The sequence below is a fragment of the Pelophylax lessonae genome (genome assembly GCF_965119305.1).
Source record: "Pelophylax lessonae genome assembly, chromosome: 1".
NCBI lineage: Eukaryota > Metazoa > Chordata > Amphibia > Anura > Ranidae > Pelophylax > Pelophylax lessonae.
The window spans coordinates 261,268,927-261,341,015 of NC_138768.1; the positions used below are offsets into that span (position 1 = coordinate 261,268,927).

At 44.9% G+C, this 72,089-nt stretch overlaps 1 protein-coding gene across 1 annotated transcript; it reads right to left on the reverse strand.

The window, feature by feature from the left end:
* Nucleotides 1–7,420: 7,420 nt before the first annotated feature.
* On the reverse strand, nt 7,421–41,664 carry LOC309563789 (catechol O-methyltransferase-like). The gene is made up of 5 exons (XM_082268402.1): nt 41,600–41,664; nt 33,262–33,433; nt 26,515–26,708; nt 22,664–22,795; nt 7,421–7,644 (listed from the first exon to the last, which is right to left on the reverse strand). The coding sequence occupies exons 2-5, from the start codon at nt 33,398–33,400 to the stop codon at nt 7,465–7,467; spliced, it is 645 nt and encodes a 214-aa protein (XP_082124528.1). The 5' UTR covers nt 33,401–33,433; nt 41,600–41,664; the 3' UTR covers nt 7,421–7,464.
* Nucleotides 41,665–72,089: the final 30,425 nt, after the last annotated feature.

Here is a 72,089-nt window from a genome sequence, read left to right on the forward strand (position 1 = left end):
GGGTTAGAGGGTTAGGATTAAGGTTAGATACTTAGGGTTAGAGTGTTAGGATTAGGGTTAGGTTTAGGGTAAGGGTTAGGGTTATGGTTCGAGGGTTAGGGTTATGGTTAGAGGGTTAGGGCTTAGGGTTAGGGATAGATACTTATGGTTAGGGTTAGATACTTACGGTTAGGGTTAGAGTTAGGGATAGGGTTAGATACTTAGGGTTAGAGTGTTAGGATTAGGGTTAGGGTTAGAGGGTTAGGGTGTTACAGTTAGGTTTATGGTTATAGTTAGAGGGTTAGGGTTGGGGTTAGAGGGTTAGGGTTATAGTTTAGGGTTAGGGTTAGAGTTAGGGTTAGGGTTAAGGTTAGGGTTAGTGGTTAGGATTAGGGGTTAAGGTTAGGGGTTAGTGGTTAGTGTTGGGTGAGGTTTGGGTTAGGGTTAGGGCTTGTCTAGGGCTAGGATTAGGGGTTAGGGTTAGATACTTAGGGTTAGATACATAGGGTTAGGGTTAGATACCTAGGGTTAGCATTAGGGGGTTAGGGTTAGAGGGTTAGGTTAGGGTTAGATATAGAGGGTTAGGGTTATATACATAGGGTTAGGGTTCGGATTTGATACATAGTATTAGGGTTACAGTTAGGGATGATCGAACTTTTGAAAAGTTCGGTTCGACCAGAACACCCGAACCTCCCAAAAGTTCGGCTCGGATTTCAGAATCCCATTGAAATCAATGGGACCCGAACTTCGGTAATCAAAAAACACCATTTTGAAGCCCTAAAACCCAATAAATGCCCCTAAAAAGGGTTCTGGGTCATGCCCCAGGGACTATCAATCACACAAAAAAAGTTCTTAAAAATTGTCATTTTTAATAGAGAGCCAATTATTGGAAAAATTAAAAAAAAAAAAAATAAAAAAAAAATAAAAAAAAAAAAAATTTCTTTGGATTTAGTGTCTGGGGAATCTAAAAAGTGTACCTGTGAAGTTTCAGCTCTGTAGCATGTCCAGAACCAGAAAAAAAAGATCATATAGGTGTAAAAGGAGGGTCCCACCATCCCTGCTCTACTGAAAAATTATCTTTTTTTCTGGTAATTTTTTTTTTTTAATTTTTTCAATAATTGGCTCTCTATCAAAAATGACAATTTTTAAGAACTTTTTTTTTTGTGTGATCTGGTGTCTGGGGGGTCTAAAAAGTGTACCTGTGAAGTTTCAGCTCTGTAGCATGTCCAGAACCCCCAAAAAAATAGCATTTTTCTTATAATTTTTATTAGAACAGGAATACGGCTTCTCTACGGTGTTTTTTCTTGCAGGCATTTATTGGCATTTTTGGAGGCAGGCATGACTTTTTTTGGATTAGTGTCTGGGGGGGTCTAAAAAGTGTACACTTTTTAGACCCCCCCAGACGCTAAATCCAAATACATTTTTATTTATTTATTTTTTTTCAATAATTGGCTCTCTATCAAAAATGCCAATTTTTAAGAACTATTTTTTGTGTGGGATTTAGTGTCTGGGGGGTCTAAAAAGTGTACCTGTGAAGTTTCAGCTCTGTAGCATGTCCAGAACCAGAAAAAAAGATCATTTTTCAGTAGAGCAGGGATGGTGGTACCCTCCTTTTACACCTATATGATCTTTTTTTTCTGGTTCTGGGCATGCTACAGAGCTGAAACTTCACAGGTACACTTTTTAGACCCCCCCCCCCCCGACACTAAATCCAAAGAATTTTTTTTTTATTATTTAATTTTTTTTAAATTTTCCAATAATTGGCTCTCTATCAAAAATGACAATTTTTAAGAACTTTTTTTTGTGTGGTTTAGTGTCTGGGGGTTCTAAAAAGTGTACCTGTAACTTCACAGGTACACTTTTTAGACCCCCCCCCGGCACTAATCCAAAAAAAGTCATGCCTGCCTCCAAAAATGCCTGATAAATATATAGAAAAGGGCTTTTTGGGGTGCTGTCAGGATGCTGTCCTTACAGCAGGAGTGGACACAGAACACTGGCCTAGCTAATGATTTCCCTATTAATTCAGCAGCAGCACTTTCCCTGCTCTAACTAACACTGCAGCTTCAGAATGAATCTAAGATGGATGCTGCCCTTGCTTTTTTATAGGAGGTGGGAGGGTGTGGGAGGGAGGGTATGCTGATTGGCTGGAATGTGCCTGCTGAATGTGAGGTACAGGGTCAAAGTTTGCCTCAATGGTGAAGTATAGGGGGCGAACCGAACATCGCATATGTTCGCCCGCAGAGGCGAACGCGAACATGCGAAGTTCGCCGGGAACTGTTCGCCGGCGAACAGTTCGGGACATCTCTATTCATGGAGCTAAGGATGGCCTCGTCTTTTCTGGGGGAGGCTTCTATAGATCTGATCCGTCTGTTGGCTAGGGTTATATTGTCCTCAGTGACAGCAAAGCAGGCTCTTTGGCTCCGCCCCTGGGACGCAGACCCAGCATCCAAGCAGGTCTGGTGTCGGATTCCCTTTTGAGGGCTCCTCCGTCTTGGGTAATAAGCTGGACGAGGCCATAACCCGAGCTACAGGCGGTAAGTCTGGTTTTCTTCCCCAGGATCGATGCCTTCTTAACACGAAGAAGGGGCAACCGAACAGGAAATATGTCCCAGATTGCACCAGAGATGCACGCACCTACAGTCGACAATTGGAGGTCAAGACAATCCTCCTCTTGGAAGACTTTGAAGAATGTCCCGTCTGGTGACCGTGAACCTATGAAGTACTTTTGAGATTGGGCCCGCTCAGGCATGTCGGGTGGGGGCTCGGTTACTACACTTCTGGCATGTCTGGGCAGCCTCAATCCGGGACCCCTGGACTGTCAGGACAGTCTCATCCGGACACAAGTGGGTCTTCGACAAATCACCCAGGTCAAGATTCCTACTATAGCTCTACCATCTTCAGGAGAGAAACTCTAGGTACTGCTTTCCTACGTAGAGTCTCTGGTGTTTCAAGAGGCTGTCATTTCCGTGCCAGAGCCCGAGCGAGGCCAGGGAATTTACTCCCCTCTTTTTCTGGTCCAGAAGAAAAACGGCTCATGGAGACCAGTTATCGACCTGGCTTTTCTAAACCGGTTCATTAAGAAGGAAAGGTTCAAGATGGAGACACTTCTTTCAATCCAACAAGCGATCCAGCCAGCCGACTGGATGGTATCCATAGACCTTAAGGCCGCCTATTTTCATGTCCCTGTTGCAGAGGAGTTTCAGAGGTATCTCCGGTTTGCCGTAGGTCACTTGTTGGCTGTGGTAGCCCTGCTGAGGACAAGAGGCATTTGGCTCCATCATTATCTGGACAACCTCCTCCTTCTGTCTCAAAACAAGGATCAATTGCTGGAACATCTAGATCATGTTGTGTCTACCCTCCAGACATTCGGATGGCTTCTGAATGTAGAGAAAAGCCATTTAATTCCAACCCAGTCCCTCGTCTATCTCGGGGGCCTTGTTCGATACAGCAAGAGCAACACTGTCTCTTCCAGAAGAGAAAGTTGCAGTGGTCGGGAACAGAATTCTTCACGCCCTCTCAACCACTCATCTTCAACCTCGTCAGTGCTTGAAGATTATTGGGACCATGGTCGCAATGGTTCCCATGTTGAAATGGGCATTATGGAGATTGAGACCTTTCCAGAAAGGATTCCTGCAGCAGTGGGACACATGGCATCTAGATCAGCCCATCTTCCTGACTCTGGCCATGAGAGCGAGTCTTCCGTGGTGGCTGCATTGAGAACATCTGCTGAACTGCCATTCCCTTGTGCCAACCTCATGGGTGGTGGTGACCTCAGATGCCAGCAGCAAAGGATGGGGTGCTCACTGCCTCACGGAGGTGGCCCAGGGCAGGTTGAGCTTCTCCTCTCAGGGGATGGTGTCCAATGTTCTGGAGCTACGGGCAGCATTTCAAGCCCTGCTAGCATTCCACCACTTGACAAAGGGACTTCCAGTTATGCTCAGGCTGGACAACACCTCGGCGGTCGCCTATATAAGCAGTCAGGGCAGAAATTGTGTTGCCCACCTTCAGGCAGGATGAGGGCTCACCTGTCCACCCCCTGGATGCGGGTTTTTGCCTCAAGCAGTATTTGAAAGCTACGGTTCCCTTTCGACAGTCAGAGTATCTATTTGTCTCTTTTAATGGAAAGAACAAGGGCTCAAGAGCTCATTCAATGGGCTTACAGGGCTAAGGGCTTGACTCCTCCAGTGGCGGTTATGGCCCACTCGACTTGGAGTGTTTCCACTTCCTGGGCAGTCTCCAGACATGTCGCTCCTGAAGTAATTTGTAGAGCAGCATCCTGGTCTTCTTTAACCACCTCCCACCCAGGCCATTGTATATATACGGCCGGGTGGGAGTCTCGTCCTTCTGAATGGACGTTCCGGAACGTCCTTCAGAAGGAGCAAAATCGTGCCGCCGCCTCGGACACAGCGCAACAAGATGCGTCAGGAGGGCCCTGTGATTGGCCCTCCTGATCACATGACGGCTGTGTCCAATCACAGCCGTCATGCAATGTAAATACAGCCGTTGTAACGGCTTCGATCTCTTCTCCTCCCTGACAGATCCTGTCAGGAGAGGAGAAGAAGAGGATCGATACTGGAGCTGGGGTGATCAGTGAGTATTTCTAAGTACTCACTGATCACAGGGGGGGTCTGTGCTGGTAATCAGAACATTGATTACCAGTGCAGCCCTGGGGGGGTGGGGTGCCACTAGAGCCACCAGGGATGCCCACCCATGACCACCAGGGATGCCCACCATGGCCACCAGGGATGGCAAACAGCCTGCCAGTGGTGCCCTCCTATCAGTGCTGCCCACCAATGCCATATATCAGTGCTGCCCACCAGTGCCCGTTATTGCCATCCACCAGTGCCGCCCACCAGTGCCCATTATTGCCCACCAGTGCTGCCTATCAGTGCCCATCAGTGCCCCCCATCAGTGCCAATCAGTGCCACCCATCAGTGCCGATCAGTGCCACCTATCAGTGCCCATCAGTGCTGCCTATCAGTGCCCATCAGCGCTGCCTATCAGTGCCCACCAATGCTACATATCAGTGCTATCTATCAGTGCCACATATCAGTGCCCATCAGTGCTGCATATCAGTGCTACCTATCAGTGCCCATCAGTGCTGCATATCAGTGCTACCCCATCAGTGCCACCCCATCAGTGCCACCCAATCAGTGTCTCCTCATCAGTGCCTGTCAGTGCGGCGTCATCAGTGCTCATCAGTGCAGGAAAAAATGTATCTATTCACAAAATTTTATAACCTAAACAAAAAAACTTTTTTTTTTTTTTCAAACTTTTCTGTATTTTTTCATTTGTGCACCAAAAAAGAAAAAACCTGGCAGTGATCAAATACCACCAAAAGAAAGCTCTATTTGTGGGGAAAAAATGACACAAATTTGGTTTAGGTACAGTGTTGCATGACCGCGCAACACTGTACCTAAACAGTGGCCGGCGGCTCTTTCTTCTGTTAATTTTGGTTTACAAGTCCTGTAAGTTGACAGAGTAAATTAAACTTTTGTTCAGCACCTGCCCACCCTGTTTGTGTATGGCAAGTTATTTCCCGATACGTATGCTGCCATGGAGTCTTTCAGGAAAATGGAAAATTTATATCAAATACTTACCGTAATTTTCCTTTCCTGATGGACTCCATGGCAGCAGGAGTTCCCTCCCAGTTTCTATGGAGGATAGTTACAGAACACGTGTGCTGAACAGGTGCAAAGATTTATGGGAGTGGATGTCCTATAGGGTAGGTTTGGAGGCGGGACTAACCCCGATACATATGCTGCCATGGAGTCCATCAGGAAAGGAAAATTACAGTAAGTATTTGATATAAATTTTCAATTTTTTGGCTTAGATTACTTTGGCAAGAAGGGTGCCGGAATTGGCAGCTCTTACTTGTAGGGAGCCATTTTTTGTCCTTCACCACGGCAAGTAGTGTTATGTCCTCATCTGTTTTTTTGCCGAAAGACAAAATCAGGGCATTGTCTTGCCCTCCTTTTTTCCTAGCTCTCAGTTGCCAGGAGAAAATTCACACTCTGAATGTAGTTTGGGCTGTCAGGATCTATTTAAAGTAAAACTAAAGGCAAAACTTTTTTTTTTTTTTTAGTTTTGGACATAGTGGAGATGGATTAGAACACCTATCAGTTTTTATTGCTGTCTGTTCCCCTATGGGACAGGAAGTGAAGGGAAATCTCTGCAATGGGACACAGATGGTGAAAAAATAACCTGACAGGGGTTATAACCCTCCCTTACGCTATCTAAAAAAGTTTTGCCTATAGTCCTACTTTAAGGTTATCTGCAGCAGTCGAGCAGTCAGACTTGTTATTTGTTCAGCCAGAGGGTCCTAGGAAAGGAAAGGCGGCATATAAAGTAACAATTTAATGGATCTGCCAGTTTATTTACTCAAGCTTATGGCTTGAAGGGTAACTCTGTCTTTTCAGATGAAGACGCACTCTACTAGGCGTGTGGGAGCCTATTCAGGTATCAGTGGTTCAGGTCTGTAAGGCTGCAACCTGGTCTTTGGTACATACCTTTACAAGGTTTTGTAGATGTAAGAGCTGTGGAAGATATTGTGTTTGGCCATAGTGTATTGTGGGCTTCAGAATAGTTTCCTTGGGCTTGATGGCGTTTTTTTTGTGTGTTCCCCTCCCCTCAGGTGCATTGCTTTGGGACATTCCGGATGGTCATGATGATTATAGCCTGCTCTGTGTCCCATGATGTACGATGAATAAAATTTGATTTTTTTGTACTTAACTGTAAAATCCATTACTCGAAGTACATTATGGGACACAGAAGGTCCCTCCCCTCTTTTAGGGGTTTCATTGCTTGTTACAAAACTGAAGTACTTCCTGTATGGGAGGGGTTATATAAAGGAGGGCTTCCTGTCTGATTGGTAGGCCAGTGTCCATATGGTCATGATTATAGCCTGCTCTGTGTCCCATGATGTACTTCAAGAAATTAATTTTAAAGAGTAAAAATAAATAGACAGCAGATAGTGTTGGAGCTGCTTTGTCCCTCCTGCACTGTGCCTACATTACATCACTGCTACTTTTACAAGATAATATCTGGGTTTACAAAGGCATTTGGTATATAAAAGTAGATTTAAATCTTTTGAGGCTGTGTTGAGGATTATATTTAAATGAAATTGTTTTGTATTTTCAGACATGCACGTTACCTTAATGCAACTCTCTGCATGAACCCTTAGGATACCTGCAGCCTTCAGAAAGGCAATGAGTGAAACGCAATTCAGGGCAAATTTGCTGTAGTCATTCCACACAGACAAAGAGTATTGAAACAACATCTTAACTCTTTCTAGATAAACGACAGGATATCAAACTTTATTATCATTACTTTTTTATTTATATTTTCTTTTAATCTATGAAAAATTATGAATTGTTTCATATTGTAACTGATGTTTATATACTTGTTCTTAGTTTCATAAATAAAAGAATTTACAAACAGATTTGCTTTTGTGGTTCATTCATATATAATTTCTACGGTTTACAGCTACCCCCTATACACAGCCCTTTCCATTGCATCAGGCTTATCTGAGTACTCTAAATGAGCAGGATAGTTGGTACAGTCATAGTGGCCGCTTGTTCTGACATATTTCAAGAAGTCTGCAGACGTCGGGAAGGAAACATTGTCTGCTAATAACACCGTTCCTTTTCTGAGGACGCAGCATTCCTGTACAAGATGAATGATAAATCAGTTAAAATGAAACCATGGGCAAAACCAAAAATAACATATATGATGCAGTCTGTCACTGGCAATAACACAGCAGGCATTGCTTTTCAAAATTCCCTCTGTATCATAGTTTCACTATATGTTGATCCAGCCAGTAAGTCATTTGATTTTCAACTTCCTTTAACCAGGTCCCCTCCGGCGTATTACAGAATTACGGGAACATCTCATCCCACCGGTCTCGAGTCATATGACATCCTCCTGGTCTCGCCACTTGTGTGCGCCCCTGGGGGCACATAGCATGGCGATCAGGGAAGAGGCATGTCCCTCAGGGTAAAGAGCCAATAAATTTGTCTCTTTGCCAGGTGACCGGCTGTGATTGGACACAAATGTATGCAAATCGCGGTAAATGTGAGCAAACCGCAGTAACTGGCTGTTACCTTGTTCTCCTCCTCGCACACCGATCCAGTGTGAGGAGGAGATCACGGGAACAGTGAGTTACCCATCATAGTATATGCTATTGTGCCCAGATTGCCCCAGTAAATAAAGAGGACCTGCCTGTGAGCCAATCAGAGTACCTATGACACATATGAGAAGAACCCCTGTGCTAAACAATTACTGGGCACTAACAATGGGTGTGCTGCTGGTCATCACAATGTGAAAAATGATAAATAAATAATAAACCCTTCAGCGCAACTCCCAAACCCACAATAGTGTCAAAATAAATCTAGCGCAAATTCCCAGTTGACGCCAACTAGGGACAATACTAAAGACACCCTAATAATAAATTAAAATACCTAAAGAGCAAAAGGTGCATCAAAGTGCATGTAAATAAATATATAAATAACTATGAATAAAAAGTTGCTATAAAAATTAAACCTATAGTGCAAGAAATTTATAAATATATAGGACAAGCAAGTAGCCAGTGAAAACCTCCAATGTGCAATATAATAATATTTAAAAGTCTTAATGTCCAGTGAAACTCTCTTGTGTTTCAAAATAAAGTGCTAATCAATCAGAGTACCCATCAGAGTACCCAAGTACCTATCTGCAGTCCATCAGAGTACCTGAGTACCTACAGTTGTGTTCAAAAATATTCAACCCCCCAATGCTGTAAAGGGTTTTAGGGAATTTAGTGTACATTTGTAATTGTATTCAGAATGAAATCCTACAAGGACTTCTTAAAGAACCATATGCAACTAAAATGACATCAATTGGTTTTGTAATACAGTAGTAAATGTTTCTTTTGTGAATTCTTCATTGACACAATTATTCAACCCCTTAAAGACCAGTGCACTGGGGCCCCACCTACACAATCACCCAGGACAATAAAAATGTAAATTATCGATAAGGTGACATTTATTGTTACCTCCAACAATATCAGTTTTTAACCATTAACACAACGTTTGGACAATATAACACGAGCATGAAAAACAAGAAATTACAGACTGAAATGGCGCAGTATGAAAGCACTAGGAACTATTTATTAAATTTGCGATACTTCGGAGGGGTGGAGGGAGAGAGAAAGAGGGATGGATGGAGAGAGAGAGAATTTGGGAGGGGGCAGAAAGGAAGCAGGGGGATCTGAAGAGAGGGGAGGGAGAGATGACAAAGAACTGTTAGGTGGGAAAAGGAAAGCAGGGATGGTAAGGGATGTAAATTGTATATACTTCAGCAAATTGAGATGACAGGATAAGTATCAGACTATGCTGAATTTGTAGTTCCACATCAAGTCCTTCATAAACTCCCAGTTAGCAAGTGCTGAGTTATTTCCTACAACCAAACCTTTCAGCTCCAGTCTTTTTGCACCAAAATATTTCCTTGGACAGCGACACCATTTAATTTTTTTTGTACCACCGATAGCCTGATGTCTGAAACTGAACCTGGCTAAAGAATTACACAGGGCCATGTGTATTAAAAAGTGAAAGCAGGTAAAAGAATTATCTGCGCAATGTCTTTTTGCAGCAAAATACTTCCTTGGACAGTGACCCAATTTAATTTTTTTTTACCACCGATAAATCAATGATCAGTAATACATTACACAGGGCCATCTGTATTAAAAATTGAAAGCAGGTAAAAGAATGATCTAGCGAGAGAGAGAACAGAACAGAAAACGCAGATCTGTTAAACTATATACATATACTCACTATATATTTTATAAGTACACACAAAAATAAATATAAATATAGCTGGCCGGGGCTGGGGCCCCCCGGACTCACATGCAGCGCTGCTCCCATCTCCGTCCCTGGGACTCTGCCTGCACAGCACATGAAGGGAGGAGGTGGGTGGAGCCATTCTTTTAGGCGCGGGGAGAGGACGAGCAGAGGAGGAGGATCCTCCTCCGCTGTGCATGATGGGTCTGCTCTCAGAACGTCGCTAGATGCCAATCGGCTGGCCTTCCTAGCAACCAGTGTGCAGTGGAGACAGAGCCACCGGCGGACAACGGGGGGGCCCGGGGGACAACGAGGGGGGGCCCTAGACCACCAGGTAAACTAATCTGGCCTGGGGGGGACAGTGTAATTGCCATCCTGTGTGTGGGGCCCCTTGGCAAGTGGGGCCCCCGGGCAACCGCAGGGCATGCCCAATGGAAAAGACGGCCCTGTTAAAGACTACCACTCTGAAGAACAGAGGTTCATTGAAGTGTTTTCAATCAGGTATTGAAAACACCTGTGGATGTCAGGGAGCAGCAATAAAGCCTAATAAGCACCAATTAGGCAGCTTTAAAATGACTGTGATACTCAGCTCCTTCTAGATATTTAGAGGCGATCGTTAAGTGGTTAACAAGTTATTTTTCACACAAAACAACGTAGGTCTACGTCGCTCGCTCTCAGGAGGCTAGGGGGCGAGTGCGCGCCGACGGCGGAGCGCTCCTGCCCCCGCTTGTCGGCAGGGAAGCCGATGCGTGTGTCAGGTGGCTCCCATTGCCGTCTGACAGCCACGATCGTTCCCCACTAAGAGAGAAGGACGGTCGGCTGTTGTAAACACAGCCGACCGTCCTTCTCCCTGAAATGATCATAGAGATCATGTGATCCTTCTATATAGGATCACATGTCTCTATGGTCATTTCAGAAGCCACGCCCCTCCACAGTTAGAATCACTCCCCTAGGCTCACATTTAACCCCTTGATCACCCATAGTGTTAACCCCTTCCCTGCCAGTGTCATTATTACATTAACAGCGCAATATTGTTAGCACTGATTACTGTAGTAATGTCACTGGTCCCCCCAAAAGTGTAAAAAATGTCAGTCAGGGGTCCGATCTGTCCGCCGCAACGTCCCAGTCCCGCAAAAAATCGCAGATTTCCGCCATTACTAATAAAAAAAACAAAAAAAATTACATAAATCTTTCCCGTAGTTAGTAGACGCAATAACTTTTGCGCAAACCAATCAAAATATGCTTATTGCAATTTTTTTTACCAAATTTTAATTGCCCTAAAATGTTAAAAAAATTTTGATTTTTACTTTTTTTTTTTTTTGAGAATCTTATATAGCAGAATGTGAAAAATATTGTTTTTTTTTTTCAAAATTGTCACTCTTTTTTTGTTTATAGCGCAAAAAATAAAAATTGCACAGGTGATCAAATACCACCAAAATAATGCTCTATTTGTAGGAAATAAAGGATGTAAAATTCATTTGGGAACAGAGTTGCACGACTGCGCAATTGTCCGTTAAAATAACGCAGTGCCAAATCGTGAAATAGGGCCTGGTCATTAAGGGGGCAAATCCTTTCGGTCTTAAAGTGGTTAATATGACAGTTTTGTAAAAAATAAATCCTAATTTTCCCAAGAATTGTGGGAACAAATTACAACTTTAAAAAACTCACCATGCCTCTTACTAAATACTCTGGACTGTCTACTTTACAAAAAGGGGTCATTTGGGGGTAACTGTCCTGACATTTCAGGTCCTCGAGAAATTAGATGAGCAGTTAGTACATCAGGTGTGATCAATTTTTAATGATTGGTGGCATAGCTTGTGGACTCTATAACTTTCACACAGACTAAATAATATACACTAAAGCAGGGTACACACTAGTAGAAAATCTGCCGAAAATTCCCGCCCGATGTGAAATCGTCTGATTTTCGCCTAGTGTGTACACAACTTTCAGCAGCCGATGCCGACATTTTCAACGAAAAAAACGGAGGGACAAACACCAAAATTTTTTTTGTCCGTCCCCAGACGACCGATTTTCGTTTAATGTGTATGCAGTACGTCCATGAAAAATCGGATACGAAAGACTGCGCATGATCTGAAGTTGCTGACAACCCGGAAGTCTAGGAACAAATGTGCCAAAAAAAGAAAAATCAGACGAGAAATTTCGTGAACATTTATGCACTGTCGACTAAAAACGGTAATGAACGCTGAGAAGACAGAGAAAAATCGGAGGATATTTCGTCCGATTTTCGTCAAGTGTGTACGACCCTTAAGGGCTCTTTCACACTAGGAGTCCGTCAAACGGACTCCGTTTATCTCAGCGGGGGATCAATCCGCCGATCCCCCTCTGAGCAGGAGGATGACAGCTTTTCTCCGCGCTGTGTGCGGAGACACGGCTGTCAGGTCCCCATGCATTTCTATGGGGGAATTGGATGGGAACGGAACGTCTGTCCGTTCTCATCCGATCCGCTGGATGGATGGAAAATAGGGTTTCCATCCGTCCAGATTTGACGGATCGGATCGGATGTCAGGAGACAGATCTCCGCTGACATCCAATGCCCCATAGACATGCATAAACGAACAGGCAACAAAGCAAAAACGGACAGACGGATCTGAATGGTCCGCCTGTGTGAAAGGGACCTTAGGGTCCTTTCACACGGCACAGTCCGTTGTTTTTTGTTTCCGCTCAGGCCAGGACACGGATGACACTTTTGTAGGGTCCGTTCCGTATGTCCATTTTTCATTCATCCGTTTGCAGATGAAAAATGGACATAATGTGTGTCTATGGGATTGCAGACGTTAGCGAATGACACCGCTGACATCCGTTTTTGCGTCCGTTCCGTTTTTTAAACGGAAGAAAAATAGGGTTCTCTTCCGTCTCAAAAAACGTAACTGAACGGAATGGACGCAAAATGGATGTCAGCAGATGGTCGTCTGCAATCCCATGGACATGAGCACTGGAAGGGCGGACGCAGATCAAGAAAAACGAAGAGATTTCCAGTCACAACTTACCAACCAGCCAGCGACCAACCGAATTGCACTGTCTAACAGTATGCGTTAAAAACAGGGGTTTGATTGCACACATTTGCAAATACATGCGTAAGCTGCAGGCCCTGGCAAGGCACCCTGTAATCTGCAGTCCCTAACTCTACAATTTAAAGAGTCTCTACAATGAGAGCACATGCATTTAATGGGATAGATGGAGGACAGGTGACTAGAGGGAGCCCACCCCTCTTTAAAGGCACAGGGTCACACTGAACACCCAGCACATCGCATAATGGCGGCACTGGAAGGGCGGACGCAGATCAAGAAAAACCAAGAGATTTCCAGTCACAACTTACCAACCAGCCAGCGACCAACCGAATTGCACTGTCTAACAGTATGCGTCCGTCCTTCCAGTGCTCCTTACCATTAAGACCAGTTATAGGTGGAGGTGGTGACCAATTTTTGCATTATCGTTGATATCTATATTGAGCCAGGCAACGCACTGACACCTTTGCCGCCATTGTGCGATGTGCTGGGTGTTCAGTGTGACCCTGTGCCTTTAAGGAGGGGTGGGCTCCGTCTAGTCACCTGTCCTCCATCTATCCCATTAAATGCATGTGCTCTCATTGTAGAGACACTTTAAATTGTAGAGTTAGGGACTGCAGATTACAGGGTGCCTTGCCGCGGCCTGCAGCTTACGCATGTATTTGCAACCAAACCCCTGTTTTTAACACATACTGTTAGACAGTGCAATTCGGTTGGTCGCTGGCTGGTTGGTAAGTTGTGACTGGAAATCTTTGTTTTTCTTAATCCCATGGACATACATTATGTCGGTTTTTCATCCGCAAATGGATGGGAGGAAAAACGGACATACAGACCACCCATGTGAAAGGACCCTCAGGCCCATTTCACATGAGTGCCTCCGCCTTGCGGATTCCGCTTGCTCAGTGGGGGATCACTCCGCTGATCCCTGCGGAGCAGGCGGATGGCAGGTCCTGTCCGCTCCGCTGTGCAGAGTGGGCACAGACACCAGTGGCGGCTGGTGCTCACAATTTTTGGGGGGGCGCAAACAGAAAAATGTAATTGGCATTGCTTTGCGGCAAAAAACGCTGTGAAAAATTGCGTGACTTTGAGGTCGCAAAAGTGTGAAAGGGGCCTTTCACTAATTAAGGTATAGTGTGCCCCCTTTCAATGCACAGTGACCAGCATGCCCCCTTTCAATGCAGTGACCAGCGTGCCCCCTTCACTGCAGAGACCAGCGTACATGCCCCCTTCAATGCAGTGACCAGTGTACATGCCCCCTTCAATGCAGTGACCAGCATACATGCCCCCTTCAATGCAGTGACCAGCATACATGCCCTCTTCAATGCAGTGACCAGCGTACATCCCCCCTTCAATGCAGAGACCAGCGTACATGCCCCCTTCAATGCAGTGACCAGCGTACATGCCCCCTTCAATGCAGTGACCAGCGTACATGCCCCCTTCAATGCAGTGACCAGCGTACATGCCCCCTTCAATGTAGTGACAAGCGTACATGCCCCCTTCAATGCAGAGACCAGCGTGCATGCCCCCTTCAATCCAGTGCACTTACCTGGATCATCATCAGCAGCAGCGGCGGCGCGGCTTCTACTCAGCCCCTCCGGCGCGTCTCCTCGGGTCCTCCCGCTCCCGCCTCCTCCTCGGCCAATGGCATGGGGTTTCCGTGTGACAATAGCGAATTTTCATTCACTATTGTCAAACAATGGGTGGAGTCAGGGCGCACTGCTCTGCGCCCCTGGGTCCACCATTTGCATCGCCCTATTAGAGCCTCTGGCTCTAATCAGGATGCAAAAAAAAAAAAGAAAAATGCCCCATTGAACTCCATGCGTCTGGCACCCCTGCATGCAGATTAGGGGGCCGGACGCATGGATGGGGGGACCACCTGTCCATTTTCATCTGATCCTGTCGGATCTGCTGGAAAGATGGAAAATAGGACCACTATCTGCCTTGATTTTGCAGGCAGAATCAGATCAGGTGGTGGCAGATGGCAGTGGACATTTGTCCGCTAATATCCGCCGCTCCTTAGAGGAGACTGGAGGGTCCGATCAGGTCCACCTGACAAAATGTACAGGCGGACCTGATCAGAAAACCCATGTGAAAGGACCCTTATTTGGAGTATTTTTACAAATGACATATAGCAGTATACATTTTGACCCAAATTTATGAAGAAAAATTACTTATTTGCAAAATGCTATAATAGAAACTAGAAAAAATCTTTTTTCTCAAAATGTTTGCTCTTTTTTCACTTATATCACAAAAAATAAAAAAAAACAGTGGTGATTAAATACCACCAAAAAAAAGCTCTATTTGTGTGAAAAAAAAATGTTTGGGTACAGTATAGCATGACTGAGCAATTATCATTTAGTGCCGGGTCACACTTGTGCGATGCGGGAAGGCTGCGAATTCGCAGCCTGTTCCCGCATCGCAAACGCACATCTGGCAGTTCACACTGCCATATGTGATACGTTGGGGGTGTCAATAAAATGTTAACGACACCCCCAGTTTGATCGCATATCGCAGTGCGATCTGACAGTTCGCACAGGATCGGATCGCACAAGTGTGAACCACTGTGCGATCCGATCCTGATGCGGCTGAAAAAATGCCTCATGTGCGACTTTTGTGCGGGTGCAGTGCGAATTTAGCCATACAAAGTGTATGGCTGAATTCGCACTGCACATCCGATCGCATGTAATGAAGGAGCAGTGCGCTCCGATATTACATGCGATCGCCGCACACGCAAGTGTGAACCGGCACTCAAAGTGTGAGAGAACTGAAATCTGAAAAGTGGTCTGGGCAGGAAGTGGGTAAAAGTGCCCTGTATTGAAGTGGTTAACAGACTTAAGGCCCGTACACACATACCGATCGTCAGCGAACGATCGGACGTCTTTTGTCCCTGGGCTGTCGGTGTCTGTTGAAAAGTGCAAAGACAGCACAAGAATTTTGTCCGCCGACTACAGCCGACTGCAGAAGTGATGTCATGTAATGGTTAACTTTCCCTGTGTTTTTTCTTTTCTGAGCATGCCCAGTCTTGCAAATCTGTGGTCTGTCGTCCGAATTCTGTACTGACTGGCGAACAATCGGCCGCTCTGGTGTCGGCATACAAAAATTTTCATGCTTGCAAGACAGACTCTTGTCGGCAGAATGTGCGCTGACGGCTGTCGGAGGCACCATACTAACAAGCGTACAATCGGCAGATCTTTCGTCCGCCGACGTTTGTATGCCGACGATCGGTACGTGTGTACGGGCCTTTAGCTTTTTTTATTACATAGTTAGTGAGGTTGAAAAAAGACATCCGTCTATCCAGTTCAACCTATGATGTGTGTGTGTGTTTGCTATACAGCAAAAGTTGGAGTTGAGACAAACCATTTAACACTGACTAGGGTGCTTAAAATGATTAGCTTTTATTAATTTATGTAAACCTTTATCCCTGAAAGAAAAAAAAAAGCTATAGCCATAACTGCCTAAAAATGTTAGATATAGTGGGATATTTTTTGTTTGTCACTTATGAAGAAAAAAGAAAACTAATGCAGCCACCACATATTAGCAATGGTAAGCTGTAATGTAAAATATATTTGTTCTTGAGCTTAGATACACTTGTATCCACAGTGACTAAAAACATAGGATGTACACTACTTCATATGTCAATCCTTAACAAATCCAATTTGCTAGAATGTTACACCACCACAACTTAGTAGATATCTGATGGGAACCGAATGCATCCAAAAAAGATTAAACACAATTGTCCATGGGATCTACTCCTCCATAGACAGATATCACAGTGCCTGTTAAAGTGGTTTGCACCTCTCTCTGCAGACCCACAAAGTCCCACCTCCTGCAGACTGAACAACTCCCTCTTAAAGCGGAGTTCCACCCAAAAGTGGAACTTCCACTCATTTGCTTCCTCCTCCTCTCCGGTGCCACATTTGGCACCTTTCAGGGGGGAACGGGTACCTGTTTTTGACAGGTACCCTTCCCCACTTCCGGGAGACGGCGCCGCGCCGCTGTCCCTCAGAAGTTTGGCCCCCTCCTCCTTCCCCCACTGCCGAGCCAATCTAATGAGCATGCACAGTAGGGACCCGCCCGTGAAGCCGCAAGGCTTCACTGACTGGTTCCCTACCGGCAATGGCGGTGGCAGCACCCGAAAAGCCGATGGAAACATCAGCTGTGGTGCCGACATCGCTGGACTCCAGGACAGCTAAGTGTCCTACTATTAAAAGTCAGCAGCTACAGTATGTGTAGCTGCTGACTTTTAATTTTTGGAGGGGGAGGTTGCAACACAGCTTTAAGTAATCCCTCTGTGTACTTTGACATTGAACTGCAAATAAAATAATTATTTGATCATAATGACTATTCTGACACTACTCCTATTATTAATTGGGAAGCTCAAAAGGCCACGATCCGGAGGACCATAATTAAAATAGTATTCAGACTGAAGAAATCAAACAAAAACAACAAATTCTGCAGGACCTTTTAGAAGCATATAAGAAAAATCCAAATCTTGATGTCAGAGGCAAGATTAACTCTGCCCACCAAAGGAGATAATAGCCTTCACTTGTCACGCATGAAATTTTATACCAAAACAGATCGCCCTGAAACACTATTAGCCTATGCCCCCAATGTACCGCTATCCCAAAACTGAGAAAACCAGAAGGTTCTTTCACTCAGATGGAAAGTAGAATGACAACATACTTAGCCTTCTGATTTCTTCCCTATTTGTTTCCCCCAGAGACCTACTAGAAAAGGTAGTCACGGGGGAAGAAATTTTACAAGCCATCAAACAAGCTCAAACATCCAAAGTGCCAGGGCCAGATGGTTTTTCAGGGTTGTATTATAAGAAACTCGCCCCACTATTAATCCCCCACTTACAAAAACTTTACAATGCTGTTCGAGAGGGAATACTTCTCGATGCAGAATCTAATAAAGCTACTACATGTATGCTGCCCAAACCTGATAAGGACCATAGCAAAGTGATGAATTGCAGACCCGTCACCCTCATAAACAAGGATCTAAAACTGCTAACAAAAATTAATGCCAACAGAATCAACTGATTTCTGGAATATTATATTCAAAGAGATCAAGTCAGAAGAAAGCCGATAAACATTGTCTCATTGCTACGGTCCAACTGAGATGGAGCCAAGACCAGACAGGGCATGTTACTATTTATAGATCTGCATGAAGCTTTTGACTCCCTGTCCTGGCTATGCCTCTTCACGGTACTGCAGCATTGGAATTATGGTCCTAATTTTCTCTGCATGCGCCATACTCAAATCCAACTGCCAACACAAACATTAATGGCTATAAGTCAGACCAAATAAAAATACAAACTGGTAGTGGACAGGGCTGCCCACTATCACCCTTATTATTTGTAATGGCAATAGAAATGCTTGCAATCCCAATTTGTCTGAACCTTAATATACAAGGAGTCCAGATAGCAGGGAAACAACAGAAATGCAGGTTCTTCGTGGATGACCTCCTGCTGTTTGTGACCTCGTCCATCACTACCCTCCCCAATCTTTTCCAACTCCTGGCGGAATGTGCTGCATTATAGGGGCTTTGACTCAGTCCATCTAAACCAGAAGCTCCTAATATTTACCTCTCAGACCACATCCTTGCCTCACCTAAGATCTCATAAACCTTCACATGGCACCCTCAGGCCTTGCCATATGCAGGTATTAAAGGGATTGTAAAGTCTCACTTTTTTTTTTTTTTTTAATAACAAACATGTTATACTTACCTCCTCTGTGCAGTTGATTTTGCACAGTGCAGCCCAGATCCTCCTTTTCTGAGGTCCTTCTTTGCTGCTCCTGGCTCCTCCCTCCTGTTTATTGCCCCCACAGCAAGCAGTTTGCTATGGGGGCACCCGAGCCGAGCTGCAGCTGCGTGTGTTTCCCGATTGGCTAAATCAGTTGTCCTCAACCCTGGTCCTCAGGGCCCACTAACAGGCCAGGTTTGCAAGATAACTAAAATGCATCCCAGGTGATATAATTTGCTGCTCATTGATTGCAGTACTCTAGTCTGCATCTCCCCAAGGTAATACTTAAAATCTGGCCTGTTAGTGGGCCCTGAGGACCGGAGTTGAGGACCACTGGGCTAAATGACTTTGACAGCCGCAGGAGCCAATGGCGCCATGGTGTCTCAGCCAATCAGAAGGGAGAGTCCCGGATGGCCAAGGGACTCGTGGACATCCCTGGACAGAGATGAGGCTCAGGTGAGTATTAGGGGGTGCTGGGGAGGCTGCTGCACACAGAAGACCTTTTATCCTAATACATAGAACGCATTAAGATAAAAAAAAAAACCTTCTGACTTTACAACCCCTTTAAGCTCACCTCAGAGATAATCTTACTGTACCAGGTCTATTATATACTGTCGTATGCCTCAATGGAGGAGGAAATAAAGACATGGTTGACATACACTCTCTCATGGACTGGCAGAATAGCTGCAGTTAAAATGACCCTCATACTCAAAATACTATACTTTTTCTGTACACTACGCATCCCCATCCCCTCTCTAGAACTAATTCCAATCTAGCATTTAAAATTCATCTGGGGTCTTGGGGCTGTAGGGTGTCCCAGAAAATGCTATATGCTCACAAATAATCTGGGGGCTCGCGAGTGCCCCACCTGTTGTGATATATCGAGCAGCACAACTGCTTAAACTATCCCACATATATGCTACCTCTTACAGACCTGAATAGATTATACTTAATAATGTTGATATTCCCAACTCATATTTTCCTGAAAACATAGACATTACTGATTAAATGTACATATTTGCCAACACACCACGGATCAATAAATACCATCTAAAATCTTTATTGAAGATTACACATCACATGGGACAAAAAAGCAACATTTCGAAGCCATGCAGGACCCCTTCGTCAGGCATGTTGTGAATGAGTAATTTGTTTCTCTAACTTCCTCCATTTCTCTTAGATTATGAGCTTTTGTGAGCAAGACCATTTTACATAAATCTTTGTATATTCATTTTATGATTAGAACAATCATTTTGAACTTTAATTCATCAAAAGTAGGAGCATGTACTGGAATTTGGAAGGGTAAAATTATTTAAATTATTCATCAATGTAGGGTATGTAAAGTACAGAGAAAATATGGAGACAATCTGTACATTGTAAAAACTACAGCTACAGTGATTAGATATAAAACCATACACATAGATTGAGGGGGGGGGGGGGGGGGGACTTTTTTTTTTTTTTTAAGCCTAACAGCGTATTTACTGGTTATATACCCTCAAATATATTGATGACATGTATGTACTATATCAAACTCTTGAGCTACTGATTTAACACAAAGAGTTGATGACAAAGTAAAAACTTCTAGATACAAAATTGATACATTCAATTATCCATCAAAAACTTGCAAGAAACTTGTAGGGGGCCTATTAGGTGAAGAGGTGACATTTCTAAACAAATATGAGAGAATACATGTAGCATTCATTTTATGACACAGGATAAACCATCACTAAGGCTGGCTTCGCACCTATGTGGTTTACTGCTCCATACCTTAGATTACATTAATGCATGGGACTATGTGCACTGTACTGCCATTTTCTTAGGATAGCACCTCAATGTACATGTAGAGTAACTGTCAACACATCAAAAAGCACATGTCTGCACAGCATAATTGTTTAACTCCTTAAATGTAATGCAAAGGGTGTTATTATATTAATTCACATGCTGCAGCACCTTATAATCCTAAAATATAGAGCCAGTAAAATGATAGATAGTTAAGGCTGCTGTGTATATTTAATCTTAAGTAGTTTTAATTGGTGTTTTTTAACCACTTGCTGACCAGCCGCCACATTTTTACTGTGGCAGGTCGGCTCTATTGCACGAAACGACTTACCTGTAGATCCCTTCATCCAATAGCCAGTGGGGGCGTGGACAGTGGGTCCAGCGGATGCACTGTCCACAGGCCACTCGCTCCCCATAGAGACAAAACAGCGGTCTGCCTATGTAAACAAGGCAGACCGCCGTTCTGTCACAGATAAACACAGGGATCCTGTGTTCCTGCTATTCAGGAACACAGATCTCTATGTTCATCTATCTACCTCAGTAACAGTGCATATTTTTAGTACTGATTACTGTAGTATTGTCACTGGTCCCCTCAAAAGTGTCAGTTTGGTGTCTGATCTGTCCGCCGCAATGTCGCAGTCCCGCTAAAAATCGCTGTTCGCTGCTATTACTAGTAAAAAAAAATAAAATAAATAAAAATGCCATAAATCTATCCCCTAGATCACAGGTGACAAACACAAGGCCAGCGGGCCGAATGCGGCCCCCCAGGCCATTTTATATGGCCCTCACACCTCTCCTGCAGCACCCCCCTTTTTCTCTGCCCTCACCTTGTCTCAATAGTCGGCAGCAGAGGACAGAACTCCTTTGCCAGATCCTGTGCTTCTCTGTGCTGCTGTAGAAAGGCTCATCTATGCCCACCCCCTTCTCAGCAGTGCAGCAGAGAGGAAGGCAGAACTCCTCCTACAGATCCTGCACCTCCCTGTGCAGCCACAACAGCACCTTGTCTCTGCCTCCCCTGGTCCCAGTATTCAGCAGACTCTGTAAGCAGACTCCAGACCTCCTCTGGTCCTCCTCCAGACCTTGCACTTTCTTCTTCCCAGATCCACCCGCATCTTCTTTAGCACCAGGTAAGGGGGTGAAATGTGATGTAAGGAAGGGTGGGTGACTCTAGACTTATGATGGTGGGGGGCTCTTGACATTTCATGTAAGGGGGCGTGGGGTGCTCTGAACATCTAACCTTACAGATATAACTGGCCCTTTGAGGGCAACCATAATGCTGATGCGGCCCGCGATGAAATTGAGTTTGACACCTCTGCCCTAGATTGTAGACGCGATAACATTTGCGCAAACCAATCGATATACACATATTGGGATTTTTTTTAGCAAAAATATGTGGCAAAATACATATTGGCCTAAAATGATGAAAACATTTGATTTTTGATTTTTTTATCACTGTGTTTTATAGCAGAAAGTAAAAAATATTGTTTTGTTTTTCTAAGAATTGTCATTTTTTTTTGTTTGTTTATAGCGCAAAAAAATAAAAACTGCAGAGATGATCAAATACCACCAAAAGAAAGCTCTATTTGTGGGAAGAAAAGGTCATCGATTTTATTTTGGTACAGCGTCGCACAACTGTGCAATTATCAGTTAAAATGGCCTAGTCATTAAGGCGGTAAAACCTTCCGGTCCAGAAGTAGTTAATCTGTTTGTGCTGACCTGTATTAGATTGTGTTGGCAATGAAAAAGTAACCCCTATTCTAAAATTTCTTACAATATGCATTAATACACATTAACTAATGCAAGGCACTACTGTGTGTTAAGGGTTGCTGTGTTGAGGCAGCTTAATAAAGATAAATGAGCTGGCAGTGCACTTTAATGCATAAAAAAAACAGGAATTACCCATTTTTTAAAGCAGCACACCACAATGCATAGAAAGCGCTGTGGTGTGTTGCAGTGTGGGTGTGTTGCCTACTAGATGTTCATTGGGGGCTATTCTAAATTCATTCTAAAAAGTGCAACACATGAATGCAAATGGGCCCCTATTCTTCTTTTGCCCTCCTACTAAACCAAAATATCTGCGTACACTCATTCGATGGAAAATGAAGAGCTGTTGTAATCAATATATAACAAATAAATACTTATGAATTTCCAGGCCACAGAAGGCAAGTAATAGCATTCTAGTGCATGAGGCTCTTTAAAAGTGTTTTAATAATGTTTAGCAGTGGTCATCATCAAAGAAGAATACCACTTATTTATTAAAAAAAAAAAAAACTCATTACTCATTTTATTATTTATAATTAAAAAAATATTTTGCTTACCTCAAGTAACTGTGTGTCTGGCAAATATCTGTTTCCAAAATGATCAATGAACACAAAGTCAAAGTGTTCTACTCCATGCTCTGCTTTTAGCTTGGGGATGATGTGTTCTGTGGAATTCTGCAATATCTTCACCTACAGAAGATTTATATGGAATAAAATTCAGATATATGGACAAAATCCAATAAACCCACATAGAGACCTTATTACTATAATAACAGAGGAAAATCTACTGAAGATATAAAGATATGTTATTTCTTTTACGGTTATAAACCAGTGTGAATTTTGGAAATTAAAATGTTTCCATTATTTCTATGGTTATGGAGAATACATTCTATGCAAGATATTATTTGAATTACCGTAGTTAGTGGTTACATATCCTATTGATTTTTTTAGAGCTTGCAAACATTGTTCATTATCACACAGATTTAAAACCTATATGGTTTGCTTATTGTGCGCTAAGCACTGGCAGGTGATATTGCATTGGAAAATTGCAATATACGTCAATGCCTATGGCCATCTGTAGAGACAAATCTGATTTTAATGATGTTTTTGCCATAGCTATTGAACCTTTGGCTTGTCTTCTACGAACTGCCTCGGATGTAGCTGGTCTGGTCAGAGAAGGTAGCAAACGTATCTATATAGTTCATACCTGCTGGCAGGGAGGTCTGAAGATTGGATATAAATAAAAGAACATCATCAGCATACAGCTAATAATGTTCTTTTATTTTTATCCAATCATTGGACCTCCCTGCCAGCAGTCATGAACTATATGGATAAGTTTGTTAGATTCTCAGGGTTGGGTATTAATTGGGATAAGTCAATGCTATTGCCAATGGATTCTTTATCTATTGATTTACCACCTACTTTGGAACATATCAAAGTTGTTTCCTCTATTAAATATTTGGGTGTAACTATGACAGCGTCTCATTTGTCATATATAGCCAATAATGTTGCCCACTGGTTAAAAAAATTTCAAATTCAAAGTAGGGTTTGGTGTAGACTTCCCCTTTCAGTAATAGGCCGTATAAATGTAATTAAAATTATCTGGATGCCGCAGTTATTATACTTATTACACAACTCCCCAGTATAGACCCCCCCTGAAGAATTTTATTAAGGTTAATGACATATTTAGAGGTTTGATTTGGAGCATCAAGGTCCCTCGTATTAAATTGGAAGTTCCACAGCATTTTATGGAGGCTGTGGGGTTTGGCGGCCCCAAATCCAAGAATTCATTTTCTTTTAGGCCAATTGCAGCAAATTGCACAGTGGAGATCAGAGGCTTCAGCTACTGCCTCATATTGCTTAGTTTCTCTTGTGTTTCAGGGACGCCACCACTGCTTGCCCTGGAGGGGCTGTTGGGAGGCTCTTTCTTTTCTAGGGTGCCCACCCTGGTGCTGTTGTTCTAGGTTTGGGATTTCGTTAGGAAGATTATGGGGGATTCCTTCCTCACCAAATATACCCCCATTTGGGGTAATGACAGGCTCTCTGATTTATCGACCCTGCAGGGCTTTCAGCTGTGGGAATGGGTGGGAGTTTTTACCCTTTCACAGGTATAGGAGGGGGGCACACTTAAATCCTTTGAGCAGTTGAGGAGGGAATTTCCTTTGAACCCTAGGTGGTTTTACCAATTTCTGCAGCTGTGCCATGCTCTACATGCTCAATTTTCCTCTATCCCAGTTTGTTTTTCATCTGTGCCAGTACTGGATAGAATAGTTCAAGCAACTTCTACCAACCTCTATTTCCGATACTTATTCAGCTTAATTAGAGAGCACGTTTAATATATTTAATTTGCCGTTAGAGCTAAATGGGAACACAATTTTGTGCCCATCTCTAATGAAGCTTGAGAAGAAATTACTTGGGTAATTCCCTCGGTGTCTATTTCTCCTTCGCATTGGCTAACTCAGTTTTTTATTTTACATAGGGCGTATAGGACACCAGAATTTCTGTGTGCTATAGGCTTAAGAGCCAATTCCGCTTGTCCTAGATGTGGTAATTTGGGTTCCTTAATACACTTACTATGGTGTTGCCCACAGTTCGAAGGTATACTTAATGGGATTTCAGATGTTGATCTTCCAGTAGATCCTGTATGCTTTTTGCGCTATGTTGACTTTTCAGTATATAAGCCACCAAAGCGGACTACTGTCATACGAGTGCTATTTGTGGCTCAAAGACAAACTGCCCTAAAGTGGACCTCCCCACATCCTCCAACCGTATCCAACTGGAACTTTGATCTTAATAAGTGCATCTCCAATAAGAGACACATTTTCTTTCTCAAAAATCTATCTAGGAAATTTAATTTAAAGTGCAGTTCCCCCCCAAAAGTGAAAGCTCTGCTTATGCACTTCCTCCTCTCTTCCGATGCCAACTTTGGCACCTTTCGGGCGGGAGCAGAAACCTGTCAAAACAGGTACCTGCTCCCACTTCCACGTAAGGGTACCAAGGCAACCTACATAATTTGCGGTCCCTCCTCTTTCCTCCTGCTGCCTTCTGAGAGACACACATAGGTCCCAGAAGACAGCTGGACTATTCACAAAGTGCAGCGCAACTCACGCATACGCAGCTTTAAACAGGCTGTGAAGCCTCAAGGCTTCACTTCCTTTTTCGCTTAGTAAGGATGCCTGCACCCAGAGCCGATGGACGGGTTGGCTTTGGGTGCCGATATCGCAGGCTCCCTGGACAGGTAAGTGTCCTTATTTTAAAAGTCAGCAGCTACAGTATTTGTAGCTGCTCACTTTTATTTTATTTTTTTTATTTTATTTTTTTTAATAAAGGCTGGAACTCCACTTTAATTTGGCCACTGTGGGTAGTTCATACGAGTCCAGTATTGAGATAGGTAACAGTGTTAGTAATGACAGAACTGTTTGGTTCATTAAAAGTGGGCCACCTATGCCAATGTTGGATGTTTACTAAGGGGTGTTTTTTTTTTTTTTTTTTTTTTTCATTAAGTGCCGGTTCACATTTGTGCAATTGCGGAGATCACATGTAATTCGGAGCGCACTGCTCCTAAAATACATGCGATCTCTGTGCGGTGCGAATTTCACCCATACACTTTGTATGGCTGAATTCACACCGCATCAGCAATAAACACGCACGTGAGGCTTTTTTTTCATCCGCAGCAGAATCGGATCGCATAGTGGTTCACACTAGTGCGATCCGATTCTGTGCGAACTTGCAGATCGCACTGCGATATAGTGATCGCAACTGGGGGTGTCGTTAACTTTTAATTGACACTGCCTGCGTATCGCATATGGCAGTGTGAACTGCCAGAGGTGCGGATGCGATGCGGGATCACGCTGCATATTCGCAGCGTTCCTGCATCGCACAAATGTGAACCGGCACAAAATGGTTGTTTTTGCTTTGTTATGGTTTTTGTAACCTGATGTTTTTTTATGCATATTGCAAGCCATGCACTTTGAGACATCTTGTTTGTTTGTTTTTTTTTTTTTTGTATATGTTTATGTGTTCTTTGTAAACAAAAAAAAATTCAAAATAAAATCTGATTTAAAAAAAATGATGTTAAGTAGATTTCAATTACTTATTTTAAAAAATATATATGTATTCATTACAGATATAAACATACAAGATAGAAATACAGTGCAAATTTCTAATGTAAAAAGCAGTACGGCTTTTGGTTTCCACCCATACTAAAACTAGTAAACCCAAAACATTTGTGGAAATATTTTACTTTCCTATTTTCTTCCTAAAATGCAAGTTCATTTTTTTAAACCTCCCATTAATTTGAGAGAGAAAGTGAGGGTTATAAAACTCAAAGCAGTCTTTCATGGGAATTCTAAATGCTCTGTACTGGATTTAACCTTGGACTTCAGTGCTACTTCATATGCCAAGTGTACCTTGTCTTTAACTCCTGAAAACTCAATAATTTGCCTGGCCACATCAGCGTGCTCAGGATTCATCTCTATGGTGAGCAACATAGCTCCAGGCTTCAGTAAGCGAGCTATACGGATGGCGGAATAACCACAATAAGTGCCCAACTCTAGGACCGTGGATGGATTCGTTTCTTGTAGCACTCTATCCAGGATCAGGCCTAAAAGTGGAGCAACAGTAAAACAAGAGTGACACATGATGCATGAATGTTAAGATAAGACAATACTTTATTGTCATTGTATACATACAAGCTTTCACAAGACACGCTTTACAACAGTGATATCCACACATCCATCCTTAACCACTTTACCACTAAGCCTATTTTTGACACTTTTTGTTTACAAGTTTAAATCAGTATTTTTTGCTAGAAAACTACTTAAAACCCCCAAACATTATATATATTTTTTTAGCAAAGACTCTGGAGAATATAATGTCGGTCATTGCAAAATTTTTTGTCACGCGGTATTTGCGCAGCGGTCTTTAAAATGCCATTTTTTTGGAAAAAATTTGAAAAATCACATTTCACTGCATTTAAAAAATACTAAACAGTAAAGTTAGCCCATTTTTTTGTATATTGTGAAAGATGATGTCACGCCGAGTAAATAGATACCCAACATGTTACGATTTAAAATTGCGCCCCCCCGTGGGATGGCGACAAACTACGGTCAATAGAGATCTCAATCTGCGATGCTTTAAATCTATTTAACGGTTACCAGTTTAGAGTTAGAGTGTAGCTCTTTTTTTTTAATTATTGCCCACGCTCTGGCGATCGCTGCGATACCTCACATGTGTGGTTTGAACAGCGATTTCATTCGCGGCTCGACTTGCGTATATACGTTTTTTTTGTGCGCGAGCTAACGGTGACGGAGGCGGGTAAATTTTTATTTTTTTTTCCTATTTATTTTTTCTTTTTTTTTAACTTTATTACAGGTTTTTAAAAAAAATAATCTGATCACTTTTATTGCTGTCACAAGCAATGTAAACATCCCTTGTGACACCAGTATGTAGTGACAGGTACACTTTATGGAGGGATCGAGGGTCTAAAAGACCCTAGACCCCTCCACTACACTTCCCTGTATGCAAAACGCCGAAAACGGCATTTTTGCATACAGCCGTTTTTCAAAACTGCCGCCTTTTGCAGCACAGTAACCCGGAAGTGACGTCATTTTCCGGCATTCATCGGGACTCCATCCAGCCGCCGGCTGGGTGCTCGGGGCTCCCGGTGGGACGGGAGCCCCGAGCAAAGCCACGGAAGGCAGCGGGAGGGGACGTCCCCTCCCGCCCCCCCGGGTAACGATCGAGCGGCTCCCGAGCCGCATCGGTCGTTACCGACGGAAAGCCGACCATCGGCTTCAAACAACAGTACCGGGATGATGCCTCTAGCTAGAGGCATCATCCCGGTATAACCACGCAAAGTCAGCCGACACAGGTCTACGTGGCTAGACGTTAAGTGGTTAACCACTTCAGCTCCGGAAGATTTTACCCCCTTAATGACCAGGGCATTTTTTGCAAATACGGCACTGAAGGGGAAGTCTCCCCACTTGCTCCTGTGAGAGGTTTCTCATAGAGCAGTGGAGGAAGCCCAATCAGGGGACATATTCACGCTCGTAACTACCCAAGAAGGCAGAATTATGCTGCAAAGGATTCTGGGAGTGGGTATAAGTTTGGGGGAATCGCGTGACCCGGCGTCTTTGGTGGGAGCAGAGTCCCAGGAGGGAGAGAATGGCTGTCTCTCCTCCTGTTTGAGGAAGAGGATGTCTCGGGGGGGGGCTGCTCGAGGATCCAGAGAGTGCTAAGCTGAGGGGATCCGGTGTGCCGAGAACCAGCGGAGAGCGAGAGGGGTTCAGTCTCAGGAAAGCCTACACAGGTCGTGAGCACTGAGGATTGCCCCTGGGGGTCTACCTGGAGAGTTAGAGGAGACCACTCCGGAGGAGGTTCTGGGATCCAGTGTCAGCTAGCTATAAAGGGGGTACCTAGGTTAAGGACCTTGAAGTAGCAAAGGGAGTACATAGTCAGTGGACCCTGAAGAGCTAAAGTGTAAAGGGGGCGCCTGCGGTTTGGGCCCTGAATTGTGCAGAGTGCCAGTTGAGAGTTGCAGCTTTACAGTAATTCACAGTGAGCTACCTCAAGCCAGTGCCGGGCTGGAGAGGGTGGTCAGTGACTTTGCAGTGCAGCAGCGTCAGTAGTTCTATGCTTCACAGTCTTGAGTCTTCTGGACCTAGAGTCGAGGATTCAGCACTTCAGTCAAGATATAATGTGTTCTAAGCGTCAGTGAGCGCTGGCTAGCGTCAGCTGGCGTCAAGGCAGCTTTAACAGACTTTTTCTAGATAAAGTCTCGAATTGTACTTAGTTAAGCCTAAAGGAGTATCTGTAACGCTCCTGCGTTTTACGTATGATGTGGATTTTCAGCTGCAGAAATATTCCACTTCAGTAGTCATGTAGAGAAACGCTGAGACACCAATCCCAACTCTCAATGACTCATCATGTGTGGATGATCTCAATTCAGCAAGTAAATACACACACTCAATAAGATGTTTCCTAGAGTGACTTATGTATATAGTAACACAGTGATGATAGGCTGAAGAGACAGGTTGGGTAGAGATTGTAGATGACAGACACTTGAAAGGAAATGTTCTTGAAAGTAAGATAGTAGCAGATGGGATGCAGATAGGTTTAGCAATCATGTATGGTAGTAGATGACAGAGTAGCAGGTGGACATACAAGAGAGATCAACCCAGTGCAAGAACAGGTGGTAGTAGGCTCAAGAGCTAGCAATCTTAGATAATGCAGATGTAGTACTAGTCCTTAGTATGCAGAGCTAGATAGTGTAAGCTTTAGTATAAAGGTTATAGAGGTTTCCCCTGTGGGGTACTTATCACTAATAGCAATGTAGCAGAGGAGAGGTTCGGCAAGCGCGGATGATCCGGTAGCGGAATACAGGGATCAGCGCAGCGTGGTTCCGACAGCGAGGTATGCTTGCAAGCATGAGAGCTTCAAGACAGGTTAGCATCAAGGCACAAAGCAGTTTGAACGAACACATGTGAGTGAGAGCCGGCGATCTAAATAGCCATCCAGTCCGGCGCTCAGTGATGACAGCATCAGTCTTAAAGGTGTATGCGCACCTTACCAAAAGAGAATGGTGGGGCGCATACACTTATGAAAGAGTAATTAGGGTACCCAAAGGTACCAGAACATTACAGTATCCCACTCATTCCCTTCTCTCATCCCCTTTATCTACAATAAAACCCAAGATGCCGGAGTTGTCAATGTCTCAGTCCTCACACCCAGGGTCGCAGCTCACATGGGCTGGAGAGGTAACCGGTAACAATGGCAGACCCACATCAGGCCCAATGCCTGGAAAACCTGCTACATATACGTAGGGCACTTCTTAAGTGGTTAAATATGGCAAAAATATGTAATATTATTAAAAAGTAACATTTTTACATGGAGTTCTAAAAACTCTGCAACTCGTGGATTTAAAGACATTGAAATACAGTGCTGATCCCACATATGCACATTCCCTTTTATCCTCACATGCATGGGTTTTGTATGTAAACTGAATTATTACTGGAAAATCATTGGTCTAACTGTTAAACCTATGTATTTGATCATTTTTATATCACTGCAATTAAAGTTTTCTTGGATAGTGAATTAGGTTTGGTTGTGCTCAAAAAAGCTTACATGCCTTTCTAGTAAAATTGTAGGCATGTGCTTTGAGCCCACATATATATTGTTCATCCAAATATTACCACACAGTTATGCCTACTGTTGCACCATACTCAGCATATACTGCTTGTTCTCCAGATGTGATGTTTGCTAATGATTAGTTTCTACAGAGGAAATATTTGAGAGGTATTACTGTAGCACCCTCCTAGGTAGATGCTAGAGAGAGAGAGTATCGTTTTTGGCTCTGTATGCCTATCAGAGGAGCAGCAGGCAAATTCTATATTGCTTTCTGCTTAACAGGGAGCAGGATCTGTGAGTTAGGTCTGCTCATGGTGCTCAGTGTGTGATTCGTCTGGTCTAAGGAGTGTTTCACACTTGGTCCAATAGGGAGGTATATTGGGAAGTGGAGGAAACCAGGCCAATGGGTAAACAGGTTTTAATACAGCCTCAGTGATTGGCACAGACTGGTTTTCTCGGTGCATTCTGGGGTGTGGTATAAAAGCCAGGAGCCCATGTGCTTGGGATCTTTGGCTGGTGAGCAGAGTCATGGAAGGAGGGTGGCAGCTGCCTCCTCCTCTGTAGCAAGTGGTGCGTGGGTGAAGGTGGTCGGCCTGGTGGACCAGAAGGAAGGAGCTGAACCCAGAGGTTCAGGAGAGCTGACTGGAGGGGTTGAGACACTGGAGAATCTAGAAAAACAGTATAATGAAAACAGGGGATCGTGCCTAGAGGCCTGACCTGAGAGGGGGCCACCCCAGAGTAGTATCGTCAGAGGACGGGTGTCAGCTGGTGGAGTGAAAGGGGGTGCTAGACGAGTACCCTGAAGATAGTTAATCAAGTCATCTACTCAAAGACTTAATCCTAAAGTTCATCTAGTGGCAAGGTGAATCAGCAGCCTGCCTGCATCTACAGACTAAGTAGTCCTCATCTTTTGTGAATAGTTCAATTCTGGAGTATCCCACTCTTCACTTCTCCTATCCCTATTTAAAATAAAAACACAAAAACTACAACCCCTAGAATGTTTATTGACTGAGCCAGGAAGAAAAGAGTTAAATTGTGCATGCTGCAATTGCTAACAGTAACCCAGGGGGATTCCAAGGTACACATTTCAGCAGTCCTCAAGGGGGCAGTGCTACATTACTATAATGAAGCATGTATTGAGTTTTGAGATCATGCACTATGGAACGAAAGAGAAATTGTAGGCTTGGGTCAGACATAAGGAAAGTGGTATCTCCGTGGTTTTCTTATGGTCTACACAAATCTGCAGATATCATTGCTTTCTCTGTAAACTTGCACGACTTGCTGTATATCTGAAATTCTCTTCTGAAACTGAAACAATGATTAACTTAAAGTGTGTGGCAGGCAAAAAAAATGTTTTTCTAGTTTTGGTTAGATTGAGGAAGAATTAGAGCTGCTTTTGGTTTCTAATGCTAAGAGCTCCAATAAAGACTTATGCCTTCAGTTCCTGCCTGACTGACAATGGTTTCACCCGAAGGAAATGAAGGAAAACCTGCTGCAACAACATGGATGAACTTAAACATTTTACAGAGGTTCTATCTCTGCTCTTCTCTACTAAAAAATAAATTGTTTTATTTTCTGCCTCTGCCCCTGATAGAAGTAGAACTCCGACATGGGTTCTAACCTTTCTCCACTCATTTCAAAAGGTAGAACAAAATTGTTGGCTGGACATACATGCAGAGCTGGTGCAAGGATTTTTAAAAAAAAAATTGCCGCCCCCCCCCATATGCTCTCCCACCCCCCATCCCAAGTTGCTGAATGGTTTAAAACCAGTGGCGGCTGGTGCTCCATAGGTCGGGGGAGCCGCAGACGGACCTGGCCCCCCCTGGGCACCAGTTCACTTACCTTATTCCTCCAGACGGCGACGGCTTCCCCCCCAGTCTCCTCCATGTCCCCTCTCGGCAGCCGTCTCCTCCTTCCTCCTCCATCAATAGCATACCTTCTCCTTTGGCCAATTGGGAAACAGTTCTCAGGACCTGCTTCCAGATTGGCTGGGAGGAGAATCAGTGTGACAATAGCAAATATTAATTCACTATTGTCACACAACTGGGTGGGCTCAGGGTGCAGTGCTCTGCGCCCCGAGGCCACCCTTTTTGAAGCCTATTAGAGCCTCTGGCTCTATTCAAATGCTTAAAAAAAAAAAAACCCTCACTGGAATCCATGCATCTGGCGCCCTGCATGTAGATTAGGGGGCCGAACGCATGGATAGGGGGGGGGGCGGTGCCCCTGCGCCTATAATGGACAGGCCGGCCACCACTGGTTAAAATCCCTTCAGTGACTTACAGTAAGTCACTTACCTCTGGTCAGGCTCTGCCCGGGCCCCCTGCTAAGTTGCACCCTAGGCGGCTGCCTAGGTCGCCGGCCCTGCATACACTTTAAGCCTAAAATTCCATCTTTAGCACTTAAACAAAATCTTAACCCAATCCTCTACCTAACCCAACCCTTAACCTAACACACCTGTCTAATCTAATCTAAAAAAAAGCCCATTCCCCCCTCCTAACACCTATTCTGACTAGCGTGTGTGGGTGGTGCCTACATGCCTTGCATGCAAGGGTATATGTCCTTTTGGAGCGCGCTCATCAATGCCCAGGACCAGGCGGAGGCTGTGGTCATGTAAACAATCTAACATTAAGGTAGTTCCCCCGACTTACTGATGACCCTTTGCTGTGTAGGGCAGATGCAGGTGCAAAAACAAATGCGGTCTTGCACACTCAACGATTGTCAAAATCCTTAAACGCAGTACTATAAAAAGTGTAGAGTTATTTCACTGGTGCAGAGAGCTATGCTTACTTCCTATCTTGGAGACTACACAGAAAGTAATGGGAAATCTCCCCAACAGGAGCAGAGATCAGTAAACCCAAGACAGAGATTATAATTTTCACCCCTCCACCAAAACCAAAAAAAAAAAAAGGTTTTGGTTAGAGTTGGGCTTTTAAACATGCAGTCTCACATGTTTTAGTTTGAAATATAGTTATGTTCACATAAAAACATAGACAATGTACCAGTATATCCCATTTCACTTGCAGACATACCTTTCTCATCTCCCACATTCATGGCCCATTCCTTTTCTCGACAGTAGGTATCAATTTGGTCCAGCACACTCTGAGGGTTGCCACGTACTGCATTCTGCAGCACAAACTCAAGAATCCTCTGTTCCCGGGTTTCAGCCATAGATACTGCAAAGCTTTAGTTCACTCCTGGTACCTAGAGAGTTAAAATGACAGCAATAGCTCATTATCACAGATATACGGTATATATTATGCATTTTGTTGTGGTCCCTAGTGCAGGCAGGGAGCATCTTGTGCATGCCTTTATGAAGCAATATACAACAAAAAAATATATGTAAATGAAAAACTTTTTTTGTACAAGAGTTTTATGGATTTTTTTGTGTTCAAAGCAAACAATAAGATTAAACATAAAAAATTAAATGTTTTATAGACAAAATGGAATCATAGGGTGACTTCACTGACTGTATAGAGTCCAATATGAACAGTATAACGGAGTCAAAATAAGTAATGAGAATGAGTGAGGAATTGTGCACATGCATATCTCTTGGGGATTTGGGGGGGGGGGCAGATGTATGGGAAAAAGGAACATCAGGGACTGGGAAGAAGTATAGAGACAGGGGATAGATGTGGGGGAAGTAAATCATTTTTAAAACAAAGAAAGGTAAAAGTCAGATAAGAAGAAAGAATCACATGGAGTATACCCCCTTCACTGGGGTCTTAACCAGAAAAGTCAGAGTGGGAGAAATTATGTTACATAAGGAGAGGAGCCTCTCATTCAAGTTTAGCTATCTAGTGTATGTGTGCTACCCCTTTAGGCAGTGGTGTATTTAGGTTTTGTGCTGCCCTAGGCCGGACTAAACTTGTGCACCCCCTAATTTACCTACGACCCACCCCTTACTGTCAAGGCCAAACCCCTTCCTGTTTCAGACCCGCCCTATCATCTATAAACCACACCCCTTCCTCTTTAGGCTCCAACTCTTCCTCTCTGTACATTAAAAGTGGGTACAAAGTGCCTACTTGTATATTTCGTTGTTTTGTATGGGTACGTTGGCTCGTGAGAGCGCTCCTGGGGGCCCCCACTAGGCAGCAAGGATGCCAATCCACGGGGCCAGCGGCCGCAATTGCAGCCGGGCACCTGCGATCGTTCCCTGCTGAGAGAGAACGACGGCCTGCTGTTGTAAATACAGCTGACCGTTGTTCTCCCTGAAATGATCACAGAGCGCCTGGGATCCTTCTATATAGGAACACAGGTCTCTATGGTCATTTCACAAGCCCCTCCCCCATACAGTTAGAAAACACCACCTAGGCTCACACTTAACCCTTTGATCACCCCCGGGTTAACCCCCTTCCCTCCAAGTGTCATTATTACAGTAACAGGGCATATTTTTAGCACTGATTACTGTAGTAATGTCACTGGTACCCCCAAAAGTGTAAAAAATGTCAGTTAGGGGTCCGATCTGTCTGCCGCAATGTCGCAGTCCCACTAAAAATCGCAGATTGACGCTATTACTAACTTTTGCACAAACCAATCAAAATACGCTTATTGGGATTTTTTTGACCAAAAATATGTAGCAGAATACAAATTGGCCTAAAAGGATGACAAAATTAGATTTTTAAATTTTTATGGGGGGGAATGTTATATCGCAGAATGTGAAAAACAATATTTTTCTTTTCCGAATTGTTCACTTTTTTGGTTTATAACGCAATAAATAAAAATCACACAGGTGATCAAATACCACCAAAAGAAAGCTCTATTTGTGGGAAAGAAAGGACATTAATTTTTTTAGGGTACAGTTTTGCACGACCGCGCAATTGTCCTTTAAAGTAACGCAGTCCTGAATCGCAAAAATGGCCTGGTCATTAAGGGGGAAAATCTGCCAGGGCTGCGGGCATAGTGCAGGGGCTGCAGACATGGTACAGGAGATGCAGGGGTTGCTGGAATTTGCAGGGGCTGCGGACATGGTACATGAGATGCAGGGATTGTTGGCATGGTGCAGGGGCTGCGGACATGGTACAGGAGATGCAGTAGTTGCAGGCATAGTGCAGGGGCTGCAGACATGGAGATGCGGTGCTGCGGGCATGGTACAGGCATGGTACAGGAGATGCAGGGCTGTGGGCACTGGGCAGCATAGTACAGGAGATGCAGGGCTGTGGTCACTGGGCACTGGCAGCATGGTACAGGAAATGCAGGGCTGTGGGCACTGGCATCATGATACAGGAGATGCAGCAAGGCTGTGGGCACTGGCAGCATGGCACAGGAGATGCAGCAAGGCTGTGGGCACTGGGCACTGGCAGCATGGCACAGGAGATGCAGCAAGGCTGTGGGCACTGGCAACATGGCACAGGAGATGCAGCAAGGCTGTGGGAACTGGGCACTGGCAGCATGGCACAGGAGATGCAGCAAGGCTGTGGGCACTGGTAGCATGGCACAGGAGATGCAGCAAGGCTGTGGGCACTGGCAGCATGGCACAGGAGATGCAGCAAGGCTGTGGGCACTGGGCACTGGCAGCATGGCACAGGAGATGCAGCAAGGCTGTGGGCACTGGCAGCATGGTACAGGAGATGCAGCAGGGCTGTGGGCACTGTGACTGAGCAGCATAATATAAAAGATGCAGGGCTGTGGGCAGCATAGTACAGCCGATGCAGGTGCTGCGGGCATGGTACACGAGAATCTCCTGTACCATGCCTGCAGCACCGGCATCTGCTGCGGAGGAGTCCGAGTCTCACTTACCTTGAGGCGCCTTTGCGTCACCGCGCAGGCGCCACCTGCCCGGGAATAGCCGAACATCATGTTCGGGTTTTCCCGAGCCGCGGCCATTTTTTTTTTCTTTCAGGTTCAGCGGCGGAATCGGGGGGGGGGGGGTTTTCATGCAGGGGGTCGGCTTTTTTGCCGCCCCCCCACAAAGTGCCGCCCTAGGCCTAGGCCTTGTCGGCCTAGGCCTAAATACAGCAGTGCCTGTAGGAGCTACAGTAGTTAAAGTAGAAGTTCAACCTAATACTAAAATCTCTAAATCTACTGGCATCCACAATCTAGGACTAACCTACACTGCCTTTAAAAAGTATTCATACCCCTCGCAATTTTCCACATTTTGTCATGTCACAACCAAAAACGTAAAAGTATTTTATTGGGATTTTATGTGATAGACCTACACAAAGTGGGCACATAATTGTGAAGTGGAAGAAAAATGATAAATGGTTTTCACATTTTTTTACAAATAAATATCTGAAAAGTGTGGCGTGCATTTGTATTCAGCCCTCTTTACTCTGATAATGGTGTACAATGTGTAACGTTGACATCAAACCAATTAATTGTATTATAGACGTGAATCAAAATAAAAAAACAATGACTCTAAGTAAAAACAATATCAGTGAAGTCCAAAAATCATCACATAAACATAACTGCTGAAAAGGAAAAATAGTCTGTGTATGAAGGAAAATCCTCAAAAAATCAGACAGTGTGATACTTGGTGAATGAACCACAAGTCCCAGCAGAGGTATGATTGATAGGAAGCCTTATTTCCAGCGTAGATCAGAGAAAAAACACCCGTGAGTAGGATATAGGGAATGGCTGCTTACCAGAAATATAGGGCCCCCAAACAAATGGGAAGACCATATGCGCAATGGATACACAGATTATACAATCGGCAAAGACCAATCCTCACATCAGGCACCAGTAAGGCAAGCCATGTATACAGCAGGAGATGAAATTAAGGGCCAGTGAATGCGCCAGTAGCTCCTCATAATGCACATCAAATATGCCAAGCCGTGGATATAAGAGGGAGATACAAGGAACACATAGCGTAATACTGCTAATGTAAAAAAAACTTTTTATTAAAATTTACTTACAAAGCATCCAGATACGATAAACGTGTCAAATATTGCAGACAGAGAAGGTAAAACCGCGGCGTCCCGCATTCACAATACAAAGCCGGAGTCCAAGGAGGCGTGGTGATGTCACGTCCTGTACCACCATCACGTGGGCGGTACCAGATGTGACGTCACCACGCCCCCTTGGACGCCGGCTTTGTATTGTGAACAAAGTTTGCGACCGTGCTTCTGTTATCTGTTATCTTCCGTGCACTGTAACTGGTTTGTCGCTCTTGCGACCGTGCCCTGGCATTCCACCACCGTGGGGAGGCCCCAAGATTGCAAGAAGAGGGCCCACTGCAGAACTTGTGAAAGGGTCCCATTGCGAGTAAGTAAAGGGCCCCAGGATCAGTGGGAAGAGCCCCAGACTTGAAGGGAAGGGCCCCAGTGTCACATGGCTGTTGGGTGCTGACTTTGTTAACTTATGGCTGTATTGTGTGTTACAGACTGAAACACAGTACAGCCATAACAAAGTCAGCACCTAACAGCCATGTGACACACTGTGACAGAGCCATGATAGAGCACCTGCTGCATGTGCTGCCTGTGTGATTTGCTGATAATCATAAGACACAATGAGTTGCTACTTTACACTTGCGTTTCGGGGATGGGGGGGACGGGGTGGCTGTAAACATGTACAGCTGGGCAGCTTTTCTAGAACCTGCCCCCCCCCCCCCCAACCACTTTCCTTTAACCTCTTCCCATCGAGCGACATACCGGTACGTTGCTGGATTGGAAGGGTGATATCTCGGTCATCGCTGCAACAATGATCGCGAGTGGTTAAGATGTCACTGGATTATTTTGAAAGGTGGCAGAAGTGGGTTCCTTCCCCCCTCCCACGCCACCACCTTTACTGGGCTATACTAAGCGATAATGCTTTGGAGGCCAGAGGAGAGACATGGAGTCTAATAGGGCCTAGATCTCTCCATAAAAAGAACCTGTCGTGGCCCATGCTATCACAAAGGACGTTGTTTATCCCTTCTAATAGCAATAAAAGAGATAAAAATGTGAACAATGACAAACCTGCATTTTGTTTTGAAGTGGGGCCAGAGGCAGGGTCGAGGGTGGGGTTGAAGGGGGAGGTAGCATCAGGTAGCCTGTATGGGGCACCATCATTTCTAACAGCAGCCCTGTTGTCACCTGTCTATTGCTTGGCCAGACCCGCCTGTTTCTTCGATGAAGATTATGATTATAGGTTGTCTGCCCTGATCTCTGCTCTGTATTGACCACTAGCGATGGGCTCAAACGTGTTTGTACCGAGCCCCCCAGGAACAACGCCAATTATAGGCAGCTTGTGTAGGTGCAGCTGCCGGTGAGGAAATGCTTAACTGCCTATGATTGGCCGTGTGCAGTGATGGCTTCCTGGTGGGTTTGATACAAACACGCCCGAGCCCATCACTATTGACCACTAGTATGTTTCATCATTGATACAGCGACCGATCACCTATAAAGTCAAGTCAAAATATATTTCCAGAAATGCAAACCATGGAGTGCAACCTGCAAGCTACTACATGATCAATTCCAAACCCACTTTGCAGGGATCAGAATAAAGGCAGAGAAATACTAAACTTTGTATCTCATATGGCACAACCACAATCCATAACTCATAACCAACATATGCTACTTATTACTGTATTCTAGAAACCCAACAAACCCTTATTATAACTCATCTGTATTTAAGGGCCATTCACACTGGTCACACCGCATAGTGTATTTTAAATGTGTTCCATTAAAACTTTATGCAATGCTGCGACTAGCTGGTTGTTAATGACACTGGCGTTACCGGCTTCTTAACAGCCAGCATCTTTAAAAAGAAAAGTAAAAAATGGTGTGATTTCCATTGACTTACAATGGAAGGCGCGTTTTTGGTGCATGAAGCCTCCTACATCTCTGCTCTCTGCTGAGGATATGTGCAGGACAGTGGTGGTGTTACCTCTACATTTACAAGGAAATAACTGGGATTGCAAGGGCATTTGGTGCTTGCAAAATTGTTATGCTTTGCAACTATTGAGAAATCTATTCAAATTAAAGTGGCTAAAAAGTTTTTTTTTTTTACCTTAATGCATTCTCTGCTTTTAGGTCAAAAACCTTTCAATAGATGCTCCCTCGACAACCCCCACCCACCCCCCTTTTAACAATTATCTTAGCCTAACTTCGATCCAGTGCTGTGCCCATCTGCAGCAGCTCCTCTTCCCTCTCTCTCCTCTCACAGGAAACTCAGCAGCAGTGGGAGCCATAGTCTACTGTCAGTCTTATTCTCTAAGGAGGGACCCGAGGGTGGGGCTGAGCTACATTGTATTTGTTCATGGATGCACACAGCCCGATTCAGGAACGTGCCCCCATGCGTGCCCCCATAGCAGCAGGCTTCCTATGGGGGCACTCAGAGAAGAGAAAGAGTGGAGAGCGCCAGCAGGGAACAACAGAAGAGCAGGTTCAGGGTTGCTCTGTGCCAGTGGCGTACCAATGGGGGGTGCAGGCTGCCCCGGATGCCGCGCACTGGGGGGGTGACAAGCCGGTACTCGCGCCGCTCATCTCCTCATGTTAAGGCAGCTGCTCCCTCGGTCTGTGCTGTGCTGCTCGCGGGGGCAGGAAGAAGGTGAGTGCCCGAGGATTGAGCAGCCTCCCTGTGTGACTGGATAGGAGGAGCGGTGAGGCAGCTGCATATAGAGGAATTGATCTTTCCATATTCCTCCTGCAGCCGCGAAATGCCTGATTCTCCCTTCTGCAGGCATTCAGCGGTTGCAAGAGGAATATAGAAAGATGAATTCCTCTATATGCAGCCACCCCACTGCTCCTCCTATCCAACTTCTTTTTTCTTTTGCTGGCCCCCCCAGTGCTGTACAGCCCCCCCCCCCTCCACCCCTCCCAGTGCTCTTCAGCCCCCCCCTCTCCTGCCCTCCCAGTGCTCTTCAGCCCCCCCAGCGCTCTTCAGCCCCCCCTCCAGCCCCTTAGTGCTCTTCAGCCCCCCTTCAGCCCCCCCAGTGCTCTTCAGCCCCCCCTCTCCAGCCCCCCAGTGCTCTTCAGCCCCCCTTTTCCAGCCATCCAGTGCTCTTCAGCCCTCCCTCCAGCCCCTTAGTGCTCTTCAGCCCTCCCCAGTGCTTTTCAGCATCCCCCTCTCCAGCCCCCGCAGTGCTCCTCAGCCCCCCTCTCCTGCCCCCCATGCTCTCTGGCCCCCCCCCAGTGCTCTCCACCCCCCTGTTCTCCCTGGCTCCCCCCCTCAGTGATCTTCAGTCCCCCCCCCCCAGCGATCCCTGGCTCCCCCAGTGCTCTCTGCCCCCTCCCCCCCATGCTCACTGCCCCTCCACTCTGTGCTCTCCGTCCCCCAAATTTTCCCTGCCCCACCAGTGCTCTCCACCCTCGTGCTCTCCAACCCCCTACAATGCTTTCCAGACACCCCCCCCCCCGCCCTTCAGCTCCTTTAGTGCTCTCTGCTTCCCCTGTGCTCTCCGGCCCCCATAGTGCTCTTCTATCATGTCTGCAGTCTCTTACCATCTCTTGTATGATGTCCGCAGTCTCTGACCATCTCTTGTATCATGTCCGCAGTCTCTGACCATCTCTTGTATCATGTCCGCAGTCTCTGACCATCTCTTGTATAATGTCCGCAGTCTCTGACCATCTCCTGTATCATGTCCGCAGTCTCTGACCATCTCTTGTATCATGTCCGCAGTCTCTTACTCAAACTTAAACACATTGCTAATAGTATTAGCTATCTGTTTTTGCTGAAGGTAGGACTGTCAAGGGAAGCAGAGAGTGTAAAAGGGGGTACTGTGATTAGAGAGACAAGGGGGGTGCCAGATATAGGATCCGTCCTGGGTGCCAAATGCCCTAGGTACGCCACTGCTCTGTGCAAAACCATTGCACAGAACAGGTAAGTATAACATGTTTATTATTTTAGGGAAAAAATTAAGCTTTAAATTAAAACTGCTCTAAAGTTGTTGTTCTTGGAGTTTGGCTTTAAAACAACAGTTGTTAAAAGATGACAATATGGGGGAGATTTACTAAAACTGGTGCACACAAAATCTGGTGCAGCTATGCATAGTAACCAATCAGCTTCTAACTTCAGCTGGTTCAACATCAGATTCTGTGTGCACCAGTTTTAGTAATATTTCCACCCTTTGGGTCATTGACAAAGCCATGGGGACACTGCAGCACAAGCAGCGGACACAGCACAGATTGCACTGTTATTTTGCAGTGTATGCTCCAGGTACAGTGATCACAGGAATAAATGTCCCTTTGTTTTATGTCCAGCTGATGTTGGCTGAACAGTAATCAAATACAGCTCAAATATGTAGAAGGCTCAGGCAGTGAGTTTCCCAATATGTTCCTCTCCCAGTCTACACTTCTGGTCTGACTGCCTTCCCTACAAATCCGTTTGTACAGATTTGTAGTACACAAGCCTCTCTTTTTTTCAAGAAGAAGTAAATTATTATTTTTAAGTATCCTATATTTCCTGACATTTGTTTATCCCAAGTGCAATCTTACCATAAATCATACTCACGTTGTATATGTATGTGCACTTCCCAGCGCTCGATCAGGAAGTGACTCAAATCACATGCTATTTTTTTCTATTGTTCTTTAGAACTGGCCAATCCACAGAAAGGAAAAATTAAGCAATGACATTGCAAAAACGCTTGCTATCCCTGACAGGGAAAAAGCAGACACGAACGCCCACTGGATTTGTCCCACCTGGCAGACAAAGAATGAGTTTCACAACTGATCACTACTCAGCACATAACATTCTGTTTAATACAAATCAGTTAATTCAGTCTTCCTCACAGAATGTGTAATCAGAACTGAGCTAGACAAATAAATTAGTTTTCCTTCTGCAAAATCTTGCCCTTTTATACAGGGTAGTTCTGAACCGGGCTTTGATAAAAATGTAACTAGATTACATGCCAGGATGGCCTGCCAGACTGTTCATGTTGAATAAAGGCATTAGCAAGTTTGTGGCACGTTACAGATAAAGCTGAAAACTACTGTCTAGCTGGCCAAAAATGGATTTAAATTTGTCTGGTTCAGTGGTACCCCCTTATCGGCGGCCCTCGCTGTACGGTTATCTAGGATTGCTGTTAGAAATCACATGCCCCCATACAGCCTACCTGGCCTGCCTCTCCCCCTCCAAAAATATTAAAATAGTTTTTTTTGCTAAAATGCCATGGCTGCAATATCATGCTTTACAACCATGGCAGAAATTATACCCGCATTGAACAAGACCTATTAAAGTGAATAGCGCTGCTCTGCAAGCACCCCGCAACCGGGGCTAGAGGGGGGGGGGGGGGCTGAAGAGCACTAAGGGCCTGGATGGGGGGGGCTAAAGAGCGCTAAGGGGCTAGTGCAGTGGCGTAGCGTGGGTTTTTAGCGCCCAGAGCAAGGTAAGTAATTTGTGCCCCCTACACAAATCTACTAGACCACTACACAGACCACTACACTGACACCTACACTGACCCTGCTGACCACTACACAGACCTACCTTATTCCTACACTGACCTACCCCATTACTATACTGACACCTACACAGACCTATCTGACCACTACACAAACCTACCTGATCACTACACAGACACCTACACTGACCTATCTTATTTCTATACTGACCTACCTTATTCCTGCACTAACCAACCTGGTCACTACACTGACCTACTAATTTCTATACTGACACTTACACTGATCTACCTGACCACTACACAGACCTACCTGACCACTACACAGACCTACCTGTTTCCTACACTAACCTACCTGATCACTATACTGACACCTACAGAGACCTATCTGACTACTACAGAGACCTACCTGATTCCTACACTAACCTACCTGATTACTATACTGACACCTACACTGACCTACCTGACCACTACACAGACCTACCTGATCACTACACTGACCTACCTAATTACTATACTGACAATTACACAAAATGAAATGAATGGGCTGCCTACATGCAGAAAACAGGTAGCAATGTTATAAAGCTAGCCTCATATCCTTCACATCACAATCCTGTCATTACAATAGTGTTCTCAGTCCCCCTGCACATCACAATCCCCCCTTCACATTACTGTCCTCAGCCCACCTTCATATCCCCCCCCTCCCCTCACATCCTTGTCATCACCCCCCCCTTTACATTCCTATCCTTATGCCCCTTTATATCATGCCCCTCCTCCTTCACATTTCTGTCCTCAGCCCCTCTCTGCATTCCTGTCCTTAGCCCCCTTTATATCACCTCCCTTCCGCCTTTACATTCCTGTCCTCGCCCCTCTATCCCTTTACATTCCTGTCCTCATCCCCAGTACCCCTTTACATTCCTGTCCTCACCCCCTCCCCACCCCTTTACATTCCTGTCCTCATCCCCAGTACCCCTTTAAATTCCTGTCCACATCCCCACTACCCCTTTACATTCCTGTCCTCATCTCCACTACCCCTTTACATTCCTGTCCCCTAGTACCCCTTTACATTCCTGTCCCCCACTACCCCTACATTCCTGCCCCCACTATCCCTTTACATTTCTGTCCCCCACTACCCCTTTACATTCCTGTCCCCCCACTACCCCTTTACATTCCTGTCCCCCACTACCCCTTTACATTCCTGTCCCCCACTACCCCTTTTCATTCCTGTCCCCCACTACCCCTACACATTCCTGTCCCCCACTACCCCTTTACATTCCTATCCCCCACTACCCCTTTACATTCCTGTTCTCAGCTTTACCCCATCTTCAGATTCCTGTCGTCAGCCCCCCCCCTCCCCATCCTCAGATTCCTGTCCTAAGCTCCCTGTCCTCAGCTAACTCCCATCCTCAGATCCCTGTCCTTAGCTCCCCCCCATCTTCAGGTTCCTCTCCTCAGCCCCTTCACAGCACCCTCAGCTTCCTCCACAATCCACATTACTCACAGAGCAGACAACAGCTGGACAGCTCCGCATGGATGGCGGCAAGCATGAAGCTGACATCAGAAGCAGGACAGCTCTGGAAGAAGGGCGGGATCTGCATAACTTTTCCAGGTAACCAGCTTGTGATTGGTTGCTAGCAACCAATCACTTGCGGGTTGACTTGAAGTCCTGCCCTCCATCTGGAGCTGTACTGGCTGTGATGTCAGCTTTATGTCAGGTCTCATGATATTCAGCCGACCTCCACTTTCTCTCCCAGCAATACTGCAAAGACATCCGCAGTGCAGTGACAGACATCAGCTCCGCTGAGGCTGACTTATGTAACGGGTCAGGCCTCATGCAGTAGGCCGCAATCTACTGTCTCACACACCACTCAGCAGGCTGATGTGGGTCCCAGGAGAAAGAGTTTTTAGTCTGTCTCACAGTTTTTATAACCTCTGCCAAAATGCTTCACTCCCTTATGGCCTTCTGGGAAGGTAGTTTCCTGAGCAATCTAGGCACCATGATCAGCACTCTGCAAAAGACTACAGTTCCCACAATGCCAATTTTCCAGTTCCTGCAATATGACGATCCAATCACAGTCCAGCATTAAAGGGGCATAGGAATGATTTCAACAAACAAAAGATAAGCCTGTATACTTAAACATGGTAGTTCGGACCCGGCTACACTATTGTATGTTACTGTACATAGTTTTGACTGCTATATTTTTGTGATGGGAGTCACTTTGGTTGGGGGGCCCGTGGAACCCAGCTTACTTTCGAGAGGTTGAGAAATCCCTCTCTCGCCTCCCTAGGCCCCTCTTATGTGTAAGTCACCCTGTGTCTATTAATGACACAGAGTGACCAAGCAAACGATAGACAGGTACTTTATGGACACTGAGAATATGGTTTGAATTACTTCAAGTAGGACAGTAATATTTATAAACCATATATCTCAAGAAATATGAAGACTATTCCTGGCCTGTTTGATTCTGAACATGTTCGTTGAAAGAGCTAATCGCATTACTAATGGCCTCTGTTCCATGTTCTTCAATTCTTATTGTCTGTGTATTAAGGTGTTATGTGTTTTCTGTTAAGCCTGTCTGTCCCATTGTTAATTGTTAATTAACTCACATATTGTTTCTGTCCAGATGGCTAGATAATTAGTTCAGGTTAATTCTATTTCTGTACACAATTTTATCTGCATATGATAATGTAAACGGGCATGTGACCTGCTGGGGTAATTTGATCAGGAGGGGGCTGTCCTCATGTGTGTATATATTGTGTGAGACTGTTCAATAAAGTGGTTGATGTTTTCAGATACATACATGCTAAGTTCAGGCTAGTTTTGTATGTAGGGCGGCTGGAATATCTGATATCTATATTAAAGACTGCGGGAAGCCGTATATTGACGGAGGCCCACAAATACGTTGTGGGGTCGCAGTTCCAACTTTGTTAGCTGTGCTGCAACATACTCCTGCGACCATTGCACTCTACACAATATATTGAATAATACATAATCCAGACCACTGCATTCTAAATGGTATGTTGTACATTAAATACTCCTGACAACCACATATTATAAGCTATGTGAAATTGTGAAAAAACTGCACCACCCAAAACAGAATTAGCAATTTCCACCTAGAAACAAAAACTGTAAAATGCAAATTGCATTGCTGCTATTCAATAAACACAGATTTAACATTCTTATTAAAAGTGCAACAAACACCACTGTTGTGACAAATGACCTTGTGCCACCACAATGTGTCACATAAATATTTGGATTTAACACGTGTTTTTTTTTTGTGGGACATATTTGAAAAGGGTGGAGGCATGAGGCGTTATCACATAAATATTTGTATCCAACACATGTTTTTTTAGTGGGACTTATTTGAACAGGACTTTCTTTTGCACTTAAATTACATTTGTTTTCTTTTTTTCTGTTTCAATATTTTTATTGGATTTTAAGTAAAAGAAAAAATAAAACAAAACACCCACACAGAGGGACTATAGCGTGAATAAAAAAACCCCACATAATTCACAATATGCATGAGGTAAGACAGGTTTCCCCATCATTAAACGTAGAAGACATGCTCTTTTTCACCGCCTAAACACCAAATATGACTTTAGGAAAAAAGATTGGATTATACAGACAACTAGGGATGCACCGAATGTTCGGCAACCGAAATTATTCGGCCGAAAATAGCAAAAAAAGCACTTTTGGTGTTCGGCCGAATAAGTAAAAAGGCAGAATAAATTTGTGCCGAACAATGATGTTTTTAATGACGCGGATGGTGGGTCGGTAAGCCCAGATTGCGGGTCCCCGACCGGCGACCCGCCATCCCCGAGCATCACTGTAAACATAGCCGGAGGCACTACAGGAAGCAGAGTGGATGCTTCCTGTATAGCCGCTTAGCGCCGGGGTCTGTCACAGGCGGAGTGATACCAAATGTACTCCGCCTCCGCCTGTGACAGGGCACAGGAGCCATACAGCAAACATCGACTCTGCAGATGGGAGGGAGGGAGGTAAGGAGAGACATGAGAGGACAGAGACACGTGAGGACAAGAGAGAGAGACACGAGAGGACAAGAGAGAGGACAAGAGAGAGAGAGAGAGACATGAGAGGACAAGAGAAAGAGGACAAGAGAGAGAGAGACATGAGAGGACAAGAGAGAGAGAGAGAGAGAGACATGAGAGGACAAGAGAGAGAGACATGAGAGGACAAGAGAGAGAGTGAGAGGACAAGAGAGAGAGAGAGACATGAGAGGACAAGAGAGAGAGAGGACAAGAGAGAGAGAGAGAGACATGAGAGGACAAGAGAGAGAGAGAGACATGAGAGGACAAGAGAGAGAGAGACATGAGAGGACAAGAGAGAGAGAGTGAGAGAACAAGAGAGAGAGACATGAGAGGACAAGAGAAAGAGAGTGAGAGGACAAGAGAGAGAGAGAGAGACATGAGAGGACAAGAGAGAGAGAGAAAGACATGAGAGGACAAGAGAGAGAGTGAGAGGACAAGAGAGAGAGAGGACAAGAGAGAGAGAGACATGAGAGGACAAGAGAGAGAGAGAGAGAGACATGAGAGGACAAGAGAGAGAGTGAGAGGACGAGAGAGAGAGACATGAGAGGACAAGAGAGAGAGAAATGAGAAATGAGAGAGAAATGCGAAACACAGCGTTCGGTATTCGGCCTTCGGCCAAGCATTTCATTATTATTCGGCTTCGGCCAAGAATTTCATTTCGGTGCATCCCTACAGACAACCATTGCAAACTGAGCTGCACTGGGTGCTTATGTTGTCAAAACTAGATAACTAAACCAGTTAACGAGGGGGGATAAAGAATGAAAGATTAAAAAAAAGAGGGGAAAGAATAAGAGGGGGGAGAGAGAAGGGAGGGAGGGAATTGGGGTACATGCTCCACAGACTCAGGTCAACAGACACCAGAGAAGGAGGAAAGAACTAGAGGGAGGTTCAGTTGGCAATGCGTAATTTATCCAAGGGTCCCAGATTTTGTGAAATTTGGGTTCGGTATCATTGAGTATACGGGATGATTTTTCATTGATCAGCATCACATTCATGTCGTTTCTTACTGCCTGAATGGGGACTAAGGGTTTCTTCCAGGCTCTGGCAATTGATTGTTTAGCTGCCAGGAGGAGATCTGTTGTAGGAGTCTGCTGGTGTTTATGAAAGCTAGTAGAGGAGAGCTGTGCAGGCATCTCTGAGAATCACCAGGTGTATTAGGGGTTGGAATGAGCCAAGTACTCTGGAACAGAACCTGAGCAACCACAGGCAGGACCACAAGATGTGAACCATAAACCCAGATTGACCACAACCTCTGAAGCACCTATCACTATAACTAGGATTAGCATGGGAGATTCAGGCAGGAACCCAATACTACATGAAAAGGACTTTGTAGGCAGTCTCCAAGATAGATATGTTGAAGGAACATTTGACTATTCTGAACCAGGCCTTGCTCCAGTCTTCTTAATACACGGGGGTGGTTTGGTCCCGGTTCCAAAGAACAACATAGGATGTGCGGTGGGTGGGCCCGATGCATTGAGATAGGAATAAAAAAATAGATATGAAAGCCCTATTTCCATAATGACATTACTCAATGGCATAATTGCAAGTAACGGAAGAATTCCAAGTTGGGTGTTTGGTGATGTACCTGTAGGGAGGCCCAGGTTGGAAAGGATGGTGAAGTCAAAAAGTGTAAGACATGGGTGAAGCCACAGGCAGTCCACCATCTCAAGGACCCTGCAAGATCTTCTCCTTGGGAAAAGTGATGGGTATGGAGGATAGGTATAGAGGTAGGAACAGGGACATATGTTGACCCGAGTAGCGAGCTGAATCCCACGCTTTCAGACTGTAAGCCATCAGTGGATTCAGGGAAGGTGGACAGGCATTGTGGGGAAGCCACAGTAGATCCATTATGGGGAGTAAGCCACACTTAGGCATCTCCAGGAACTCCCACAAGGAAACGTCCACCGTGGCATGGAGGAGAGACAGCTGAGATATTTGCACTGCCTTGTAATAGCGGTTAGGACCCCCAATCCACCTTGTTTCCTATAGGCATAAAGGTTCCTTCATGCTATTCTTGGATGTTTATAGGCACAGATAAAGGAGAATGTACGATTTTGGAGCAAGCAGAGAGATGGGAATTCCTAAGCATCTTTGAAGCCATTTACTGTTGACTGTCCCACTACCTCTGCTGGTAGCTCATTCCAAGCGTCAATTATCTTTTCAGTAAAATAATGCTTTCTAAGATTAGTTTTGACCTTTCCTCCGGTTAGTTTGAGATCATATCCTCGTGTTTTTGGTTTTGGTTTCATATTTTAAAAACTGCCCTCCTGAACCTTATTCACACCCTTGATGTATTTAAAGGTTTCTATCATGTCTTCCCTTTCCCTTCTTTCCTCCAGACTGTAAATATTAGGTTCCTGAAGTAAATTTCGATATGTTTTATCCCTCAAACCTTTCACCATTTTTGATACCCGTCTCTGGACTTGTTCTTTTTTATCAATATCTTTCTGTAAGTGAGGTCTCTAGAATTGGACAAAGTATTCTAAATGAGGTCTCACTAAAGATCTATATAGGAATTGGACTAAGTCCATCCTTTTTCCCGTGGACCTCCAGGCAAGGGATTCTGCGATCCTGACCCTGTTGCGGTGGGTGGAAGAATTTAAATATTTAGGGGTTCGGGTCACCCGAGATCTGCAATCCTTTCATTGCCTTAATCTTCACCCCATTGTAGCAAAGCTTAAAGAACATTGCTCCACTTTGGCTAATCTGCCACTTAATCTCTTTGGGTCAGAGGCATAACTAGCACCTTCAGGGCCCCGGTGCAAGAAACCAAAGAGGGCCCCCCTGACCCTCCCACCCATCGGTCCCGGGGTCCTTCCCTTCGTCCCACTGATCCAGGGGCCCTTTATTACTGTTCCACAGCCAGACTCTTTTGCATGTTCTACAGTGGGCCCCCTTCTTGCCATCATGGGCCCCCCCATGGTGGTGGAAAGCAAGATATATGTCACCAGCACACCAGGCAACTCCATATAAGGGTCCAATGCAGTAGCTGAACTACCAGGGTTGCACAGGTTGCACTTGCAACCAGGCCCTGGTGTTTCACCAATGTGGGGGTTCCTAATTTCCTCTTGCTGTTCTGCCCCTGCTATTGACTGGGTCGGTCCAGCGTCTCTGTCTTCATTGCAGTGCATTAGGATCCAGTGCTGGTTACATTATGGGACTGATGGACAAATGTGCGGGAGGGCTGGCACTACTGGTTGTATGTAGACAGTTGAGCTCTCTGCCAGTCACCCAGCAGCAATGACACTGCATAGCTTTCTCTGTTGACTTGCCAATTAGGATGCAATTCGGGTGATGCTCCCGATTGGATCGAATAAGTGGACATAAAACACAATATTTAATAGAATCAAAAGTACAATCACACATATATTAGCCATATGCTCAGCAACCGTGTGGACTCCATGCCAGTGAGGGATCACACCCAGATCACCATATCAACAGAGAAGGCTATGCAGTGTCACAGCTGCTAGGCGACTTGCAGATAGCTCAGCTGTCTACAACCAGTAGTGCTGCCCCCCCCCTGTGTATGATACATCCATCAGCCCCCTAATGTTACCAGTACTGTGTCCTAATGTGCAGCAGCCGCTGCCAAGAAGACAGAGACACCAGATTTGCGTTGTCAATAGCAGGGGCAGGACAGTAAGAGGAGGCTGGAAACCCCCCTGGTGGCAGAAGGCTAGGACCTGGTTGCAAGTGCAACTCTGGTAGTTCTGATTCCCACATCCACCTTGAATGTGTAGATGGAGGAATCCTTTTTTTTGTCTGCACTGGAATTGGATCGCAAGGGTGTTCAGACCCATGCGATCCAATTTCATCAGATTCCACAGTTCGCACTGCATTCTGCAAACGAATTTGGGGGTATCATTAACTTTGATGATTAATATTAACACACGCAGTGGTTTGCAGAGTGCAGTGTGAACTGCCGGCAATTCTGATGCATTGCAGGAACCAGACAGGCATTGCTACAGTTCCCTCACCGCATCAGTGTGAACCAGGCCTCAAATATTGTGTTGATGAAAAAAAATATCCAATCCTGCACCTTTATTGGAGTGGATCCAATGTGAATTGAGCCAATTCGCACCACATTGAATTTGCATGTCATTTGTACGGAAATCTGGTGCGATTCCTGTACAAATGACATGCAATGCAGTACACCACATCAGTGTGAACCCAGCCTGAATGAAAAAAAAATCAATGTATGGGCTGCCTAAGGACTAATTGGAAGTGACGATTGAGAAGTTCTTGGACGAACAGAGGGAGTGGGGGGGGGGGGGGAGAGACAAGGGAGGGAGATAGGGACAGTTCAGCAATCACAGTATACTACACAGCTCAGTGTTCACTCACCAGAGGGCTAAAGCTGTTATCTCAGGCTCAGACAGCGGAATCATTCATATTTCCCACGACATTCGTGCAGACACAGGAGGAACAGAGGCAGGAGGAGGAGCAGGTTGTATTCCTCTCTCCTCTCTGGTCTGTGCGGGGAGGGGTGATTGTACTCGCTGGGCTGTGCGAGTGTCATATAGACACTTGGTTTATCTGTAGCCACCAGTCCCTGCATCTACAGACGTATTCTCCTGCCCGAATCAGGCTGTTTTTTTTAAACTGGACAGTTTGCAACACTCCCTGGGCCCCCCCCCCCACACAGTGGTTCAACACCAGGACCCAGTCCCAAGTGCAACTTCTGCAACCCTGGTAGTTCCACCACTGCTTCGGGTGCATAAACATACTAAAGATGATCTATTTTCCCAAATTCAATTATATCTTTCGGAACTGTCCAGTTTGGATCCCTAATTTCTTTTTAAGGGAACCTGATGGCTGTAATAGCTCCTTTCTTTGGAAAGGGTCTACTCCTTGTAGTATGGTAAGCAACGGGTTAAGTTGCTGTCTGCAAAATGTTACAATTATGTATATGTCTGGGAGCTGGGTGTGGCTGAAGTTAGTTGCATGCTGATGTGCAGTGAATAAAGAAGCAACCTGTACAGCTTGTCTGTGTTAATACACTACATTTTGGCGACGAGGATGGCTAGCTTTCTGGATTTACCGGCTATCGGACCATTTGATGTGTCTGGAGACCACACTAGTCTCTCACAGCGCTGGGACAAGTGGAAGAAGGGATTTCAGCTCTATGTTATAGCCACAGGAGTGACTGCACCTGCTCAGAAGAGAGCCATGCTGCTGCATCTAGCTGGACCTCAAGTTCAGGACATTTTTGAAACCCTGGGAGCAACAGGGGAAGATTCAGACTATGAGACAGCCATGAATAGACTGAGTGAGTACTTTGAGCCAAAGAAAAATATTCCCTATGAAAGATATAAGTTTAGACAGGCTGTGCAAGAACTGGGAGAAACCACAGACAGTTATGTGACTAGGCTGAAATATCTGGCAAAGTCTTGTGATTTTGGGACTGTAACTGAGAAGATAATCAGAGATCAGGTCATAGAGAAATGCACATCTGTGCACCTCAGGAGGAGATTATTGAGAGAACCTAGTCTCGCACTTACTAGTCTGCAGGAGATTGCAAGAGCCATTGAACTGTCTGAGCTCCAGGCTCTGCATATTGAAACCAAGAACACTGCATCTGTCAATACAGTCTCCAAACCTACCTATAATAATAGGAATATCTGGAGTAGGAAAGAGAGTTTTCCAAAGAGGACTTTACATATAACCTGCAATAAATGTGGCAGGGCGGGACACACAAGTCAGGACTGCACTGTGGTACAGAATAAAATGTGCTTTGCTTGTGGAAAGACAGGTCATTTTGCAGCTGTGTGTAGAAGTACAACCAGAGATAACAAAACCAAAGGACAATCTGCACAAGTAAATGTTATAGCTGAGGATAAAGAGAGTGCTCCTGACTGTGAATTTATATTCTCCCTGTGTTCTCTGCAAGCTGGGACATTAACCATTAAGATTGGAAATATAGATGTGTCAGTGTAGATTGACTCTGGAGCTACATGCAATGTTATGGACTTGGCTTCTTGGCACAGTCTTAATGGCAGAGAAAATCACCTTAAATTGTGTAACACCACTAAACAGATTTATACTTATGGCTCCAGTACACCACTACAACTTAAAGGCAAATTTTATACCTCTGTTCAAACACATGAGACTGGTCCTCCATTGCAGACCGAATTCTATGTTGTAGATGGCACAGGGTCGCCTCTGCTTGGTCGTCAAACCGCAATGGCACTAGGGGTGTTACAGATTGGCCGTGATGTAGGCAGCGCAAGAGTGAATATGGTGTCTCCTGCTATTTCTGCATTGAAAGAGGAATTTAAAGATTGCTTCTCTGGGTTTGGAAAATTAAAGGATTTTCAGTTGGAGCTTCACATTGATCCACATGTAAAGCCTATTGCACAGCCAGTACGCAGACTTCCTTATAGCCTGAGATCACCTGTTGAGCACAAACTGGCAGAGCTGCTAGACCTTGACATTATTGAACCTGTGGAAGGGCCCACTCCGTGGGTATCGCCGTTAGTTGTTGTACCAAAGGGCACAGATATTCGGATTTGTGTGGACATGAGATGTGCTAACCAAGCTGTGCAGAGAGAGAGACATCCAATTCCCACTATTGAAGATGTTCTGCATGCAATGAATGGGGCAAGTGTTTTTAGTAAACTGGATTTGAAATGGGGTTATCATCAGATTGAATTGACCCCAGCATCTAGAGTCATCACTACATTTGCAAGCCATAAAGGTCTTTTTAGATACAAGAGGTTGATGTTTGGCGTATCGTCCGCACCAGAGGCCTATCAACATGTGATTCAGCAAGTGCTACATGGTTGTGAAGGCACGCATAACATTTCTGATGATATAATTGTGTGGGGAACAAACACACAGGAGCACGATGAACGTCTCCGTGCAGTGCTAAATCGCTTGAAGGAGAAAGGGTTGACATTAAATGAGAAGAAATGCACATTTCAAATGAATAAAATGACTTTTATGGGCCATGTGCTGTCTGACAGGGGCATTGATCCGGAGGACTGTAAAATTAAAGCTGTGTCTGATGCCAGAAATCCTGAAAACCCTGCAGAAGTACGCAGTTTTCTTGGGCTAGTGAATTACTGTGCCAAGTTTATTCCAGATATGGCGACTGTCAGTGAACCTTTGAGAGTGTTGACTCGCAAAGCAGTCCCGTGGAAGTGGGGCTTTTTGGAACAAGGTGCATTTGATGAACTTAAGAGACGGCTGACTTGCGCCACAACTTTGGCTTATTTCAATCCTACTGCACACACCCAAGTTATTGTCGATGCTAGCCCTGTGGGGTTAGGCGCCATCTTGGTTCAGAGACAATGCACAGGCGATTACAGGCCTATTCAGTATGCAAGCAGATCCCTTACTGATGTAGAGAGACGTTATTCTCAGACCGAGAAAGAAGCTTTGGCTGTTGTTTGGGGATGTGAAAGGTTTCACACCTATCTCTACGGCCTTGATTTTGAAATCATCACAGACCATAAGCCTCTGGAAGTGATATATTCGCCACGCTCAAAACCATCCTCCAGAATTGAGAGATGGGTTCTCAGATTGTTACCGTATTGCTTTACAGTGCGGTACAGACCTGGACCGACTAATGCGGCAGATGCACTTTCCAGATTGCCTCAGTCTTCTGCACCTGTTCATAACCTGGCAGAAGAGTACATTCGTTTTGTGGCTACTAACGCCATGCCTCAGGCATTGACACCGCGGGAGGTTGAAGAATTGTCATCTGTGGATCCGGAAATTGCTCGGTTGAGGAAATGTGTAAGACAAGGGGTTTGGGTGGATTGTGACCCAAGCTATCACAGAATCAAACAAGAGCTGAGTATTGCAGGACAACTAGTTCTACGTGGCAATCGTATTGTGATGCCTAAAGACTTACGGAAACGTACATTACATTTAGCCCATGAGGGCCATCAAGGCATTGTACGCACCAAACAAAGATTACGTGAGAAAGTCTGGTGGCCAGGAATTGACAAGGATGTGGAACGTTTGGTTTCTTCATGTCGAGCATGTCAGTTGGTGGGCAGCAAACCTAAACCAGAACCAGTAACTCACACTGTTCTACCTGAGGGACCATGGGAAGATTTAGCCATTGATCTGTGCGACATTCCATCTGGACACCATCTTTTAGTTGTTGTGGACTATTATTCAAGGTGGCAAGAGGTGGTAGTTCTCACTAAAGCTACATCATCAACTGTAATTGAGGGGTTGGAGAGCATTTTTGCATCTCATGGGTTGCCTAAACGGATTGTGAGTGATAATGGTGCCCAATTTACTTCTCAGGAATTTCAGGATTATCTGAAATCAAATGCTATTGAACATCATCGTACAACTCCATACTGTCCACAGGCTAACGGGGAAGTGGAACGCCAGAATCGAACCTTGCTGAAAGCTTTGCGGATTGCTCATTTAGAGAGAAGAGACTGGAAAAAGGAACTGTGGCGTTTTCTTTTGGCTTATCGCACAACTCCGCATACTGTCACTGGCGTTAGTCCTGCGGAACTTCTTTGTGGTCGCAAATTCAGGACAAAATTGCCAGACATTGGGGGTCCTCCTACAAGTCAGAAACCTTTTCGGCATATTGATGAGGAAAGGAAGATCCGGGCTGAACAGTATGCAAACCACCGCCGCCATTGTCAACCTAGTGGCCTTCAACAGGGTGATAAGGTGTTGCTTCAAAGTGATCGGTTTAACAAACTGGCTCCGTGCTTTGAACCTGAGCCTTATGTTGTAAAGGAGAAAAGAGGTACTCAAGTGGTTTTAGAGGATTTAGATGGTCACACAAAAGTGCGTAATTCCTCATTTGTGAAGAAATTTATTGAGCCAGAAGGTCAAGTATTGGAAGACGGCGAACAGGAAAAGAGTAGTGATGATACTGCCAGTGATCCAGACTTCAATCCACAACCATCCACATCGGAATGGCCAAGAGAAAAACGAGCAACAAATCCACCGGCCTACCTCAAGGACTATGTGTATAGTCAGGAGTTTATAGTTTAAATTTTTAGTTGTTCATCCATGCATTTTGTTAATCTTATTAATACGTTGTGCATGTTATGTTTTATTCAAAGAGAGGAGGGAATGTAGTATGGTAAGCAACGGGTTAAGTTGCTGTCTGCAAAATGTTACAATTATGTATATGTCTGGGAGCTGGGTGTGGCTGAAGTTAGTTGCATGCTGATGTGCAGTGAATAAAGAAGCAACCTGTACAGCTTGTCTGTGTTAATACACTACACTCCTCACCTGGTAAGGTCAACCCTACAGCTACCAGTAGGCTGTGGAGGACTGGCTTTGCCTAACCTGTTGGCTTATTTCTGGCCGGCTATCCTAGTCACCGTTAGATGGTGGTTTGTGCAGTCTAGGGCCAACAATGCGGTTTGCGTGGAAGCAGCCATACTGGGCTCCCTAACAGAACTTAGAAACCTCATCTATAGAGTTCCCAGAGCCTATGCCTCCTTACCTGGTCTTACATGGGTGACACTACGAGTCTGGGCGGCTGCTAGAGATTAATACAACCCAATCAGTGGTCCCCTTATCATCCATTGTGGGGGTAATCCCTCCTTGCCCCATTTTAGAATGATACCTTATCCTCAGTTATGGGCTTGATTTGGAATTAAAACACACTTAAGGATATTTTGTCCACAGGGGCATTGCTAACCTTTCAAGATCTTTCCACTAGACATAGGCCCCCTAAAAGGATGTACTTTTGGTATTTTCAACTGGGGCATGCTGCAAAAGCCCAGTTCTCCACTGTTCCAAATTAATGATGGACTCAAGAGAGGACCTTTTGGCACAGGAATCCCTAGACAAACCCCTATCATCACTTTATTTGGCACTACTTTGTGTGGAGTTGCCTAAAATGGATAAGTTGTGGGAGCAGTGGAGGGCAGATATCCCGAACTTGGACAGGGAAACTGGGGAGGAATGCTTTGAGGACAGCTCGGAGCTAGTGGTTTCACCTCGTGATAAACTGATTAAAACCAAGCTTCTACACAGTTTTTTTTACAGGCCCCAGAGACTGCATGAGATATATCCATGGCAATCCCCAGATTGCCCTCATTGCCATGCCGATGCTGGTACCTATTTACAAATGTTCTGGACCTGTTCTGTGGTGGCAGTACTGGATGGAGGTGTTTGGCTGTATTAATAGAGTTAACTCTGCCATTATCGGCTGAATTAGCCTTACTAGGCAATGGCATCCAGGATGATGAGCAGAGGCCTCGGTATACCAAGATTCTGATTTATTTTTTGCTGTACTATGCCGAAAAATAAATACTTAGTGAATGGACTTCCCCCACCCCCCTTACCGTGTCATCCTGGGCATCTCCTATTGATGCAGTGTTACCCATGTACAAATTGACGTATACTAACAGGGGGTGCCCTAAGAAATATGACAAGGTTTGGCAGCTATGGACAGAACAATGATGATCCTTTGGGTAGCTCCTTGGCTGTGTTATCTTTGTCCAAGCTCTGAGTCTCTTGGCTCTGTGGACTTCCCGTGTGATACGTTTGTACTCTTTGTCTTTAGGTTTTGAAACATATCGTCTTGTGTCTTGCTTAGCATTTTTAGAATGAAGAAATTGTTCATTTGTTACTACCTCACTACATGTATTGCTTTGACATGTATATCTCACATTTTTGTATCGTGCCATTTTTCAATAAACACCAATTTGTTTGTTAAAAAAAAGATCTATATAGTGGAATCAGGACCTCCTTCCTCCTATGGGAGTCAAAGTCCGAGTAAGTTTAATTCCCAGTCTAAAGAAGAAACTGACTAATGGTGTGGAAAGTTGGACTGAATGTGTGTAACCATTGCCTGGGGAAGGGGAATGTTCAGAGCCTTGAATTTAGTGGGATTTACCTTTAGGCCAGAGATATCTGCAAAGTGGGAGAGTGTTAAAGATTTAGGAGTGTCGTATGGAGGTTGGTGAAAATCAGGAAGGCACCATCCGCAAAGAGATTAAGTTAAAAATGCAGCCTAGAATACAAGACTCCGGTAATGTTTGGGTTAGCTCTGATTTTCATGGCGAGTGGTTCTGAGACCAGAATAAAAAGAATGGGGAACAGAGGACAGCTCTGTGTGCCACAAGAGATACCAAAAGCTTCACAGGGGTATCTTGCGTACTGAATCATAGGGGAGAAGGAGGAATATAATATTGAGATCCATGCAATAAGGTATGGCCCAAAGCCCCATTGTTGTAGACTCTGGTGAAGATAATCCCATAAGAGCAAATCAAATGCTTCATAGATATCAAGAGAGAGAAGGAAGCCTGTAATTCTATGATGTCGCAAAGGATGGATGAGGTACACTACCCTGCAGACATAATTTCCCACCTGGTGTCCTGGGAGGAAGCCTACTTGATCTTTATGGATTACGGCCTGGAGATGTCTGTTTATTTAGTTACCTAAAAATTTTACAAGCAGTTTATTATTGACATTCAAAAGAGAAATGGGTCTAAACTGTTGGGGCTCTAGGGCATCTGCTAACGCATTGGGGACCATAGCTATAAGGGCTAGCAGTAATGTCGAGAGAAAATAGGTGTCTTGTTTCAGAGCGCTAGAGAGGTGAGTTAGATGGAGGTGAGGGGAATATTTATTCTAGCATAAGCTAACAAAGCCACCAGGGCCTGGGTTTTTTGGAGGACTTAAGGGACTTGATACTTGCTGCAACTTCTTGGTCTTGAATTGTCAGTGTTAAGGGCACTGGCAGCTCCTAAAATCCACAAAGGGTAGAAAAGGGACTTTTTGATACCCACAGAATCTAGAAAATGTGTATGAGAATAAAATCAGATATTTATTGAAGTAGCATTAAAAAAAAACCCCATAGAGCCCAGGGGAACATTTTACAAGGTATCACAAATGCATAAGAAGTGTAACATATCACTTTGTCACTAGATGGCAGTAGACAATAAAGTCCAGCATAATTATCCTAATTGCATAGGAGAAAAGCTCTGACGCATTTTGCCTGATTGAGTCTTCCTCAGGGGGATGGCAGTGGGTGGCATATCAAAATGATCTCTAAGATACATACATAAGTAAGTATATAAAGAAAAAAAATGCAGCAAACAATCCATAATGTCCTATAGAGTCCAATAATTAGGAATTTGGAAACTATTAAAAAACACTTACATAATCAAAATTATAACCCCCTCATGCTGGAGGTCCACAGGGGTAGGAGGCAGCAGTGCATGAACAGAGTGCCATGCATCCAAAGCACAAGGGATATATGAAAAATTAACCTGGGTGACTAATGGACTCCTAGTATGAAAACACAGAAGGTTTCTGTGAGAAAAAATAACAGTAATAGAGGATCCAGTGTGGCTACAAAAAGATCTAGTAAATCAATACCTGAGTTTCTATATCTGTGTTTCCGATAATAAGAGCTCAGACCTCAGGGTGGGGGACCATCCCCCTCTGCCAATGCAGGGAGACAATCTCAGATTGGCCCTAGGAAATCTACATAGATTAGAAAAAGAAACTGTTAGAGCTCATAAGCATCTTGTCAAAAAATATATATATAAAAAAAGAGACTAAAAGATGAGTCCCAGGGAGCCTGGTCTTACTAGTATAGGGAAGATGTCTGTCAATGCAAAATGGCATGGACCTGTTTTTTTGTAGTAAGAAAAGCCCTTGTGCTGCACCACCAATGGACAACAATGAAATCTCAAATGAAGGCAGCATATATGATGAACTTGATTATCATAGGGGTGCAGTTGGGCACCAAAATCACAAAGTACAGGTGTGTCATATATTGGACCTGCAGGTTTATTATCAGAGAAAGATGTCTCTAATATGCCCTGCCGTCAGCTCCAAGCAACGAGCCTCGCGGTGTATGACGTCACTGCCGATGCGCGGTGGGGCACGTGATGACGTCGTATCCAGAAGTGGCGACGTTGCGGCAACAATGTTGGAAAAGGGCAGCACAGTGAATGGAGAGCAGTGCCGACACGAAGCAAGACAGGAGGGTGGAGAGAAAACACTGCCACCCTGTCGGTAATAAACACAATCCACCGAGATGGGTCTAGAGCCCATATTAGCCCCCCCCCCCCCCCCGGCAGACAACAAAGGGGGCTGCGCGTGCTGGTTGCATAGAACACATATGGTAAAGTCATGGCAGTAGCTGTGGGAATAAAAACAAATAATCAAAAGAGCAAAAAACAGCAATGGTGTGGACCCCTAGCCCGAAGAGACTCCCAGCATTTACAGAAAAGTCAAATACTTTTTTTACATGCACAGATAATTATTGTGTGAAAGAAAAGCAAGAAAAGAAATGCCTGTGTATTCAACAGGTTTCTTTTTGAAGTAGAGGAGAGGGTTTAGCATAAAGAAACACTAGAAAGTCAGCAAATTGAGTCAAAATCTTAGAGGGGTCATCAGAGGTTAGGTCACCAGTATGGGTACATAGGCAAATTGGTTTGAAGAGCTTCCTTACTGAGTTGAGCCTCTTGGCCAATTCGGGGCCCGGTTTGTTGGCACAAGAATAATACTTATGTCTAGACCATCTAATGACCTCCTCCACCCTGTATGAAAGAAGATCAAGTTCTGTATCTAGGGGTGTCTCTGGCTTTCCTGTATGAGTGGGTTGGTCAGGAATTCCAGGTGGCGTCTGCCTGAGCCAGAAGAGAAGAGAGCTCACAAATTCTCTGTTCCCGCTCATCCTTTCATTGGGGGGCCATCTTGATTAAGTGTCCACTTATTGAGGCCTTATGTTCCTCCCAGGGAAATATAGAGGAAGACGCAGACCAAGTTATTCATTAGTATGTGTATTAAGAATGTATTGCACATATTATATGCTATGTTGTATGGTACCCCTGACCACTGGACTCTAGTTACATAATCCTGGCTAATAAATGTTCCCGAGCAAATTTTCTTGTTGTCTCAACAGTTGCGGGTTTCTAAATATTCCAACTAAATAGTCCATCTTTTATGTTACACCTAGATTTAAGATGTGTAGCATAAAACATAGTCAGAGTCTGCAGCACCCCACCCTCAAGCTGGTATCCCCTTACAGAATCACAGGGTTCTTCTCCTTTCAAGTTCCTGTCAAATTTGAATTCAGCGCAGCTGTACGTGGCTTTACTAGCACAACCTATATTTGTTTAATATATATTTGGTTTATATATATTGAGATAGGAAGTAGCACGGGAACATCAGGCAGCCAAATTGGTAAAAGCAATCAGTATTTTTATTTTGAAAACCAGACAAACAAAAAATAGCTTTCTTCAGCAAAAAAAAAAATAAGCATTCTAAAGTTCTGGAAAAATGGAGGTACATACCAGGCTCAACACCAATGTCTTGGTCCAACACTGAAGTTAGGGTTGATTCCGGAAAGGCCACAGGGGTTTAGGAACCAGGGTCTCAGTTTGCCAAAGAGCTCCCCACATTTGCTTACAGATTGGGAATCGCTCTTTGTTCTCAACCTCACTGACATGGAGACCGCTCTCTTTCTGCTGCCTTCCAAGACTCCCAAAGCCGAGGCTTAACCCCCTCAGGACCACATTCCTAGTAGTCATGGTTTGGAGTTTTTTTTCCTTCTCAAACCTCTTTCTGCCTACTTTTCAAGCAACATCTGTGTAAACTTGAAAAACCTGTCTGGATGTTGACGAAAATCAGCATAAAGTGTCCAAAATTGGCCCTTGCTTTCTAATTTCTTCAAAAGTGGATCGATCCAATATTACCGCCTTCTCTTGTGGGCATGCATTTTCTGCAGTGGCCATCACCATAAATTAGCTTGCCAGTGTCAACATTTTTTCCGCACAGCTGCACACAGCAAACAATGGAGAAGTCCCAGTGAAGAATAGGAAGTGTACAAAAAAGTGCAACCATCCCAACCTATAACTAATCTTTACAGTAAGGTACACATGGAAGGACAATGCACATCACAAACAAATAAGACCAGCCAGCCTGCAAAACAACCAAATTAACTCTGTCTAACAATGTTGTACACATTTTCAGATACAGTATATGTGTAAGCTGCAGTGCCCACGTCAAGGCTGCTCTGTATACTGCGGTCCTGAATCATTTTCAGAGTCTCCAAAGCTGAAGCACATATCGCAGTGGATAGATTAAGGAAGAATTCAACCAACTATACAAAAAAACCACCGCGCAACCTATACCTAGCCTTTGCAATAAGGTGAAACAGGATATGAACTCACAGGAAAAGTGACCCTTTCCTTTTCAAATTAAATGTCCTCCCCCCCCCCCCAAAAAAAAAAACGGAGGAAAAAAATGCATCTGTAACTGACCATAATGCATCACAAAAATGTAAATATTAGTGTCCTGTGTTTGAGCTAGGAGCTGGTTGTGCAGCACGCTCCCAGCACAGGGACCGGGCTCTCACTGAGAGGTAGCCCCATACCCCTGGACCCCTTCGCATTACACACCCCCCGTACCTCTGGACCCCTTCACATTACACAGCCCCTCCACACCTCTGGACCCCTTTACATCTTTACATTACACAGCCCCTCCACACCTCTGGACCCCTTTACATCTTTACATTACACAGCCCCTCCACACCTCTTGACCCCTTTACATCTTTACATTACACAGCCCCCCCCCACACCTCTGGACCCCTTTACATTACACAGCCCCCCCCACACCTCTGGACCTCTTTACATACATTACACAGCTCCCCCCTCAAACCTCTGGACCCCTATACATTACACAGCTCCCCCCTCACTCCTCTGGACCCCTTTACATTACACAGCCCCCCGTGGACCCCTTTACATCACACAGCCTCCCATGTGCCCCGTTACATTATAAACTCTTTACATTCATACAGCCCCCCCCCATGGAACCCTTTACATTATACAGCCCCCCATGGAACCCTTTACATTATACAGCCCCCCCATGGAACCCTTTACATTCATACAGCCCCCCTCATGGAACCCTTTACATTATACAGCCCCCCTGGAACCCTTTACATTATACAGCCCCCCCATGGAACCCTTTACATTCATACAGCCCCCCCTCATGGAACCCTTTACATTATACAGCCCCCCCCCACACCATGGAACTCTTTACAATATACAGCTCCCATCCCAGGGAACCCTTTACATTATACAGCCCCCCCATGAACCATTTACATTATACAGCCCCCCCCCTGGAACCCTTTAGATTTTATATACAGCCCCCCCATGAACCATTTACATTATACAGCCTCCCCCCATGGAACCCTTTAGATTATATGTAGAGCCCCCCCCCATTAACCATTTACATTATACAGCCTCCCCCCCATGGATACCTTTAGAATTTATATACAGCCCCCCCAATGAAGCATTTACATTATACAACCTCCCCCCCCCATGGAACCCTTTAGATTATATATACAGCCCCCCCCCAAAGAACTATTTACATTATACAGCAACAGCTCTCCCATCCTACCTTATTAGGAGAGCAGAGCAGGAAGCAGTGAGTGTAAAGCAGAACGGACAGGGATAATCATCACCAGCCCTGAATATACAGTGGGAACTGCCGAAGTTAACTTTGCTAGTTAACAGCAGGTGATTGATTGCTAGGGGTTCCTAGCAACCAATCACCTGCTCATTAACTTAGAAAGTTAATTCCGGCAGTGCCCGCACCGCTGTATATTCAGCGCTGAGGATTCTCCCTGTGCTGTTCTGCTTTACACTCACTGCCTCCTGCTCTGCTCTACTGGGTCAGTGAGCGGCGGAGGCAGTCAGGCAGCCGGCCCCAGGTGTCACCCTGGGGCAGCCTGGCACCCCTCAATGTGTGGCACCCAGGGCGGACCCCCTATTGGTACGCCACTGACTAAACCAATCAATTTAACTGTTTTCCAAAACCGTGACATTCAAGGGATGCCATGAATGATAACTGTCATAATGTCAGGGCCACAAAACAAAATTAAATAAAGAAGTGGCCCCAGAGGATCGTCACCCCTAACACCCATTTGTTTTATAAATACATTTTACTCTTAATAGAGGGCTATGATGATGGTTAAGTACATGTCTCTAGTGGCTGCTTTGCTGGTTCTTTCTGTTTTGTGTTTCAGGTGACAAGCTGCCTGCTGTTGCTTGGAAGATGTATCTCAGCTGCTAAGCACTGGATTTGTGACAAATCTTTTGGTGGGAAACATCTAGCCAATGAGTGTAACCTTTTACTTATATCCTCTCTTCTCACTGGGCGGAGTCAGCATTTACCTCAGGTCTGTCAGCTGGACTCACCTCTGGATTCTCCTCAGCCTTCCTTCTGGATCTTTTGACCTGCTTTCCCAGCCCCCCCCCCTTTATTTTTTCCCCTCCTTGCGATCCACTTTTGTGTGGGTAATGTCGCCTACTTTGTGGGTGGACAGTGGTTGCTATTCTGTTTTTGGTAAAAGATATTGCTGCTTGAGTCTTAATGACTAAGCATGTTGGTCTGTTATTGGTTAACGACAGTTCTGTTTGATAATAAAAGTCCATCCATTTGGGTAATGTTGTTCACTTTGTGGGTGGACAGTGGTTGGTACCTTGTTATTTGGTTGTTATAAGATATTGCTGCTTGAGTCTAAGTCCCGGTTCACACTGGTGCGATGCAGAAAACCCTGCGATACAGTGGCGGTTCCCGCATCGCACCAGATTCACAAATTGGTTCATACTGAGATCTGCAAATCGCTGGGGTTATCAATGTAAAGTTAATGATTAATGAATATATGATGCAGCGCTGATAAAAAAATATGTATCTATACCTGCACTATAAAGTGCAAATACATATGTGCAAAAATGATCTAAGAATTATATTATTATTATACAGGATTTATATAGTGCCAACAGTTTGCGCAGCGCTTTACAATGTGAGGGAAGACAATACAGTTACAATACAATTCAAAACAGGAGGAACTAGATATGAGTGAAATACAAAAATTGTATACACTTTAGGTGCAAATAAATGTTCACAATTAAGCAAATAAAGTGCAAATGTGTACAGTATATGTATAAGGACATATACTCTATACAGAAAAGTGCAAATATATGTGCAAAATTAAGCAAACAAAATGCATATATTGTGACAGGAAGTCAGGTAAATCTGTGGATGTAGTCACAGACAGGAGATACATTTCCACCTGGTTTAGAAAATTCACTAATTACTATAGGGTGTCGGCTGCAAAGGTAGCCAGAACTGTCTAAGGAAGTTGAGAAGTCTAAGAAAGGCCTTCAGCTGTTCGGAATGAGGAAGTTAAGGCCTCTATAATTTGTCCAAAGGAAGTCCTATTGATTGCTGCCTCCTGACGCCGTGTGGGCTGGGGAGAGGAGGACAGTCAGATGTGTGCCTCCCGACGCTGTGAGAGCCTGGGAGAAGGATTCCTGCCTCCTGACGCCGTGTGGGTAGCGGAGGACAATCAGATGGGTGCCCCCTGAATCTGTGTGAGCATAGGAGGGGAAGACCTCCTGAAGCGATGTGCGCTGAGGAGGGTAACAAGTGTGAAGACTACTCAAGGATCGTTTCTATGTGAAAAGAAAACAATGGACATTTCCTGTGTGAAGGGGAAATTAATTAAGACGGAAGACTACTCAAGGTGAGGTCTTGGACTATTTCTATGTGGAAAGAAATAAATGCACTGTTTGCTATGTGAAGAGACAAGCAAAGGAATGGTTGCTATGTGAAGAGACAACCAAAGGAATGTGTTCTATGTGAAGAGAAAAGGGACATGTTAAATGGACATTTGTTGTGTGAAGAGGACAAACATGGACTATTGAGTGTCTGCTGTAGGATCAGCAAAGTTTGCCCAACAGTAGGTTGGAGATAGACTCCGTAGGTAGGTTCCTGTATGTGAGAAGGTAGCCGCCCACAGTGGCAAGGATTAGGGTTGAGCGGACACCTAGATGTCCGTGTTCGACGGGTTCGGCCGAACTTTAAAAAAAAGTCCGGGTCCGTGTCCCGGACTTTTACCGAACTTTTCCCGGACACCGAACCCCATTGAAGTCAATGGGGACCCGAACTTTAAGGCACTAAAATGGCTCTAAAACACCAAAGGAAAGGGCTAGAGTGCTGCAAATGGCAGCAAAACGTAATTAAGAGCATGGCAAGTGCTCTGCAAACAAATGTGGATAGGGAAATAACTTAAAACAACAAAAAAAAACAGAAAAATAAAACAATGTTCTTCTTCATCTCTGAAGGACGAGGCCCATATGGAGTAGGAGGGAGGTTGAGGTGGTGGTGGATGTGGCGGTGACATAGGCGTGCGCACAGGGTGTGCTGGGTGTGCCTGGGCACACCCTAATCACCTAGGGCACATAGCATTGCCAGTGAGGAGATGGGAAAGATCTCCCTGGGACCTGCTCTGCTCTATTTCTCCTTGCCTACAGGTACATGGCCCCGATACATTACTCTCCCTGCTGGCAAACACATGCATGTGTATTTCAACTTTGGGGTGCACACCTTAATGCAATAGGCTGCGCACACCTATGGGCGGTGTAGGTGGAAGCGGCGGTGGAGGAGGACCAGGGCCGGATTAACAGCATCATGGGCTTGGTGCTGAGGATTTTGAAGGGCCTTAAGGGCCGTGCCTTGCCATGCACCCAGAGGAGGAAGGGTGCAGCCATGCATGCCTAATTCAACATGGGATGCTGTCTCTGAAGCCCATAAACACATCCATGCATCGCCAACTGTCCCTCCTTGTCCGGCCTTCACGCTGTGTGGGGAGGTTCTGAGGGTGCTGCCTGGGGAAGCGAGCATAGAAGCCAGACTTCTGTGTTTACAAGTGACAGAAGAGCGGTAACAGTGAATATGGCCAACCCGGGGCCTATATAAAAGGTAGGGGCCTGGAGCTGCAGCTCCAATAGCCCCTACATTAATCTGGCCCTGAGGAGGAGGACGAGGTAGCCAACACTGCTTCTTTTCAAAAATTTTAAATGAGGGTACACCCCAAAAGAGTGAGAAAGAGCAAAAATGGAACAATGGGTGGGTAAGGTCGGTATCCATTGCTATTCTGCATAAGGTACGGAAAAGTCCCGTGGGATCCATGCCTGGTTCATTTTAATGAACGTGAGCTTGTCCACATTGTCTCTGGACAGGCGGCTGCGCTTGTCTGTTATAACGCCCCCAGCCGTGCTAAATACCCGTTCAGATAATACACTGGCTGCAGGGCACGCCAGCACCTCCAAGGCGTAAAGGGCAAGCTCAGGCCATGTGCCCAATTTGGAGACCCAGAAGTTGAAGGGGGCAGACCCGTCATTCACTACATGTAGGCGTGTGCACACATACTGCTCCACCATGTTGGTAAAATGCTGCCTCCTGCTAAGACGTTCCATCTGAGCTGCTGGTGCTGCTGTTTGTTGTGGCGTGCTGACAAAGCTTTTCCACATTTCGGCCATGCTAACCCTGCCTTCTGAGGTGCTGGCGGTGCCCTGGTTGCGTTGGCGACCTCCTCCTCCTCCTCCTCTGCCTTGTGCTTCCACTGTGGCCCCGCTGTCAGATGGGAATGCCAGCAGCATGGCGTCTACCAGCGTGCGCTTGTACTCGCGCATCTTGCGATCGCGCTCCAGTGAGTGAATTAAGGACGGTACGTTGTCCTTGTAACGGGGATCCAGCAGCGTGGCCACCCAGTAATCAGCACAAGTTAGAATGTGGGCAACTCGGCGGTCGTTGTGGAGACACTGCAGCATGTAATCGCTCATGTGTGCCAGGCTGCCCAGAGGCGACGAAAGGCTGTCCTCTGTGGGAGGTGTATCGTCCGTGTCCTCTGTATCCCCCCAGCCACGCACCAGTGATGGCCATGAGCTGGCCTGGGTGCCACCCTGCTGTGAACATGGTTCCATCTCCTCCTCCAGCTCCTCCTCCTCCTCATCCTCCTCATCCTCCAGAACTGTGCCCCTGCTGGACAATTGTGTCCCTGGCGTTTGTGTGTGCAGGAACCCACCCTCGGAGCCCCTTGCGAATGACTGCCCTGAAAGCCTTTGAAATGTTACCTCTTCATCCTCCTCCTCCTCCTCCTCATCCTGTGCCACATCCTCTTCCATCATCGCCCAAATTGTTTTTTCAAGGAGGCATAGAAGTGGGATAGTTAAGCTGAGAATGGCGTCATTGCCACTGGCCATGTTGGTGGAGTACCCAAAACAGCGCAACAAGGCACAATATATGCAAATGTCAAATATGCAAACTATGCCGCAATTTAATGTTTTTTACACCAAAAGGGTGTGTATTGAATAGCGGAATAGGATAAAAAACTGTGTATCTCACACGTACAAACACAGACTAGGCCCGATTAAATTTTTTCCTACCCTAAAGGGAGGATGAGGAAGAGGAGTATGGAACATGCAGCACCCTCAAATCTTCAGAAGTATGAGATGAACCCCAAAAACTTGGAAAGGTGGATCTCTCTCACACGTACCAACACAGACTATCCCCCAATTTAACTGATCCCCAAAGGTTTTTGATTAAATAGCGGAATAGAAAATATGATCCAAAAAAAGTGTATGTATATCACACGTACACAACCACACTAGGCCCCAATTACTATTGTTTGTACCCCTAAAAGGCTAGATGAGGAGTAGGGGGGGTATGGAACAGGCAGCACCCTCAAACCTTCAGAAGTATGAGATGAACCCCAACAACTTGGAAAGGTGGATCTCTCTCACACGTACCAACACAGACTATCCCCCAATTTAACTGATCCCCAAAGGTTTTTGATTAAATAGCGGAATAGAAAATATGATCCAAAAAAAGTGTATGTATATCACACGTACACAACCACACTAGGCCCCAATTACTATTGTTTGTACCCCTAAAAGGCTAGATGAGGAGTAGGGGGAGTATGGAACAGGCAGCACCCTCAAACCTTCAGAAGTATGAGATGAACCCCAACAACTTGGAAAGGTGGATCTCTCTCACACGTACCAACACAGACTATCCCCCAATTTAACTGATCCCCAAAGGTTTTTGATTAAATAGCGGAATAGAAAATATGATCCAAAAAAAGTGTATGTATATCACACGTACACAACCACACTAGGCCCCAATTACTATTGTTTGTACCCCTAAAAGGCTAGATGAGGAGTAGGGGGGGTATGGAACAGGCAGCACCCTCAAACCTTCAGAAGTATGAGATGAACCCCAACAACTTGGAAAGGTGGATCTCTCTCACACGTACCAACACAGACTATCCCCCAATTTAACTGATCCCCAAAGGTTTTTGATTAAATAGCGGAATAGAAAATATGATCCAAAAAAAGTGTATGTATATCACACGTACACAACCACACTAGGCCCCAATTACTATTGTTTGTACCCCTAAAAGGCTAGATGAGGAGTAGGGGGGGTATGGAACAGGCAGCACCCTCAAATCTTCAGAAGTATGAGATGAACCCCAAAAACTTGGAAAGGTGGATCTCTCTCACACGTACCAACACAGACTATCCCCCAATTTAACTGATCCCCAAAGGTTTTTGATTAAATAGCGGAATAGAAAATATGATCCAAAAAAAGTGTATGTATATCACACGTACACAACCACACTAGGCCCCAATTACTATTGTTTGTACCCCTAAAAGGCTAGATGAGGAGTAGGGGGGGTATGGAACAGGCAGCACCCTCAAACCTTCAGAAGTATGAGATGAACCCCAACAACTTGGAAAGGTGGATCTCTCTCACACGTACCAACACAGACTATCCCCCAATTTAACTGATCCCCAAAGGTTTTTGATTAAATAGCGGAATAGAAAATATGATCCAAAAAAAGTGTATGTATATCACACGTACACAACCACACTAGGCCCCAATTACTATTGTTTGTACCCCTAAAAGGCTAGATGAGGAGTAGGGGGGGTATGGAACAGGCAGCACCCTCAACCCTTCAGAAGTATGAGATGAACCCCAACAACTTGGAAAGGTGGATCTCTCTCACACGTACCAACACAGACTATCCCCCAATTTAACTGATCCCCAAAGGTTTTTGATTAAATAGCGGAATAGAAAATATGATCCAAAAAAAGTGTATGTATATCACACGTACACAACCACACTGGGCCCCAATTACTATTGTTTGTACCCCTAAAAGGCTAGATGAGGAGTAGGGGGAGTATGGAACAGGCAGCACCCTCAAACCTTCAGAAGTATGAGATGAACCCCAACAACTTGGAAAGGTGGATCTCTCTCACACGTACCAACACAGACTATCCCCCAATTTAACTGATCCCCAAAGGTTTTTGATTAAATAGCGGAATAGAAAATATGATCCAAAAAAAGTGTATGTATATCACACGTACACAACCACACTGGGCCCCAATTACTATTGTTTGTACCCCTAAAAGGCTAGATGAGGAGTAGGGGGAGTATGGAACAGGCAGCACCCTCAAACCTTCAGAAGTATGAGATGAACCCCAACAACTTGGAAAGGTGGATCTCTCTCACACGTACCAACACAGACTATCCCCCAATTTAACTGATCCCCAAAGGTTTTTGATTAAATAGCGGAATAGAAAATATGATCCAAAAAAAGTGTATGTATATCACACGTACACAACCACACTAGGCCCCAATTACTATTGTTTGTACCCCTAAAAGGCTAGATGAGGAGTAGGGGGGGTATGGAACAGGCAGCACCCTCAAACCTTCAGAAGTATGAGATGAACCCCAACAACTTGGAAAGGTGGATCTCTCTCACACGTACCAACACAGACTATCCCCCAATTTAACTGATCCCCAAAGGTTTTTGATTAAATAGCGGAATAGAAAATATGATCCAAAAAAAGTGTATGTATATCACACGTACACAACCACACTAGGCCCCAATTACTATTGTTTGTACCCCTAAAAGGCTAGGAGTAGGGGGAGTATGGAACAGGCAGCACCCTCAAACCTTCAGAAGTATGAGATGAACCCCAACAACTTGGAAAGGTGGATCTCTCTCACACGTACCAACACAGACTATCCCCCAATTTAACTGATCCCCAAAGGTTTTTGATTAAATAGCGGAATAGAAAATATGATCCAAAAAAAGTGTATGTATATCACACGTACACAACCACACTAGGCCCCAATTACTATTGTTTGTACCCCTAAAAGGCTAGATGAGGAGTAGGGGGGGTATGGAACAGGCAGCACCCTCAAACCTTCAGAAGTATGAGATGAACCCCAACAACTTGGAAAGGTGGATCTCTCTCACACGTACCAACACAGACTATCCCCCAATTTAACTGATCCCCAAAGGTTTTTGATTAAATAGCGGAATAGAAAATATGATCCAAAAAAAGTGTATGTATATCACACGTACACAACCACACTAGGCCCCAATTACTATTGTTTGTACCCCTAAAAGGCTAGATGAGGAGTAGGGGGAGTATGGAACAGGCAGCACCCTCAAATCTTCAGAAGTATGAGATTGTGTTCACTGTACCCCACAAAGATTGAGTTCACTGCACCCCACAATGATTGTGTTCACTGCACCCCACAAAGATTGTGTTCACTGCACCTCACAAAGATTGTGTTCACTGTACCCCCCAAAGATTGTGTTCACTGCACCCCACAAAGATTCTGTTCACTGTACCCCACAAAGATTGTGTTCACTGCACCCTAAAAGGATGTTGTTCACTGCACCCCACAAAGATTGTGTTCACTGCACCCTAAAAGGATGTTGTTCACTGCACCCCAAAAAGATTGTGTTCACTGTACCCCCCCAAAGATTGTGTTCACTGCACCCCACAAAGATTGTGTTCACTGCACCCCAAAAAGATTGTGTTCACTGTACCCCCCAAAGATTGTGTTCACTGCACCCCAAAAAGATTGTGTTCACTGTACCCCCCAAAGATTGTGTTCACTGCACCCCACAAAGATTCTGTTCACTGTACCCCACAAAGATTGTGTTCACTGCACCCCAAAAAGATTGTGTTCACTGTACCCCCCCAAAGATTGTGTTCACTGCACCCCACAAAGATTCTGTTCACTGCACCCCACAAAGGATTTTGTTCACTGCACCCCAAAAAGATTGTGTTCACTGCACCCCAAAAAGGATTTTGATCACTGCACCCCAAAAAGGATGTTGTTCACTGCACCCCAAAAATGATTTTGTTCACTCCACCCCAAAAAGATTGTGTTCACTGCACCCCACAAAGATTGTGTTCACTGCACCCCAAAAAGATTGTGTTCACTGTACCCCCCAAAGATTGTGTTCACTGCACCCCACAAAGATTCTGTTCACTGTACCCCACAAAGATTGTGTTCACTGCACCCCAAAAAGATTGTGTTCACTGCACCCCAAAAAGGATGTTGTTCACTGCACCCCAAAAAGGATGTTGTTCACTCCACCCCAAAAAGATTGTGTTCACTGCACCCCACAAAGATTGTGTTCACTGCACCCCAAAAAGATTGTGTTCACTGCACCCCAAAAATGATTTTGTTCACTGCACCCCAAAAAGGATTTTGTTCACTGCACCCCAAAAAGGATGTTGTTCACTCCACCCCAAAAAGATTGTGTTCACTGCACCCCAAAAAGATTGTGTTCACTGCACCCCACAAAGGATTTTGTTCACTGCACCCCAAAAAGATTGTGTTCACTGCACCCCAAAAAGGATGTTGTTCACTGCACCCCAAAAAGGATTTTGTTCACTGCACCCCAAAAAGATTGTGTTCACTGCACCCCACAAAGGA

Bases quoted from the DNA above. Each gene is read 5' to 3' on its own strand.
- LOC309563789 (XM_082268402.1), bottom strand. From the start codon at position 33,400: ATGGCTGAAACCCGGGAACAGAGGATTCTTGAGTTTGTGCTGCAGAAT. The intron at 26,709-33,261 runs GTATGTCTGCAA...CTCCACTTTTAG, and splicing joins GAATGTGGGAGATGAGAAAG to GCCTGATCCTGGATAGAGTG. The intron at 22,796-26,514 runs GTACACTTGGCA...AATCTTCTGTAG, and splicing joins TTTCAGGAGTTAAAGACAAG to GTGAAGATATTGCAGAATTC.